Source organism: Diadema antillarum, unplaced genomic scaffold (assembly GCF_040938485.1).
Source record: "Diadema antillarum isolate AM-2024a unplaced genomic scaffold, OU_Dant_1.0 scf00000141, whole genome shotgun sequence".
Lineage (NCBI taxonomy): Eukaryota > Metazoa > Echinodermata > Echinoidea > Diadematoida > Diadematidae > Diadema > Diadema antillarum.
The window spans coordinates 758,625-830,713 of record NW_027271030.1 but is presented as its reverse complement, the minus strand read 5'-3'; the positions used below and the strand labels follow the sequence as shown (position 1 = coordinate 830,713).

Below are 72,089 nucleotides of genomic sequence, written 5' to 3'. Positions count from 1 at the left end.
AAGAAAGCAGTATCCCACCAAGTTTTAGTGCTCAAACATCATGGGTATTGCAATAGGGTGTAGTTTAGACTGGAGAATTTATTGCCAATGTCATATAAATGTGATGTCCATGTGACGGAGGTTAATTTGCGGTGCGGCAAATCCATAAAAGATTGTTGTCGTTTTTTACATTTAAGCATGCATCACTATAGCAGGGGGGCAAAGTGCATATTGACACAGTAAAATTTAGCCATGTATGACCCTGCACCACAAAACAAACAAAAAGTCGCCAGATATGAATTTTTAGTTAAGACCACCTTCTGAAAGAGCAGACTTTAAGCTTTAAAATGATATATAACTCAGATCAAATGGACTCTCTTAACCTATTTAAATGTTGGAAAGAAATCACAAAGTCAGGGAAAGTGTGAACAGAGAAAAGAGGCTCTGAAGTACAGTGTCTATTCAAGTGCTTAATCTTAACCAAGCTGTGCTGGCTGTGCGATGAATGGGACAAAAAAAAAAAAACAGGAAGTAAACCACCAGAGTAAGAACAATGAATGGATTATTAGATTAAAGTGAAATTGAGCATGCCTCATTAACACATTCTGTCAATAATGAATGCCAACTGTCAAAGCAGTTAGCATTATCCTTTCAAAAGTTATTAGAGTTGAAATTGAAGAGTGTGTACAAGGTTTTTCAATTTAAAAGAGGATTCTAAAGAGACACCTAGTCGCACTATTTAACCAAAAATGTCGGAGATAAACTGCTAGAAAAACACACTTTCCTGCCGGTTTCATGATCCCAAATTTTAGTATAATGTAAAAGAAGACTTGGTCTTTCAGAAAAAATGAAAAAGTCAAGATTGGCTAGGTTGACCCATTTCACCTATTTTCAGTCCTCATGCAAAATCAGTGTGTGCGACTGTTTGTTCGTTTTGTGATGCACTGTCACATATTTAAAATGATCTTCATTGTGAAATGAAAACATTGATACCTCTGTTACATGACATCATGCAAGTTGTTGATCCAACCTGTTGGACTGACCCAGCTCTGAAAGGCAGTATGATCAATTTCCAGCATGTTGTACAGTATAAAGCAACCTCACAGTGTAAGTTCAGTGTAGATGGAGACTTGACTGCAAGTAAATGTTGCAGGATGCACACTGATTGGATACACAGTGACATGCTTCTGTCATATTTTAGTGATTTTAATAGATATTGATTATCATTAGCTGTGCCTTTAGAAAACTATCCATGCTATGTAGAACCAATTATTCGCTCTTACATTTCAAGATGTGCACGCCACTCCAGAAGTTAATCATTAGTCAAATCTGCACACTCCCCACATCAAATGTACATGTAGTTTGGAACATCAAACTTATATGACTCTGTGGACTCTTAATAACCTTTGAAGGCATTCCTAGCTTTATTTCCTCTGCCATTGCCATGAACTTTGTATTGGTATTGATGTGTAACAAACATGAAGCCATGAAAACCTCACTTCCCACAGTTATGTCAATGTTTGCTTTGTAAACTTCCATCTGAAAAAATTAATGGTTTGTCCCTCTGCACCACAGATACTTTGTAATCTGAAGATAGTCTCCACTGCCGTCCTGTACAGGATCTTCCTGAAGAACAGGCTTTCTTTCAAACAGTGGCTGGCGATTGGCTTGCTGCTGGCTGGCAGTGTGAGCAATGGGTAAGAAATCAATGCCAATGTTGATTGCCACAAAATCATGTAATTGATGATGCTCCCAAGATAATCTCAAATCTGTGCCATGACTAATATCATTGTAAAGCAAGCTTTGAAATTTAGGGTGTGTTTTTATGTAGTTTCTTTTTTGTTATACGACTTTTATGTTCACATGCAGTTGTCTCCATTTACAATCTCATTCAATTTCTATGAAATTTCCATTCAAGTTGGTGGCTTTAATGAGCAAAGTGTGGGTTCATTTTTCCCTCAGTCATTTAAGCTGGAATTGAAAGTAGTCTGTTGATTCAAGTATCTCACAAAATAAAATATGAATATAATCCACATGATAGAATGCTTCTCTGGTAACGTGAAAGTGATATTTAATGATAATGTTGATCATGAGAGTTGGCAGTGTTATCTCCAATCAGCTTTGCGATTTGTTTGTGCTCGTTATTTGGAGAAATCTTCATGAATCTTATTCATCCCTGAAATGCGATGTGCTGCAATGCCTGTTATATACAATTTCACCTGCAAGTAAAGGTCTTATTACATCGACTGAAGTTAAAGTGGGTATCTCTTTGGCTTGGAGACTTGGTGGCGATACGAGTCTCCCTGGTCACTGAGATGTCTGTGCAATATCTTCACGACGTCTCCAGGGATTCATGCGAGAATCTTTTCCGAGATTTTTACCAGTCTCCAGCTGGCCTCAGAGATGTCTTCACGATGTCTCCTTAGTCGCAGCCAAGTCGCAAAGACTGATTTTGTCCACTAGGGCTCAGAGACGTCTCCACGACCTTGCAAAGATCTACTGGCAACCTGCCAGAAATGTCCCTGTGACTGAAAAAAAGATGTCTCAGAGACGTTACGGTGATGTCCCCATGACTTCCAGGCAAATAAGTTGTCACCTTGTTTGGAGATGTTTCAGACATCATCCTGAAGTTGCCTTCTTGGTGAGAGCTCAAGCCATTTTATGGTCTGTTTAGTCGCACAAGTCATGGCAATTGCCGTGAAGTCTTCTCTAGTAAGGTTCAAAGTCGGGAGATGTAAGGGAAGCTGCTGGCAGACTGAATGTGTTGTCATCTGGCCAGATAGAATGTATTCAGAGTAGTATGAGTAGGATCCATGGAGTACCTCCTCAAAATTTTCCCATGGTTATGTTTATCTCTTCTCTTCTTTTCTCTTTTAGTCTTGCAGGCATCACATCTAGTGGTAGGTCCAGATCCCTGAGTGAAATTTATGTAACGATACCCGGCTTACTCCTCATCCTCATCTACTGTTCCATCTCTGGTATGTCTGGAATCTACACAGAATACATCTTGAAGAAATACAAGCAGGTAGGCCGCTATACTTGCGCGTGTTTTAAATGTTTTCTGTTGGTGGTGAAATGAAGGCCGAAGACAAGCATATTTATATACTTTATGTAACACTTTCTATAACTGAATGGGCAGTCTGTATCGGAAATGAATGTTTTGAAACACCACAGCTTGAGTTCCTTTAGTTGAATTGGTTTAACTGCATCAATATCCTTCTGTATGCATCTTTCAGTCTTTCAGATTTCTGTAGTTTATCCAACTATCGCAGTTGTAGCAAGTGAAAGAATTGATTTCAAACCAATGACTCATCTTTTTCTCATACAGACTTGCTTAAAGTTTCATATACAGCTTTCTGTATTTCTTCTCCCCTTCACTTCTTCCTAATCTAATGTCATAATTCTCTCTGTCCCCCCCCCCCTTTCTCTTGGCTGTTCACACTTTTCTGCTCTTCTTATTTTGGCCAAAATTACCCTTAATTCTTTATAACTCCCATCCTACCTTCCTGTTTGTTGATTTATATCTACATTAATTTTTTTATCCATCTATTCATCTATCTATTGTCTTCCTTTTTTATTCTCTGTCTTTTTTCGTAAGTATTTTTCTATCCAGCTATATGCTGCTGCACTCTTTCACATTATATATCCAAACTCACTCTAACTCTATCCCCATTCCCTCCCCATGAACACAAACACTTGCACTTTCCTACAAGAAACCCTGCCATCACTGATGGTCCTCTTTCTTTGTGCTGCTTTGAATATGATTAAACTTTTGATACTCATCCACTATTGAATGTGGTTTGTGATATTCCAGGTATCATTACACCAGCAGAATGTGTTCCTCTACCTCTTTGGCCTTGTCTTTAACTCCATGGGTTACATCATGACATCACCAGGGAGCTCTGATGGTTCCGTGGGAGGTTTCTTCACAGGCTTCAGTACTTGGACTGTAGTCGTCATTCTCACACAGGTGGGTGGCTGGTATTAACTCTTTGGCCTGAATTCACGAATGTGGTACAAATGAAACCATGGTTTAAACCATGGACAAAAACCATGGAGCGCCAAGTGTCGCACGGAATATTTCGTTACGACATTGGTCATTTCGTCGACAAATGACCGTTTCGTTAATAAAATTATCATTTCGTGGACGAAATGTTCTTACTTACTTACTTACTGCCCATTATGCCTCTATTGGCATGTAGGGCAGCAACGAACATCCTCCACTTCTGACGGTCCTGGGCGAGTTTCTGGATAGATCCCCATGTATGTTTTAGGGCCTTTAATTCTCCTTCCACTGTTCTTCTCCAGGTGGTCTTGGGACGTCCCCGCTTTCTCTTCCCTTCGGGTGTCCAGTGAAGTGCCACACGAGTGATATTTTGAGCATCCATCCTGAGTACATGCCCAATCCATTTCCATCGTCGTCTCAGAACAATAGTACTCATGTCTTCTTGGTTGCATTTGGAGAGCAGTTCTTCATTAGATATCTTGTTGGGCCAGAAAATTTGAAGGATTCTTCTGAGGCTTCGTGTATGGAAGACTGACAGTTTTCTGACGTCTCTTTCTGTCATTCTCCAGCACTCTGATCCATACAACAAAGTGGAGAGGACACAGCTTTGGTATAGCCTCAGCTTTGTTCTTGTGCTATACTGTTTTGACCTCCATACGTTGTTCAACATTCTGAAGGCCGTGCTGGCTCTATTGAGGCGTTGTTTGATGTCATTTCCTGCACCTCCGTCGCATCTCACAATGCTTCCAAGATATCTAAATTCTTCTGCAGTTGGGACATTTTTTTTATTCACTTGTATCGGTAATGGATCTGAGTTATTCAATATCATCACTTCTGTTTTACTTTCGTTTATCTTTAGACCGATTTGCTGTGCAAACTCACTCAGGCGTGTTGTTTTCGTTTGCATATGCTGGTGTGTATGAGAAAGTAATGCAAGATCGTCAGCAAAATCAAGGTCTTCTAAAGTTGAGAAAATGGACCATCTGATACCTCTTGATTTGTCTTCAGTTGTTCGTTTCATTACCCAGTCAATGGCAGTTATGAAGAGAAGTGCGGACATGACACAACCCTGTCTTACTCCAGACTTCACTTCAAACTTTATACCACTGCTTCCAACACTGCATGAAAAATGTGAGTAAAAGCTCTTTATGACAAGAACTATATCGCGTGGTATTCCATACATACGCAGAATTTGCCACAAGCTCTCTCTGTGGATACTATCAAATGCCTTCTCAAAATCAACGAAATTTATGTAGATCTGTCTTTGCCATTCTGTGCATTGTTCGATGATATTACGCAGTACAAATATTTGGTCAATGCACCCCCTTCCTCTGCGGAATCCTGCCTGTTCTTCTCTAAGCTCTTGGTCGACTGCATCCGTCAGACGTTTTACAATGATCTTTGAAAAAATCTTGCTTGGTATCGATAAAAGGGTAATTCCACGCCAGTTATTACAGTTCCTCAGGTTTCCTTTCTTTGGAATTCTAATAATCACACCTTCGGACCAGTCTCCTGGAATTTGCTTTCTTTCCCACACAGCTCTGAAGAGTGGTTCAAGATATCCAGCTGCAATCTCTGGTTCTACTTTAAACAATTCTGCATTGAGGTTGTCCTGTCCAGGAGATTTGCCATTTCTTAAGGACTTAATGGCAAAGATAATTTCATCTTTGGATGGAGGGTCAGTGTTTATGTCAAGGTCTTCTTCTGCTTCTTGAATGTCTGCCTCTACAGATGGTGGTGGTCTGTTCAGCACTTCACTGAAATGTTCTGCCCATCGAGCTTCTTTTTCCGTTTCTGTGGTAAGTGTCTAGCCCTGTTTATCAAAAACTGGTGCATCTGTCTTTCCTCTGCACTTTCCACTAATTATCTTGGTAAGTTTGTAAACTTTACCTTGCTCCCCTTTCTTCGCGGCATCTTCTGCTTGAGATGCTAGACCATCTAAGTAGCTCCTTTTATCTGCTCTTGCCTTTCTCTTGACTGTCCTATTCATTTCCTGATACTTGCAAGTATACTTTTTCTTTAACCGTTCTGACTTTGCATTAATTACAAGCTTCTTTACCTCTTTCCGTTTCTTTATGGTGTCCCATGTGTCTGCTGAAATCCATTCTTTCTTTTCCTTTCCTTTGTAGCCTATGCACTCTTCGCTTGTCTGAACAAATGTCGTCTTAGTTTTCTCCCACATTTCATCAATTTCCCTATCAGTGTCGTCAAGATCTGCTAAAGCTTGAAATCTGTTCTTCAGCTGAAGAATGAAAGAAGATCTGGTCTTGGGATCGTTGAGCTTTTGAACATCAAACTGTCTCCTTCCTGTTTTCTTGGTGCCTGCTCTCTTAAGTTTTACTCTTAATGATGCCACTACAAGATAATGGTCGCTGCTAACATCTGCTCCTCTCCTCACTTTGACATCAAGGAGCGAGTGTCTCCATGTACCATTTATTATGAGGTGGTAGATCTGGTTCCTGTCTCTGCCATTTGGTGAGATCCAAGTCAGCTTATGGATGTTCTTGTGTGGGAAAAGTGTCCCTCCTATGACCAAATCATTTGTTGCACAGAAATCGAGCAACCTTTCACCGTTGTCATTCATGTTTCCACAGCCATGTCTGCCCATAACTCTTTCAAAGCTGGTGTTGTCATTACCTACTTTTGCATTCAAATCCCCCATTACAATTTTCATGTCGTGTCTAGGAATTCTGTCCAATTCAGCTTGTAGTTGCTCATAAAAATCATCTCTAACAGATTCATCACTATCGTTGGTTGGAGCATAACATTGAAGAATTGAGACATTGATATGCTTTCCCTTCAGTCTAACTTCGATCAGCCTACTGCTCACAGGTTTCCATTCCAAAATGCAGTTTTCAACTCCTTTCTTCAATATAACTGCAACTCCTTCACGATGTTGGCCGTCATCTCTCCCAGAGTACAGGACAGTCTCTCCACTGTTGGTGGTAATCTTACCAGATCCTGTCCATCTGCATTCACTGATGCCAAGAATATCTATCTGATAGCTTCTCATTTCTGCTGTCACTTGTGCCAGCTTTCCTGTTTCATACAGTGTCCTCACATTCCAGTAACCTATCTTAGTACTACGTTTGGCATTTAGAACTTCCGTTTTCCTGCCAGTGGCTTCCTTGCGGCTTTCACCACTGCCATTCATAAATACATCTGTTGATGAAGTTGGAAGCCCATCACGCCTGAAGTTCTTGGTTTTGTTCGTTGCTGTTTCCGTAACAAGTTGTTTTTTACAGGACAGGGTTGTTAGCCCTGTGCCCAACCCCCAACCTGGAGGACCAGTGAATTGCTTTTCGTCTCGTCTCTACCCTTCGACCTGTCCAGCCTGGGTGGCCCTACCAGGAGATAAATCTCCAGCTGGCATAGCTCTAGGGGTCACTGAGACACGCAAGCTCTCCGACCACGACAAGGTTGCAATCCAGTCCGGAGAGACGAAATGTTCATTTAGTTACAAAATGTTGTCATTTCGTTACAAAATAATCATTTCATCGACGAAATGACTGATTTCGTAAGGAAATATTCTTTGCGACACTTGGCGCTCCATGGTTTTTGTCCATGGTTTAAACCATGGTTTCATTTGTACCACCTTCATGAATTCGGGCCTTTATGTGCCAATGAGTCAAATGTGTATAAATTTCACACACGTACCTATGGACAGGAAATTAACTACTAATGTGGCACACAGAGGGTTGATAGGCTTTATTGAGCAATTTAAAAATTGTAGCCAATGGTCATTGTCTATTTAGGTCACATGACCCAGCATGACTATCATGCAACATGCACCCTGATCCCCCTGCCATGCAGCTCACTGAACTACGTGGCTATACATGACTAGATCATAAATGGTCGTGGGTTCATGCAAGAAAGTGTTGAAGTGGCAATGAATCTAGAGAACAAATACGGCAGGTGAGGCAGAATCATCTGATGATATCTCTACAGAATGGAAATTCTTTTTATAGCTATTGCAAGCCTCATCATTATAGCGGTGGCCTGTTGGCCTGGGGCCATTAAAAATTGATGTCGGGCCACTAAATTTCCAAACAGGCTATATTTTGGTGGCCTGATGGGGCACCTTAGACACAAAATGGATTTTTGTGTTTTTGTTAACTTCAGATTCAAAGATTTAGTTTCCTGACTGGGCCACCGCAGGAAAAAGTAAGTGTTGAGCTCTGGCTATTGTATAGCTGTGATGATTTGGGAAATGGGAGAGGGGACGGGAGGGGAATTTCCTGATTGTCATTACAGTCATTCTTTGAATGAAATCTGACTCGATGCAGGGGTAGATCCAGGAATTCTGTAAAAGGGGGGGGGGGGTGCAAAGAAATATTTCTGGTGCCACTTCCCGGTTTCCCCTTCATTTTTGTTTTAATTTCTTTTGTTTGAACAAAGAATAAAGGGGGGGGGGCGCCCGGTGCACCCCCCTCTGGATCTGCTACTGTAATGTTTTGATTTTAACTCTCAATGCTTTGTCACCACCAGTCTCTGAATGGCATGATTATGGGATTCCTCTTCAAACACGGTAACAACATCATGAGACTCTTCACCATCTCGGCCTCCATGTTGGTTACCACGGTATTCTCTGTCATCATCTTCTCACTCCAGCTCAACGTCTTCTTCTACATGGCATTATTGTCTGTCTTGTTTGCCCTCTGGCTCTATTACAAGAAGTGAGACAAGCAGTGAAGTGAATAATACCACACATGCCAAACCTAACTCAAAATTCAGCGCCAGAGTACTGCTGGGAGTTCAAAGTCATGATATCATTTTCATGCTTTTATTTGCAACCCTGACCCCACAGAACTCAGTCACTCCAATGGAAACTGATTTACAATGATGTTGGTTTGCCAGGACTCAATCAAACAACCAACTAATTTTCTGGCCATATTGTCATTTTACAGGCCCAAATGTCTGTTGCCATCACTTGTATCATCCTATGCAGTCTGCCGTGTCTTTTTTTCTGACATCAGAAACAAAGAAGCCAATTTCTTGTTTGAGAAAAAGAAATCTAAATCCTATCCACTCTTGCCTAATCCCTATTTTGAATAACTTTGTGTGGAGTTGCAAATGCAAGCTAATCAGGAAGTATTATGTAAAGGTGTAAAGTGCAATTTGTAATTTTGAGCAAATACACTCGGCTGATTTTAGATTTTATCATCTTCCACCGCACTTGGGTAATTTGGGCTATACATTATAAAAGTGATATTTGCCGTATGTAAAATTAATGTGACATACATGTATCCAAACAATTCACTCGTGGTACAGATTTGAATTCTTTAAAGCCATTGAATGTTCACTCATGTATCCTTGTAACTAATTCTTCATCAAAATCACGATTTAAATACACATTTTGTTTTGTCTCAAGTATCCAAAGAATGGTATAGTCATATAATACTGTAGTAATTTAATTTGTACTTACGATGGATTTGTTCATGTGAGGATGTTAGCAAAAAGTGTCAAATGTGTGAAAGAACAAGGAGTTTTTCATCTATTCTTCTTTTTTTGCACACACACACAAAAGAAAACAGTTGATCACACCTACTTGATATTTTCTAACTTGCACAAATTGCTCAATTGCTACACCACTCAAAAACTGAAATACTTGTACTATTTGTATGTTAGATAGCTTCTTTTTATTGTTATATTTCAGGGAAAAGCTCATAACAGAAGTGAGAAAAGAGAAAAATTATATACCAAAGAATGCATGACGCATGCATGTTTTAAAGAGGCATTTGATTTTAGGAGTGTCTTTCTGTGTTTGTGCTTATATAAGGTCTGCCAGTTGTGTCTTTTTGCTGCATTTTTGGAAAATTTTTATCCTAACACATTATGAAGTACCAGTTAACTCATGGGAACAATGGTGTGGTTTAGTGCAATCTTTGGAAGTCACTATTATGTATATAAAATGTATTCTGCAGTATGATTGTCTTGCCCTTGTTTTCAAGGGAGCAGTACTATTTACTAAGAATGTGATTCATACATTCTCAGAAGGTCTTTGGATCTATTGCAACTGATTGACAAATTGCCCTCCATCGACGTTAATAAGCACTGAATTGATCGGTGTTTTAGTAGTAGCCATGATAAAAAAATCATGGGCATATGTACGATCTGTTGATCTAGTTCCATTGGTTTCATAACGCCATTAGATTCCTAGGATGAGTTTGGTCCTGAAACGGACCTCTTCATGATGAAGATTAGGGTTCAATTTCATAAAAGATGTTAGGATAGCAACCCTTGCTGGAATGGAAACTTTCCATAGCAACAGCCAATCAGGAAGCTTGATTCTCGTCGTTACCATGACAATTTCCATTCTAGCAAGAGTTGGCAATCTTATCAACTTTTTATGACATGGGGCCCAAAATACATCCTGATGGAATCGTAAAGTGAGTAGATCGTCTTCAGGACCACATTTGTCCAAGAATAAAATCTAAGGTGTGGACCATAGACCAACAGAGCTGTATGAATCTTTGATATCAAAGTCCTATCAGTGGGCTTTGTTATCCCTGTACTTCAGTGCACACACACATGCACGACGCACATGCACCACACACACACACACACACACACACACATCATATTAACATAAAAACCAATTTTCATCAAATAAACATTTGAATCCCTCTTGGAATTACATGCTCTTTCATATCTCACAAGAGGTTTCTCATCTTACAAAAAAATTTAGAAACCTGAAGTTAGGTCTCAATCAAAACTATGTGATCCCTTTAAAGCTAGTAAGATTAATACATTCTTGATGAGTGTGCTGTTGTTGACAGGAAATTTTCATGTCAGAGATGTTGTGCTGGGGGATATCCATTAATTCGTCCGTCCATCCTTCAGTCTGTCTGTTTGTCAGTCCATCCTGCCCAAATGCTACAGATCTTTTTGATATTACAGGAATGATCTATGATGAATTGTCATGGGTGTCACGGGTAAAGGTGTCTAATTAGATTTTTTGCAAAATCCACTCAGATTTAAAAATGTCTCTGAACTTTTGATGAAATTATTCCTTTTTAAGCATAAATTTTGTTTTCAATGTCAATTGGTGCTGTGTTTTGGTAAAAAGAATAAAAGTAAATGAACAACTATCAGGTAAAATCAAAGATCTGGATCTAAGTTCTCTGTTCTTTGCCTGAAAGTGTTACTGTTTGGACAAAATGAGGAATTTGTGGTCGTTTGTTGGCTAGAACAAAAATTAATGAATATTTGATGAAAGCTCAAAGGTTCAACATGAAATTGTAAGGTGAAAAAATGTAAGTTTTCAGCTGTAACATTAGCTAGTAACATGTGATGGTAATATGATGTACTTTGTAGAAGGGAGGACAAAAATATATACATTGTACACAGTTGTTGAGGTAAAATGAAAGGCCGCAGTCAAAGGTCACTAATACTAGGCCAAGAATATAACTTCCAGCCAAAGCTTTTGTTGAAATGAAAAAGTGAATTAGGACTCTTTCCATTATGCATTATGAGTAAATATGTCAATCCTCAAGATCTTCTCCAAGTGTTCATGTGAGAAAGCAGCCATCCCAGTGGACTTTATGTTGCAGTGGGATTGCTATCTTGTCTGTCATTTTAATGAGGAATGTCATTTTATGCAAGTTCTTTACTTGGGAAATTATGAATTGCTTGTATCATTCTATAACTTTTTCTACATAATTGTGTATTATACATGTAGTCATGTGTTGCATGACAAATGAGCCTGAATATTAAATATCTCAGCCATTGAAAAAATGAAATATGTGTCATTCAGTTGTTGCTCTTTTTGTCTGCCAGTAGTCTCAGATGGCGTAGTGTAAATGATTTTTTTTTTTTCACTAGTGAATCCTTTTTAAGACCGACAATCAGCCTGTGTGTCTGGCCTCTTTGAGCCAAGGGTTGTCTGTTCAGTAAAGATTAGTGCCTGAACAGTCGTCTCAAATCATTCACTCCAGGAGGATCGGCCAATTCTATCTGAATTGGCTTCACAGTGTTCATTATGTGTCTGTGTGTGTGTGTGTGTGTGTGTGTGTGTGTGTGTCTCTCTGTGTGTGTGTCTGTTTGTCTGTTCGTATATTTTTACATGTGAGTAAGCCACTCAGGAAACACATGAGGTTGTAAAATTACGTGTTATAGATTTTGTACCATAAGAGAATCAATATTACAATTCATTTTCAAATCACCCTTTTCAAATGTCAAGGAATATGAATTGAATGAAATGACAATGAAAGTTGCAAGCATGTACATGTACATTTATACACAACATACTCCTAGAAATAAAGGTGTGTAACAGTGTATTAGTCTCGATTTTGTAAACACTCGAAATTTTCACAAAATTTCTAGACCATCCTACATTTTGCTTTATTGAATACAAATTAAGAAAATGGCCAGTCTGAGGGCATTGATAACAGGGAGAGAGAGAGAGAGAGAGGTAGCTATCAAGAAGTAGAGCCGATTGAGAAGGCTGCAGATTTTTGTGCCACATCATGATCGCCTTCGTATGGATGAGGCACATAGATTGATAGATTGATAAATAGATAAATGTATATGTATAATTTATGTATGTATGTATATATATATATATATATATATATATATATATATATATATATATATATATATACTGGCATCAAAAGACTTAACCACAACATGGCGGGCGGTGCAAGAACAGTAAATCTATTGACATCAAATCTTGCACATTAATAGACGTGGCTGGTGTTGGGTAGCACCCCTTTAATCATCGAGCTTTCGGGCGAAAAGCCCTATAGATCCTGAAGAAGGGCTTTTCGCCCGAAAGCTCGATGATTAAAGGGGTGCTACCCAACACCAGCCACGTCTATTAATGTGCAAGATTTGATGTCAATATATATATATATATATATATATATATATATATATATATATAGAGAGAGAGAGAGAGAGAGAGAGAGAGAGAGAGATGCTATTTTTGCCGGAACTAAGACTCTGCACAAGCATGCAATATTTCGACTGAAAACGCCATTATCAATACTATTCCATATACCAACAACACATTTGTATGTTTAGCTCAATAACATGATAAGACTGAGAATTAATCATCTACCGTTTATATAAGATCTTTACGTTCTCCTGGTAACACGTAAACACACACACACATGCACACACTATAAATATGTATCTAATATATTTATGTATGTGTATATCAGATTATATATATATATATATATATATATATATATATATACATATACATATGTATATTGTATATATATACATATACATATATATTTACATATACATACATACATACATGTATATATATATATATGTGTGTGTGTGTGTGTGTTTGTGTGTGAATGTGTATGTGTATTTAGATCAACTTTCTCCAATAAGCAAACTACGTTGTGTTACCAAATTTCTGATACTGTACATCATTGCTTAGGCCATCAGTTGTTTTACATCTACATGAGACAGCCATACACTGTACCAGAAATGGTATAGGTCTTTGGTATATTCAATTATTTAAAGTTCCATGGCATAGGTAGACTTGAAGGCTAGATACCATGTGTTATGCTTTTCAGTCATGATCAGTGGCCGCGGGGTGGGGCTGGGTACTGCGCCCCCCCCCCCCCACGTTATTTTTTAATGGGGGGGGGGGGGGTGGGGTGGCTTGTCAAAAAGAAAAGGAAATAAAAACATCTGAAAAATTCAAAACACTCACGAATTTCCAAAGGTTCCGTCCTCATATTCTTCTTGAGTAAACACGACAAAAAAAAAAAAAAAAAAAAAAGGGGGGGGGAGGGGGCGGGGGAGTACCAGGTCCGACAGCGGACCCCCTCCCCCTCCTGAAAAATATTCCGCGGCCTCTGATGCTTTTTGCCATGAGGAAGTGACATGAAAAATGTCCTGATAGCACAAAGTTGAGGTAAGAAGGAAGTGTGAATGCATAATGCCGTCACTTTCATGCAAAATCGACAATGTATTTTCAGAGCAACGATCAAACCATGAATCATGATTGTCGGCTCAACAGAATTAAAGATCTATAGGATGCCATTATGGCTGCCCCAAAAGGTCAGTATAATTCTGTATGTTTTGAATGTTTTCTCCCAGGAAGCGTTGGAGGCTAGTTTGTTTTGCTCGGCCACCTAGCTTGGTTCTCTCTTATCAACAAGGTTATTAAAGATCCTATATGAAGGGAATAAATGTTCGTAAAATTCGTTTGTAGATGAAATATATGTTGGTAATTGACCAATTATGCAAAAAGTTTGGCTCAAATCCCCGCAAGCATCTAGATATCCGCTATTTGCAAGTCCCAAACATCCCCCTCCCTCCCCCTCGAAAACCAGCCACAGTACGGGACTCCAAAAGTTGTGACGTCACGCCAGGGTAGTTAGAGCCACGGGCCCCGGATGCTCTGTAGAAAAGCATTTGGCATCGGGAAAGAATTTCTGTCAATTTTTTTTCAAAGTCTGAAATCTCTGCTATTTATACTTTTGACACCAACTCTTTACTGTTTGTCTACACTTAATAGTATTATCATGAACTGCTTCTTCTCAAACAATTATTTTGTATTACTATGATCTGCAACAAGCCCAAATTTCACACAATTATCACAATTTTCTCCTCATAGTTTTGGTGCGAAAGTAGATCCGGTCGGCCGTCGGTCGGTATGACGTATCACCTCGCAGCTCGTATCGTATGCATTGTACGTACGTACGTGCGGTTCACATTTGTATCATCGTAACTTTTTCATAGCGGTTCGTTTCGAAATTTCGCGTCGATCAATTTTGAGCTTTCACTCCTTCCGAAAATGGCCGAGAACAGTGAGTTATCAGAGTGATCTTTTTATGGACTTTGAGGAGTACGTTAGTGAAGAGGAATGAAGCGACAAAAGCAGAGAAGGGGACGAGAATATAGACGAGGACGATGGAAGTTGGGAAGATGTAAGCTGGGGAGAGGACGATGGAGAAGTGGGAGAGCAAGGTGCTGTCGACGTCAATCCAGCCGGGGAAGCAGCGGCAGGGCCACGGGTGCCGCAACCCTATGAGCCGCTGCCTTTCGATGGAGATGGAATGGCAAACGACGGGGATGCTCCTCGTCTCGATTTTAGACATATTCATTAAGACATATTTCAAATTTCATGGCGAAATGATGTTTCTATCTTGAGAAATTTAACTTTGAAATCACAGCAATATCACCCCATTTTTTTACGAGCACGCATGAAAATGTGACCCAAATCATGTTTGCAAACAACGCCGAAAAGCTGCATTCGCGTGTGGATCTCCAGCGATCAGATAATGAGCGTACAGCGGTTAGAAAATACGCGTAACAAGCGCAGAAGCCACTCCCCCTATGTGTTGTCATACCCTGTGTGCGCTGCGTGCGTACGTACGTGCTCGGTATTCAGTTTACATTCGATTCACATGTACCGTATTGAGCGCCCTACAACACGTACGAACCCCGCGTATGTATGCAGGCGCAGCTAGCTAGCAGCAGCTAGGCAGCCCCGCCGGTAAAATTCGGGGAGCCGAGCGGACGAGAGAGCATCGCGATTGCAAGCCAGGGCAGCCGGCATGGCGAGCATGGTTACGTTCGCACTTTGGCTAAGCGGACATGATTGTATTCACAACCGACTTCTCGGCTTTATAGTGCCAGTGACTAGAGCATCGCGAGTGCACTTTCGAAATATAAATGCCATATAAATGAACAACGATAAGATCATAACCAATCCACAAGTAAACTAATAATAGTAGACAGAAATTTAGTCTGGTTGTTTTGCAAGACGTACGTGATTTGTGAGCGTGACTGTATCCGATATGTACAGTACAGGGTGCGTGCTATGCTGTGATGCGTGTTGTAGGCCTATAGGAGCTATCGCAAGCGACACCAGCCCTGGTTTCCTGCCTCGATATGCACATCATACACAACACATACACACACACACGTAGTGACACACACACACAGAGGTAGCTCTTTGCTGGCAGCATCTGGCGTCCGCACCGTACCGCGCGCTGGCACGTACAGAGTCGCATCACTCGCGGATTAATCTTTTACGCGGGACGTTATTTTTCCAACCAAAATAAAACTAAAAAAGTCCTCTCAAAATTCTAAATTTTCTGAATATTATGTGATGTATCAAAAAATCGTTCACTAGAACATTTTTTTCTAATAATTCTTAAACAAATTAGAACATAAAATCCATCATAAGAGAGCGATATGACGCAATTTTAAAGCTTTGACAGCACTGCATTTGCGTGGACATAAGAGGGAATACCCTTACGTGACATCATAATCTAGGGGTCTTGACTCAACGGGGAATAAGGCTTCGATATTTTGACGAAATTTGAACGCATATTCCTCAAAAACCAACCTTTTTAGGGGTTTGAAAGATGTGAGATAGGAAAGTATGGTTAATAAGCCTTTCAAAAACACAAACAGTCCAGTTTTTGGCGATCGGCTTCTTATGTGAACTTTAATGTTTGTATGCTGTCAATGAAGGACTCATTAGGTATGGACATCCATGTGCACACGCATCCCCAAAATGTCGGTTACCAAGACGACCACGTGACGTGCTTACTGCTCTCCCCCCCTTTCTCTTTCCTTCTCTCACAAACTCTGCATCTCTCATCCTTTTTCTCGCATCCACTGCCGCTCTCCATGGTCTTTCGACAAATAAAAGGTTAGCCCACCTACCGTTTACTCCACTTCGCTCTATGTGCGTCATTCAGCACAGCGCGCGCATCTTCTCCGTAAGGCAAAGCTGCAGCAAACTGTGCATACACACAACACACACACAGCGAGTGTAATTATCCGTGCATGTACGCACGAACTACCTGCACAGCGGGCATTGTCAAATTGGATGCTGATAACACATTACTTTAGGGAGAAAGCTAAAATCGCATCACCCATCTCTAAATATGGCGGCGCATCAGCATATTTTACTTCTTCTAGCCCTTTTCTTGGTCTGCATGGGCCAGGTTTTGGCCAACGACAGGAGAGAAGAATGGATCGCAGCGTTGTCGAAATTACCCGGGCTGGAAAACAGATTCGATCTCGGCGACGATGTGGTAGAAGAGGATGATGACGGAGGAGATGTGATGGGGGAAGTGCCGTCGGAGTTCTTTAGCTATGGATCGTCATATAACCTGCAGGAGCCTTACTCTGTTTATGGACAGTCTGTGGAGGGGGAGGCAGCAGCGGTCCATCCCGACAATGGAACAGCCGAATTAAGGATGCCAAATGTGCATCCAACGAAGGTGTGTATTGCACTTGTTAATACTCTCCTCTTTAAAGTTCGAATAAGATGGTGATTTACAAGATGACGTTTTCATTGAGATTCCTCACCTCTAGCGGATTTCTGATGGGTATGGTCATGCTATTGTATTGGTGGTTGTAGAACAAACCTGTTCAGCGTGTCCAGATCATGATTTTAATTAGAGTGAAAGAAGAACATCGCGGGGCGAGTGGAGGAACATTAATCGTGTCACTAGTGTAACAAGGCCAGTAGCCAATCCTGCTATGTTACTATAAGTGTGTGAGATTTGTTGACCGGCCACCCCCCCCCCCCCCCCTTATAGGTAGGGCAGTATAATATCATGTACAGTAAGTTAACTCACTACATTATACAAGACGTATTTAACACACATGCCAGAGTACGCATATGCATGTCTCCGAGGAACCTGCGTGACTATTATTTTTTTTAGACATCAAGAGAGTAATAATTTATGAATAACTTTAATTTATGTTTGAAGACATTTGAAAAGATTTAGTGTGGGTTGTTTCAAGGGGCAAATCATTCTACTGTTCGCAGTCTTGTAAAAATAATTGTATTTTTAGCGAAAACTGTTCGAGTACGTGGAAGGTGATACTCGTAATATAAATCACTCTGCCGAGTAAGATATATGAGCCAAATGGATTCTTTTGAGCATGTATTGTGTTGATAAGTTTCTGGTAATTCATTCGCATGCAAAACCGCTGCAAAAGGTGTACATGAAATTCGAACATTAAAAGCATCGTAATGAGAAATACGTGCATAAACAGCATGCGCGAATATATGTTTCCTGCTAAATGTATATGTTAGAGTGGTAAAGAAAAGAAAAGCCTCGCTTCATGAAACATGTTTAGAGTGACAATGGGGAGGGAAGATTCCGCTCTATACAACAATGGATGTCTGAAGGTGGAGGTGGGCTGGGGTGTATTGTAGAGCACCAACCGTAAGTGCTGATTGGCATGCTGTCTTTTGAAGAGAAACAATGTTTTGTTTGACGCAAAAATGACAGCAGAATGATAACTAATTATCAACCGCTCATGTGGAATCAAGCAGAAGCTTTTCGAAATATTTTAAGAGGTATCTTGTTGGGTTACGAACCGTTGAATACTGTCAATCCAATGTAAAAAAAAAAAATGAAGGTCAGCTAGAATACAGCCTCACATTTTCCGACATCACACCAACTGTGATCAACACATTCCGTATTTACTTGTGGTATATGAGAGGGGAAAATAGGAAACAACATTGCATGAGTGATACATTTCTATACTAAGACAACAGACGTGAACTGATTCTATGTATACATAAACATGTATTCCGATTTTTTCCATTTTCCTATATCATTACACACAATGCAGTTTTATGCAGTGCAAATGTGGGAAATGATAAAAAAAAAACAACTGCCGTAAACTGTCAATCTTTTACAGTATATTGTGGTTGAAGAAGGTTCGGAAATTAACTGGATTTAAAAAAAAAAACAGTTTCGTTGGATTTACCTGCTTTCTAGTTTGCCACGGCTTTGATTTGCAATAGACTAATTTCATTACTTTCAAATATCTAAATTATTGGTTACAAGAGACTACTGTATATCTATATCTATTTACATTTTATTGTACACTAATACACAGTCGCAAGAGTACATCCCACAGGATTGGCTTCTTAGTACACTCATATAAAAGACATGAAAAAACACAAGCCAGACGCTATCTCTAAAATCAAAAGAAATAGGAAACGGGAAAGTTGGTCTTAGTGAATTGTATTTCCCAATAGGAATGGTGAAATCATAAAGGAATCTGAAGTGTTATCGCAGAATTCCTATTTTGGTCTGCTTTGTAACTGCCAGAACTTGCCCATCTTTTGCTCTATGGATCATAATGTTTTCATCGCTTCATTAGTTTGTTCAGATATCAGGCTTATCATAGCGAACTTTTTTTCTTGCCCTGTGATCTTGTGTGAAAATACAGGAAGATTCAGAATATTGTATCAAGTTCTGAACAACTTGCCCCTTCGACCCTCTTTGTTAATAAATAATTCACATTTTGAAGTATAACAGTCAGTCCCAGTGATACTGGTACACTTTCCCTTACAAAACTTGTAAAGAAGGAGCTGGATCAGGTTCGTTGAGCTTTATTTCAAAGCTTTATATATACTTCATCGTTATTTTTCGATCGCTACATCTTAAACATCCGTGATGACTGATACTTGTATCCTAGAAGTACGCCCCCGCTCGGCGAGGTCTATAAGTATACGATTCTCATTAAGGGTAACATCTCGGCTTCATTACAGTTATCCATCTTCTCTCACAAAACGGGTCTCTCCAACACTAAAGCCACGAACTTCATAATTGTTATCGTGAGGAGCTGACAGCAATTAACACGACATCTATAGCTTGCCTCCCTTCCTAAAACACTTCGCGCCTGATCGACGGTGTTTGCCAATATGAATAGCATTATTATGACCGGATCCATCCGCAGTCTCTTTTCCCTCCTATGTATATATTCTCATTTGTTATACGGGTTGATGTGCAAAGCTATTAATGCTTGGCATTGTTTACACAGCTGAGAATTTTTTTTTTTTGTTATCTGGTATCAATTTATTTTACGAATGTGCATAAATTATGGTGAATAACTGCCAAAACGGGCCTAACGTAAACAAAAAGGTCAGATGAGAAGTCTGAGAGATAAAATCTATATAAGATGGATTGATAGGTAAAACTGATAAAAACATATGCAAAAACGGGATAAATTGGTAGAAACGTGTAGATATAGATAGACATGTGGATAGCTAGAGATAGATGGATATATATAGATAGATATATGAATAGATTGATAGATAAATAGATAGATACTAGTAGATAGATAGATAGATAGATAGATAGATACATGAAAGAATAGACAGAAGGGTGAGTGGATAATTATGAATGCGTATATAGCTGATAAATAGAGACTGAAGAGTCAATATAACCAATGATAACTATGATTGATTCTTATTCTTACTAAGTATACACTAGATTGTGAAATTGTGAAATTTTTCATTATATTATGAAGATTGCCTGCATTTGTGTTTGACTCATGCAAAATGTTCTTTGCTCAGGCACCATGAATTTTATCACTTCAAAATATAACGTCAATACAATAGAGAGAGCAACGAGATATCCATCTATTTATCCATCTAATCACTTATCTTTCTATCTTTATCTATACTGAGTATCTAATATATCATCTATCTTCCATCTCTCTCTCTCTGTCTATATATCCCTACATCTATTTTGTTGCAACTGATTGACAAATTGCCCTACATCAACGTAAATAAGCACTGAATTGATTAGTGTTTAATAGTAGTAGCCATGATTACAAAAAAAAAAAAAAAAATCATGGGCGTACATACTCGAGCAGGATTCGAACCTACGACATCCTAATCACCGGACAGGCGTCATCTCCACTATAGACCACCGAGCTTTCGCCCGTACATACTAGAGTATGTACGCCCATGATTTTTTTATCATGGCTACTACTAAAACACTAATCAAGTCTGTGCTTATTTACGTCGATGTATATAGGGCAATTTGTCAATCAGTTGCAATGAAAACATCTCGACGGAAGAATTTCATGAATTTGAATCTATTTTGTTTTTCTCCCTGTATTATGAATAAACTGAGGAGAGAGAAAGAAATATCATGAAAATGACAAAAGAAATGGATATCAATTTGTTTATGTGGAGATACATCAAAACAATTTCTGAATTGATATAAAATCCGGGAGTCTAAGTAAGCAGCGTTCGACTGGTATTCTTTAATTACATGACTTGGCATCTTTGGTGTAGAGATACATCATAGTCCTGCAGTAGTAGATATAAGAGATCTGCAGCTGTCACGCCCGTCTTGACTTAAAAAACCCCAAAACAAAACAAAGTCCGATTTCTTGGAATTAATGCGAATTATATAGAAACGGAAAATGGGCATGAAAAGGGAATTTTTGTTTAAAGAAATATGAGAGTTTTGCTCTCTAGATTAAAATGTGGTGAAGTGGTGCATATGGACGTCAAATTTCATCTGACTTCAGTCCGACCATGCGTACGGCGGGGAATCTTATATCGGCAGGTGACCGGAATTAATCGAAAAAAAAACCAACAACAACAAACGCCCGTTTATGTAGACACATCGCTGGACTTATGTAGTTACTCCTTGCTGTACTTTGCAATGTAAATGTTTGAAGACACGGGATATTCAATTTAATAATTAACTTCAACATTTTGCTGGTCCCAAAAGATAATTATCTGTTAAAATAATCATACAACCATGATAACAGTCCTGAACATTTCAAATGCCTTGAGAGTAATTACGTAGAGTACTCGAGTATTATGAGAAATCGTAGTATCTTAATTCAATTTTTTTCCTCCGGGATCAGGAGCTTGCGCTACAGAAACCAAATATTCACTGTTTGTTGAGCTCCCATGACCATTGTATTGGATAATGTCTCTAAAGTTAAATGTAACATAATCCTTGCAAGAAGTCATTACAAATATATTGTATGAGTTTCTCCTTTTCTGTATATACAAAGAGTCGTAGGTGTTAAGATCTCACTTTGATGATGATGATAGGTAATACCAACAATCGTGTGATCTTTGTAACGATACAATTATTGAAACAAAATATCAATAAAAACACAAAGGTGATAAATGGTTGCATAAAATGCTTTGGTTTCTTCCGCAATGGAGAAACATATCAAAGCGGTATAGAATGAAGACCAACGGATATAGTGAAAAATAAATGCCACTAATGTAAAGAAAATGCAAAGATGTGAATAAGTATTAAAGCTTTACATTACATGGGGGGGGGGGGGAGTGTGTAAGGTCATGATGCAGGCAACAGTCAGGGAGAGCTTAGAGAATGTGGGGGAATTATCGGCAATGGATGTTACAATATTAGATGATTGTTGTTGGATAATACATGTACATCAATAAGGTGTAGTTCCACCAATACACTTAAAATCGTGTGAAACGTCTGTTGATCAGCTTCAAATCAATAAATCCATTACACAGAAACATGATGAGATATTCCTACAACGTCTTAATATAATGACCTGGGCCCCGTTGCATAAAACTCCAACCTAATAGAGGCCGAGTTGTGCCATTAATAGACTATGATCGGGTAATACAGTCAGTGTGCCTAGTGGTATCGACGGATCATCAAAATCAATTATTCAAAGAGAGGGAAGGTAGTCTGCGTGAGATGGGGGCTTTGAATCCATTACTAATACTCATCAGATATTAACAACACATTGATGGGGGTAATAAACTTTTCATTAATGCCCGCATCCATTTCGCCAATCAAAGCTGCTGCTAAACCTATACATCAAAGACTGGTGTTACTGAAATGCAACTAAGAGTATTCCATTCTTACTGCGCAGATGCCTGTAAAATTGCAGCACTAGCACTAAATAGCTTCATTCAAAACACACAGTATTATCAAATGATTGCTTTTTTGCAGATTGATAAAAAATTTGTATTTTGTTGATTAGTCGTATGGTGATCATTGCATCATAAAGGACTACTGTACATCATTAGAAAATCGTATTCAATTTCTAATGGATATTATAAATAGGAGCAAGCGGTAAAGAAATGCTTTGAAGAATACAATACGCAATGACTATAGATAATGACACGTTATGATTGAAATGTGCGGTGTATAGACTATCATAGTGAAAAAGAGGACTTTGTTAATGTGAAAAGGAGTGTCAAAATATCATTTGTGGCATGTACCTCAGTCCGGTAAAAACCTCAGGATCATTATTCTAAAATCATAAAGTTTATAATGTAGCAAGGTTAAGGAGGTAATAACATTAGCAATAAGGTATACTCGGAATGAATCATTGTGATTTGCTAATTATAATCTGAATAACGACCTCCATGTATGCTTTTTCTGCTAATCTAATCGTGGTAAAAAGTAATTTGTATGCATGTTTTTGATGAATATTCAAATTTATTAATGATCTAACAATACATGTTGATAGGTGGCTACACGTGGTGACGACGGTCATCAAAACTGTGGAAGTGCAAATATATTGATATGAGTACGTAACAAGCAAATGGATATACTGGACCTGTTAATCTTGAATGTATTAAATGTAAGTTCAACCGAGTGATTATACTTATGTGTCTATATAATTATGTTACATTTTCTTTCTTTCTCAGCCAAATGAATACTTCTGTCATTCAGAACGTATGCCTGCTGATCAGGGTGTTTATATCGGTAAGTTTTTGATTAAATTAACATCATTATATCACTATTCGTAACAAGGAACATAATAATCTTCCCGAGAAACATGTCAACGCACTTTATCATCATCTTTTAAAAAAAAAATCCTTAAAAATTGCGCATGATATTATACATCAATCCAATTGGAATGTTTGTCGACTAGTGACCAAGGGTATAATGAAATTAGGTTGCCTTCGAAAGGATAGCCTGTAGCACATTTTGACTTATCCGAGCATACTTATTTCATTTGTGTGATTGATCAAGCACAGCCTTCAGCAAACTAGTTTTTTTCGTCTCTTCTTCTTACTCCTCCTCCTTTTACCTCATTCTCAATCCTCCTTCTTGCTTTCTTTTATGTTCTTTCATCTTTCGTATTTTTCTGTCATTTTCATTTCGTAGCTTGTTGTTACAGCCCCCTATCCCGATATTGTCAACCAGTTGGTTTTTCACCCGTCACTACGGAGGGTACAGCTCATCACATACTAATCTATGGATGCAAGGCGCCTGGCAGCTATGCTGAAAAGTCATGGTGAGTGTCAAAAAGGACATCATATATATGTATATATATATATATATATATATATATATATATATATATTACATACATATACATACATAGGCGTACATACAAACAAACATACACGCACTCTCAGACCTATACATGCCTACGCAAATATTACACAGGCATATACTCATACAGTATACAACATAACGAAAATATCGATTCGTGGTGGACTGAAAAGTGTGCTCTCATCTCTATTATGTTTTCATTAACATGCTGGTTGAAGGTCACATCTCTTACGATGAGATTGGTTAGATGAAGTTCATTTTACTGCCACTGTGAACTGGATGAAGCTCTTTATGCAGATTTCTTTTGTCATAAATCATTAAGCTCATTAATGATTGGCAAATTCCGTATTATCTGTATGCCTTGTGTATACCAATACTGTTGTAAACAGATTTTATGACATAGGCGTACTATCGTAACTACAATTATTGAACAACAATACGTTCATTAATGCCAGCACAAGCATGCTTTATTTGTTGTTGTGGTGGACTGTTTTATTTTAAGTATAATAAGTTAATTTGTAATCCATCAGATTGACTAACAGTGCGATGACGAAAAATTGCCCAGTTATGTCATTTCTAATGAGCCTTTGATTGATTCTCAGAATGCCTCATCCCAGAGCACGATTGCGCGTTAGAAGGTCAAAGGTGACGTTTCAATATACCTTCCTTTTCCCGCCTTGTTGTCCCTCATCAGGAACTGTGGCGAAATGGACATGGCAGAGGATGAGTTACAAGAAGACACAGCTCCTCCATGTGAGACTGAGTCAAAGATTCTCTATGCCTGGGCCATGGATGCACCTCCTCTTCAACTTCCCAAAGGTGTGTTTTATAACAGTAATTATGATGTAGTCGGTTTTTTTTTCTATTTCTTCTCTAAATTTGCATGAAGTCTTCTCATTCATATTATCATTATTTTTTGGTCAGCTAGTACTATCTGAAAAGTGATAGCTGCAGTCACCAAGCATAGTCCTGTAGCTCATGGCATTGATATCGATAGATTGATTATAGTTTATTTTGCTTTCATTACGAAACTATACGTTCGTAAATTTGGGCCTTAAGTCAGAAACATGTTGTATGGCGTAATTTGCGCAGATGAACAATTATCTTCAACTCTACCATTATATTAACTGGAACAAATAACAGTTTCTACAACAATATTGTAAATCTCTTGGAAAAGTTGAAGGTAATACTATTTTCTTTAAAGATAGTAATCATCTGAAATAATTTCCATAGACTTAATAGCAATAGAAATAGACGACGATGTTTATCATTTCTCTGATGATGGTCATCATTGATCTTAACATTCTGATTTAATCTGCTTATTCCTAGGTGATGGAAAACCTGAATAGGTCTGTTTTATTTTGTGAGACAGAGTTTATACCCCTTAATGCCTGTGTATCAATCAAACTTATCTTTATTAGCCGTGGGCTTTGAAGTTGGAGCAGACACTGGCATTAATTACCTGGTACTGCAGGTTCACTACGCAAAGGTCGACAAGTTTAAAGGTAAAATATACATTTTATAACTTCTTAATTCAGACTGTCCTACAGTTCGCTTCTTGTATAATCTGTGGAAAAGAATGGATCATTACCTAAAAGGAATGAGAAAAAAAAAAGGAGCATGACTGAATGATGAAATGAACCGCACGATGAAGCAGTAATAAGATGCAAGAAGTTTGCGATATTCAATATTGTAATGGTTGTTCGTGGGTGGTTCATTCCATTCAAGCGCAAGAATACTGTATACAATTCATGTAATAACTTGCGTAATGTTGGGCGACACACTGACAAGGAAAAACACTGTTTATGAAACTAGATCATCTGGCCTCAGGATGGATTCATTACATTTTTCTGATCACTTTCAGAGGAAGATACAACGGACGCTTTTGGGCATCTAAGCAATTTCGACGCAAAGTTTGCGATCTACTCTCGTTAAGAATATGTATCATTAATGTCATAAACATAATCAGCCTGAGAAACAATAGTTCGAAAAGACTGTTTGCCCTCATATTCATTCTTTGTGGAGAGTAAGTTTGACCGACAATGCAGGTAGTGGTTTACATCTCCGTTGTTATACATGCATTTTGATAAAAACTTTTGAGTTATAAGTGTGACACGCACTTTCATAATGTCGAATAGCCGGGAGTATAAATGGGGAAAATTAAATTAATTCTCCCTCGAGATTGTTATTAACGTGTCCTCCACTATATCATGTTAGCCTTCATCAAGACTAATATAAGTTTCGTTCTGTTACAGTGTTTATACTCGTAATCCCCCTGTACTCATCAATTCGCGTAACTCTCCCCTGTCTCTTGCACCTTAATATTCTATATGCCCTTAATTTCTCTCTCATTTTCAAGGAGTCGGTCAATTTCACTCACGCTATATAGCTTTTTACATTGTTGTCCCCGCCGAACGAGTTCGAGCAGGGGACTATGAAACGGGCTCCGTACGTGTGTGTGTCCGTGTGTCCGTGTGTCCGTGTGTCCGTCTGTCCGTCCGTGCGTCCGTGTGTGATCAAAATGTTCAAAATGCTACTCCTTCGCCATTTCTGACCCGATTTTGATTCTGTTTGCTTGATATGATAGCACTACATGGGAGCTTTGAAACTGCTATACAGAATTTTAGTTGTGACCTTTGACCTTGACCTTTGACCTATATTGTACATTTTGCTTCAAAATGCTACTCCTTCGCCATTTCTAACCCGATTTTGATTCCGTTTGCTTTATATGATGGCACTAGGTGAGGGCTTCAAAACTTCTACACAGAATTTTGACCTTTGACTTCTTTGACCTTTGACCTTGATTTTTGACCTATATTGTACATTGCCTACAAAATGCTACTCCTTCGCCATTTCTAACCCGATTTCGATTCCGTTTGCTTTATGTGATGGCACTAGGTGAGGGCTTCAAAACTTCTACACAGAATTTTGACCTTTGACTTCTTTGACCTTTGACCTTGATTTTTTACCTATATTGCACATTTTGCTGCAAAATGCTACTCCTTCGCCATTTGTAACCCGATTTCAATTCCGTTTGCTTTAAGTGATGGCACTAGGTGAGGGCTTCAAAACTACTACACAGAATTTTGACCTTTGACTTCTTTGACCTCTGACCTCGATTTTTACCTGTATTGTACATTTTGCTACCAAATGCTACTCCTTCGCCATTTCTAACCCGATTTCGATTCAGTTTGCTTTATGTGATGGCACTAGGTGAGGGCTTCAAAACTTCTACATAGAATTTTGACCTTTGACTTCTTTGACCTTTGACCTTGATTTTTGACCTATATTGTACATTGGCTACAAAATGCTACTCCTTCGCCATTTCTAACCCGATTTCGATTCCGTTTGCTTTATGTGATGGCACTAGGTGAGGGCTTCAAAACTTCTACACAGAATTTTGACCTTTGACTTCTTTGACCTTTGACCTTGATTTTTGACCTATATTGTACATTGGCTACAAAATGCTACTCCTTCGCCATTTCTGACCCGATTTCGATTCCGTTTGCTTTATGTGATGGCACTAGGTGAGGGCTTCAAAACTTCTACACAGAATTTTGACCTTTGACTTCTTTGACCTTTGACCTTGATTTTTTACCTATATTGTACATTGGCTACAAAATGCTACTCCTTCGCCATTTCTAACCCGATTTCGATTCCGTTTGCTTTATGTGATGGCACTAGGTGAGGGCTTCAAAACTTCTACATAGAATTTTGACCTTTGACTTCTTTGACCTTTGACCTTGATCTTTTTACCTATATTGTACATTTTGCTACTAAATGCTACTTCCGGCGGGGACATTACGCACCGCGTAATTTCTACTTTTCCTTGTTTGGTGTTGTTTCTTGCATGTTGTTTTCTCCTTTTCACTTTTTGTTTTCCTCCGTAGGAAAATATTTCTTTTATATGTCTCACGTACTCATCATTAACACAATAGTTATCATGATTGTATTTATCATAATCATCGTTACTTCTAATTACTATTGTCATTATTATCAGCAGTAACAGATTGTCAAGTTATCATCATCAGCCAAAGTATAGGGAGTGTTAAGTTATGGCCTAATACCAGGATTTTTTTTTTAAATGTTTAGTATAAATGCTGTTGTTTTGCTTCATGATATAAGTGTCGTTTTCCTTGTTTTTTTTTTTTATTTAATGAAATGTCTACCAGAGCTCGCAAAAAAAGTCCTCTGTGTATAATTGTAATATTCACTGCGCTAATCTAAGATGTAGCGCAAGAAATTACCAATGCGGGGAAAAAGGTCGTAAATTTTGTACGTAGATTCCATTCTCTTTCCTAGGCACGTACTTTTACCCAGCAGGGTGTATTCATTAGAACAACATCGTGTAATAAAACTAGCAGCATTACAATGATGCAACCATAACACCGTACACAAAACTAAAAGTTTATCAAAGTAGCCATCATTATTCATCGAACATTCATCAAACATCACTTTTTCAGTCGCGCGAGAATGTAGTGAAAAATAGTCGAGTTATGCAGCGCATAATCAGGCTGTACTTTGACTAATGATTGTGACTATCTCGGTTGCAGACGGGTCTACAGACAATTCTGGCGTTGCCCTAACCTGGACCACAGAACCGTGAGTACTTGACAGAAAATCTATGATGGATGCATTTACCAAGAGTAGTGGATACCTTTTTAACAGTTCCTCTACCACATGTCCCAATCATCATCATTTAACCAGCATTGCTCAATATACAAATAGGTAGTCGTTGGTATATAAATGATGCTCAGATGTTAATTGTTTTAACTGATAGATTATTCGGGGTGGGGAGGGAGGGGACGTTAAGTTTGATTTAAAGTCAATACATTGGTGATACACGTATTGTATTTTCTTCTTGTGCTGATTTCAAAGATACTTATATCCTGGGCTCACTATAATCATCTCATTCTACGTTGATTCGCAGTTGTTTAACACCCGACTAAGGAAATAGAAAAATCAACGGTGTCATTATTTTCTTTTCACTGCAGGCAGCCGCTGAGGGCAGGTGTCTATTTCATGGGATCCGACGGTGAGATTCCTGGCAAATCCAAAGGTAAGTCGACTCTTGTGTCACGTTGTTACTTTATAGAGAAACCCAGTTGATCAAGTAAGGCTTATGAAGATTCATTTGTATATACAGAATTGCTATCAAATCTTCAACATGTATATTTCTCATTACTCCAACGCAAAATAGACGCTGCCGCAGGTTGAAGACCGCCCGGTATAGGGCCTACAGTGTGTCAGAACATAATTTCGTTTGTTCGTTTGTTTGAGTGTTTTCTCTATTGATTTCGATGTTGTTGTTTTTTTTATCAAAGCAATAATGCGGGAAATTGGCAAATTCATGACAAAAATGTATGGTAAGAATGAAATGACAAGATAGAAGTGAAATGCTTATCACCTGCAGTGGGTGTATCTATGTCTTCCACACTTGCGACTGTACTGCAGCTCACGAGGCGTGATTATGCTTCGTCTGTTGTGTCGTCTAAAACTAGTTTAATTTTGATCATAAATGACAACAGCTTTTTTTCCATAGCTGATGTAAAGTTATATATTTTTTTTTCTCCAGATATTCATCTAGAAGCAGCATGTACATACGAAGGACCCCAGGTGATGCATCCATTCGCCTACAGAGTTCACACACACAAATTGGGTAAGAAATCGACATTTATCCATTAAATTCATTTAACAGATTCAAAACCGTTGTTTCACATCGACAAGCAAAGAACACTCACACACACACACACACCCACACACACACACACACACACACACACAAAGGGGCAAATAACAAATCAGTATCATCAAAATCATGGCAAATTAATCTCTTAGAAAGAACAAAACGTATCTATATATTCAGTCAGATATAAAAGATAGAATAGCTAAGGCATCATTTTTGGCGCATTTACTTGCTGAGAATTCCCATTTATGGAGTTCACTGAAACCATGAAAATGCTCAAACACTAAAAACAGAACCCTAATTTTATTTAAGTTAATTTACCCATTAAAGTTTTTATAAAATATGAGTGAGATACCAACAATCATGAATAAATCAATCATGAAAGGAAATTACGTTCATTAAGTAAATCAAATCCATAGGTCTGGGAACATACATTTTTCATTCCTCTTTCCATTTATATTAAACTAATAACCCTCATATTTTTTCAATTATAAATGACATATTACGGTGACATCTCTGCGTAAATTTCATTAAAAAGAAACAATATAAGGATATAATAAACTACAGTATTTTCAATAAGATTTTTACATGTTTAGTTTCATTGTCCGAAGTAGCTGCAGAAATGTTCTGTCTCATTTTCAAACTTATACGTTAATGGTATGTAAAAGTAAATTGTGTTATGAAAATATTGCTATCAAATACATTACTATTGTTATCTTGACTGCAATTGTATATGACAGTGCATGATGCGATTATGAACTATGCATGAACGGGATACAATTTGGCGTCCATCCATGCTAAAATGGTGTTTCGTTGTGATAAAGACTCTTCCAAAAATCTGATAAATACGTTGAAAACAAGCGAGAAATAACAGCCCTGAAGACTCCCACTCGATACAAGTACATACGTATAAACACACCTTCTCAAACCTACCATAATAAGAAATCGGGACATTATTCGTCAGAGGAAAGTCCTTGAAATTTGATCGTTTATAATATATTATGGACTCTCATATAGGTCAGACAAGAAGCAATTATACGCTTCACTTATATATATTTAGCTACATCATTGAGCTGCAGAGAAGAGATTAAGGGCACGCAGCTATTAAAAACAGATCAAATTGATCCATTTCCATTTCACATTAAAAAAGAGTCATCCACTATTATAGAATATGTTTGACTACAACTCCATGACTGTGTCGTGAAAATCCGACACATAAACAGTCAAATTTATGTTTAAATGTAAACTTAGATATAATGTCACTTCGTTTCCTTTTCTGCTTCCTATACCGGTACCTTTAGGTGAGGTTGTGTCCGGCTATCGAGTCCGCGATGGAACGTGGACGGAGATCGGAAAGAGGAGTCCCCAACTGCCGCAGGTTGGTTGACCGATTTATTGTAATGTAAAAAAGGAAGTAAGTCATCCTTAAAGATCTCCCCTCCCGGTCACTGTCATGGGGAAAAAAAGCTTCAAAGGCGATTGTCATGCTCCGATCACCATGGCATCATACAATCGGTGATCGCGGAAGTTTCTGAAAGCACTGATTTGCGGAATAGAAAAGCTCAAACAGATGAATAGAAAGTTTTTTTTTCTTCTTCTTCTACTTCTTGCCTCATGTCAAATTTGGAATAGTTAATAGCTAATGAATCGACATGAAATCTGTTTCCTTACAAATTCCACAGATGGAGCCCATTATAGTCCAGTCAAATCTATACAAAATGCATCTTAAATATTCCCTATCTTCATAGTTATTATATGATATATACTTTAAAATTTTCTCACCTTCATTGTCATTTTATATCACTGCTTACAATCATGCCGCTGGCATATCTGGCATACCTTTCTTTAATGCTTTTCTTGAATATATTTTGATCAAAAGCAAGAAATTAAACAGTGGGATGAAGATTATGGGGCATGATCAGCAGTTGTGATCTTTCAAATTTCATTTGTACAGAGGGAGACAAATTGAAGAAAACTCATATCCCATTAATTTTGATTATTTGTAATTTTTGCAGATGTTTACCCCGATCGACAAGGATATCTCAATTTTGCCTGGAGACGACTTGGTGAGTTTAACAGAGTAATGTATTTTAGAGTAAATATCAGACTTGATTAACATCCAGTCTTAGGGGACTGGATAGGCCACTAGGCCCTTCTGCACTTACCTTCATAGTTTTTACCCTGGAGTTTTGACTGTTGAGTGATATTATGTTATTTGCGATGGAATTGTCATTAGTCCGAAAATCTTCTGTGATTCCAGTTGATTAAAAAATCAACTTCATTCCTGGTTCATCATTTATGTTGTAAATTTCATGCCCAAAGTACTTTGTATCCAGACCAAAAAAAAAAAAAAAAATTCACTATATGTATATATATATATATATATTTATATATATATATATATATATATATATATATATATATATATACATATATATAAACTATGATTATTATGATGGTGATTATACTATTATCATTAATATATGCTTGATAATTTGTTTCTATTGTATCATTTTTTCCTATTCAAATAACTGAAGTTTGCATTTATTTACGACGATGAACTCAATAAAATCATGCATACATAAGTAAGCTGCTACAATATCTAATGACTTCAGTTTGTCTTGAATTCAGTGCAACCTCTAATATGTATGTAAATATGTTTGTATGTACAGTCTTTGTATGTATATACACATTCATATTTACATAATATGATAGCAAACGTAATGACACAGTATAGAAAAGCAGGTTTAGTCACAAGAGTGAGGGAAACACAAATATATTTTCAGAAAAACACATACAATGCAGCTCAGTTTACAATTCATTGAAGAGTTACAAAACACTATCATTGTAAATTTCACTCAAATGAAATTTTATTCATGAAGACTTTGACACATATTCTCATGGCAAGGAAGAAAAGAAATTTGGAAGTATGCCATAATAACCCTTTTCCAACTGTGTACATAGCCAGATATATCACGATAAGAAGCTGACTGTTAATGTAATACTAAGTGAAAAAATACACATCGTCCTCTATTCTCAAACAGTTGCGTTCTTGTCATTATCATACATACTAGTTTATACGGATTTAGTGTATATACACTGTATACACACGTTTGCATAGCAAACCACATTGAGCCTGATATCCTAATAATCCTAACATCATTGTCTCAACAATTTGTCCTCTCTTTCAGGCCATGCGGTGTACGTATGCTAGTGACCGAGAAGAAACTACCTTCATCGGGTAAGAACTCCTTTAAATGGATCAACACATGTACTACTTCATAATCCAACTTTGCTACATGACAGTATTTCATACCTCGAATTTGTCTACGACACAAATTCTTAATAATCTATCTAATTTGGGTTTTCCATATATGGAGGGGAAAAAAATTAACAGCTGCTGTAGCATGGGTGGAATACTATACATAGTATTCTATCCATGCTACACATGTGTAACACTTGATAAGTATAAGGTAGTGACTTGCAACACAGTGTCTGTAGATCTCCTTATTCTTTCCATGTGAACTGACCTCCAAGCTATCCCAAACATGGTCTGAGATTTCTCTGAAGCATGAAGGGAGCCTGCTATGGTCCCATAATTATTTTAATGCAAACTGCCGATATAGCATTGTTTAATTTGGGTACTGTTTTTCATCTTATTATCTACTTCAGCCATAACTGGGGGTTTCAGTATATTTAACCAATAGCTAAATCATGCACGGACATAGCAGTGCACCTAACTTATTGCATAACCCATTGAATAATCTTCTCTTCTTACTTTGGAAGCGCTCAGTTACAGTCAACATAATGTTATAGGGTTTTAAGACCAGATTATATAAGGGTTTTAAGACCAGATTATATAGGTCTATACATAAAGTTTGCAAGATTTCACTGAGATAAACTCCTGTTGAAACAAGAGCTGGGAATGGCCAAAATTCAGATTCTTTCTCCAAATTCAGTATGGTTGGGAGGTCTGTAAATAACATATAGTTGCATCAAAATAAAAACATGGCTCTCAGTAACTTTTGACACGAGTGGTGTACCTTTATAAAATTCAGCGACATCAATGCAAGGAAAAAAAAAGTTACCATCATGTAAATCATCCTGAGAAATATCAACCAAGAAAGGAATGATGCAAACCTGAAACAAACTTGGCTTGATGACCTCCTCTTCTCAAACTACACTTCTGCTTTCTAGTCTGTCTCAAAATCCTGCATAGTATTGTCAGATTTATCTGCAACAATATCGTCATACATACAACATCACATTACAAAACCATTGTGACCCAGATGGCTGTACACATATACCTTCTCCACTAGATAGGGGCTGACACAAAATCTAAAATACTTGTTTAGTTACAAGAAGACTAAATTGGCTGACTCAACTTAAATTGCCAATAAAGCTTACATATCATAGAGTACAAACTTTGCATGAAACATGCATGCATATAAGCGCTTAAATACATTATTGGCATCTCAGATAGTAATCAATAAATCCATTGCTTAATATGACATCTTTAATTTTCAACAATTACTAATTCAAAGAACTTAAAAAGTTGTTCAGTAAATTTGTGATCGCAATGTGCTGTCAGGTTTGAAAATGAAGAGGAGACTAAGCCTTACTGGAAGACAATGCAATAGGCAATGACAGAAATATATACTGCAAACAAAGCTCTGATTTCATACTTGAAAACTAGCTAGAATTTGATGGAAATCATGAGAGCTTTAAAGGAACAGTGAGCATCTTAAAAGGCTGGTGAAATGGACTGTTTATGAAATATGGAATGGATATCACTCTGGTTAAAAGCAACTTGAACTTTGCCTATAACATTCACTGAAGTGGAAATGAATACATACAACAACCATCAGTACTTGATTTCAAATTCTGTCCCATGCAAATATATTTTCATGTTTGAGTGTCTTCCTTGACGTCGGTGTAAAGTAGGGTATCTGGGAATGCTTGGTAAAGATAACACCAAGGCCCTCTTTGGAAGAGCACTGATGATGCTACCCTTTGTTTAAAAAAAAAAAAGATAAATCAAAAAATTCGAAAAGAATACAATCATTGTTATCTATTCAATTCTTCATAATCATTACTATTATCATTATTACAGATGGTGATTGTGATTCATACAATTATCATCACTATGATAAATGTAATTGTTATCATTTTTACCATCACTGTCTTCATTGCTATTGTTGCTGGAATTATTGTTATTGTTGTTACGATTATTTTCTCACCAGGATGACAGGTGATGATGAGATGTGTAATTTCTACATCATGTACTACACCACCGAGGACTCCCTACCAGATGATGATGTTTGCTATGGTAACGGGAAATACAAGTGGTCTCTGAGCTTCTCCAAGACACCGGACAAGGAAGCCAGCAGCCTGGTCAGTGATGCCCAGGCCAATAGCATGTAGGGAGGTCAAGCAACTTCAACCATTCCATTCACTTTGCATCATCTTTTTTGAATCATTATTTGCAAGAAGGAAACTCTTTACATCTTTAGAGATATTGTTTTTGAATTTTTCCGATCAGTTACCTGGAATGTTCTCATTTTTATTTGGGGTAAAATGCACTTAAAATATCAATTTAAAAAATAATATCAACTACCTGGTATGTGTGGCTTTCCTCATATCCAGCTGAATAAGAAACAGCTATCGGTTGATTGCCTTGTTGGATTGGATAAGAAAAGTGAAAATCTCTACAACATCATCCAAGAGAAAAATGTTTTGTTACGGTGCATACCTTTGCCATGGATATGAAACAATATAAATTACTAATGCTATCAATTTAATCTTGATAAAGATAAAGGGTATTACTACAAAAGATATAATTACAATATTGTATGTCTGAGTTCCTGCACATTGTGCACCTGAAACATGAGTTTATGTCAACCCTGCACCGTGCCCACAGTAAAATGTGTATAAACACTTTTTGAAGTACATAGATGTGAAACTTACGAATAAGACTGCTTCATTGTAGCACCCACTCAAGGTGTGCACTTAGGAGGTTGTCAGAAACTGTGCAATAACCTTTTTTTTTTTTTTTTTTTAAATAACCTGCAGTGCTAGAACAAATCCTGAGAGTGAGAGCAGCCATGACACATCTCTACACAGGCTTTGAGATTTTTCTAGCAATACGGGTCATTTAATTCATTTCTGGTGATGTGCATCTACTACAGATGAAAAGACATGATGCCCTTTTCTCCTGATATTTGCTGCTAGTGGCAAAAACTCTTGAGCAAACAACATAACAGTTTAAAAAATATTCATTTTTTTTTTGTTGCCTCTCAAAAACCAATGCAATAAATGAGAGAAGGTGATGGAAGATACTTGTTTGGTTTGTTTTTGGAACTATAACACAAATTATCAGTACTTTTGAAGAGAAAAATAGAAGGAAAGACCAATTGTCCATTATCGAATCAAATTAAATAATCACACTGGAGGTAGGTTTTGGTGAATCACTGGTGTACATTATACCTGCTCATCTTTCCTCTAGCAATGAAAATGTAAATACATATATCTGATTTGTGATGTCAATCTAGTTGCTCTAATAGAATGTCATGTACTGCATAGAACAAAAAGCTTCACCATACTGTACAGCAACCTCATCTGGCTACAAGCATGCATGTGTTACTTTGAGCTCAATTTCTCCTTACTCGCTTGACCAGTAATTTCCATTGCTTCACAATATATTTCTCACGACCACCTGAAACTTATCACAATGCTTGAATAAGCCTTTAAATGGCTCCAGTCTACATGTAAATCATGTCTACTGAGGTTGGCCCCATTAGTTATAAGTGTTTCCTATGTTCTTCACATTCCCATCCCATCCCCTTCCCAACATACACCTGTATGCTGAGCCATAGGCTATGCATAATTTCACACTCTATGATGACACGTGCACGTAAGTCACACTTTATGTCCAAGGGCGTCCAGGCAAGGTAAAACATCAGCACTAGAGTAACACCCTTCTTGAACAGCTTAAACAGAAGCTTTGCACATTTGAATATGGACCACTGCTTGCATTTGTCAAATACAGGAGCCTGATAAAATGTGGTAGCTTCTGTATATTGCTAAGAGTTTTATCATAAACCAGACATCATTGCTAGATTGTATTGACCATAAAAGAACACTGATGGTTCAGATGTAATAAAAAACAAAAATCATTTTTGTTTCTTTTCCTTCATTTTTGTTAGTATGTGATGCACGGTTTAAATGTCACGCCAGAAATTTCAGCTATCTGCATACTCCAAATTCAGCATTCCTCAAGTACCATAAAGAAGGTAATGTAACTGTGGACAAATGAGTACCTGGTAATCATGTAATTCATGATATTTGTCAAGCTGGATAAGGGCTGAAAATACCTGGTTAGAATGAGTATATTGTCATAGCTATTTACTAAAAGAATTCTAAGGACAAAGTATGATTCATTTTCATGCAATATAAGGGATGTACATAGTAGAGTACTTATGTATCAATATTAATAACAGAGTCTTAATTTTCACTGTGAGCAAGTGAAATAACATTGAGGGGAATATCTTCAAAATGTGTTGTTGTCACTTTAACTCATTATCTTGCTAAGTACTTTAGAGTCATATCTCAAATCTGTAGTGCATCATCTGCCTTTAACATGTTTATTATGTTTGCTTCTTGGACATGCCATGTTTGCAATCTGTATATGCTAGCAAGACTCATGTGACGCTTAATGTGTATGTATTTGCTAGGAGTCGATGATGTATAAATATCATGCTATCAAGAGATAGAAATTATGTCAAATAAAGTATATTTAGTTCATTAAATCCTTCATGTGGCTTGTATTTGAATCATTTGACAGGTACACGCGTACATGTATTCCTCTGAAAATTATCCCGACTGTAATCTCCATCCCTTTCAACACTAGTCCAGATGCTGGACTGCTTTATCATATTTATAAGTTTGCAGCTATTGTGTCTGTGACTGGAATGAGCTGTCTATGTACAAGTCTCCTGCCATGCACACAGAACAAGAAATACTCTAAAACCACTTCACATCATGTCATGCCCTTTGCTACTATGTAGTTCTTCCATTTCTGAAGAGTACTTTCTACCCTGTCACCATTAAACTGTTTCATAAATCAAATCACTACAATGATTCTGCATACATCTCCTCAACAAAATAATCTTACAGGTTGTGCCTAGACCTTTGACATGTAGCATCACATGAATAACGGAGTTTCAATTGAATCTGAATTTTACTGATTTCATTAAAATACTGTTTCAATTACTGGAAAATTGCATAATTTGGCACTGACTCTGAATAGGTCTTCAGCAGATTTGCCACAAGTCACAGGAAATTGTTCCCTAAGTTTTTGAGTTTGACTAAATTTCATCAAATATCATCAACATCATAGAAATCATTTTGAAAAATCACAGAAATTAAGTGAGGAATGGCTTCTCTTGGTCACTGCCTTATACATCCCACAGCACTGGCTTGTTCAAACTGAGGAATTACCACTTAAAATCATCATCTGTATCTCAATATTTGCAATGTTATGAAATGGAATGATTAAAAAATGACATGTTACGATATTCATGCACAACTCTAACCCACCCTCCCCCCCCCCCAAAAAAAGAGAAAAATGATAGAACACACACACACACACACACACACATACTAAAAATAAATAAACTAACATACACTGTATTTTTATTAAATCTGAGCTTATATACATAAAACCTATTGATGCTGATACACGTAAAATAAATATAAGAAAATTCATATACACAGTAATATGTGCAAAGCCTAAAAAATGTGTACAATAAAACCTTTGAATACTCAGATCGGAGTTTCACAGCACACTGCATGAAATGCCTTGAACATGTAAACTGATCTGACACTTATCAGAGTGCATCATGTTCCATGGATACATACTATTTGAAGACATATATGCTTTCTTCACCTATGTTTCTACTTCTAGAGACATTCAGTCACTCCAAACAAAATTCAGCTGACACTTATAAACTAACTCTGCACTTTTCACGACAGGAGGGTCAAGACAAAATCAAATATAAAGATTAAAAAAGCACACACACACACACACACAAACACATACTAAAAAGCAAATTTGCATGAAGATAAATAAAAGAGAAGATACTGCCCGCAGTAGACTTCAGAGTAGAGGTGTTGGAGGTCAGAGGTCAAATGTCATGTCATGAGGTGCCTTGGATGACCTTACGAATCCTCTCAGAGTCCTGCCTTATCTGCTCATTTTTTGGGTCAATCTTCAGTGCTGCCTCATAGTCTTGAAGACCTGGGTACAATGCCAAATAATGAAATATGAACTGACAAGACAATTCTACTTTCAGCGCAGCATTATCAGGGTCTAGGGCAATTACCCCGGAACCTTCCCCTGGCCCTAATCCTAATCCTGTACCTAATCCTGTACCTAATCCTAACCCTAACCCAAACTCCTAACCCTAAACCTAACCCTAACCCTAATCTTTACTCTAACCTTACCACTAACCAGTATTTAGCCGGGAGGTAATTGCCCTCTCGGGGTAATTGCCCGGATACGCATTATCGATATGTAGCACACACTGTAAATGAATTCCTAAAGGAATTATGACAGCAAGAATACCAAGCTGTGTGCGACAAATACAATGTGAACACATTCCTTACTTTTAGATCTAGTTTGCCACTTGACAAATCTAAAAATCTTATTATATGTGCCTGAAGTAAGAACAAAAAAATTAGATAAATTTTCAACAGAATGTGATGGGCTATTATGCATTTGATCATGTAAGATTACCGTCAAAATGAATAGAAATCTCTCACAAGGTTTGCTCAGTCAATAAAAAAAAACAAGATTCAAACATAGTTTGATTTCAAACGAATTATGTGCAATTTGAACATTCCACTGGATATTCTCAGAGAAAAAGAACACATCTTCTACTGAGCAATCAAACATGCAACATGTTTGTTTATGTCAACAGCTAACCCACATACTAATATAACAGATGCCTCCATGGTTTAGATCACACCTGACATCATTTCATTTTTATACAGCATGCAATTGCAAGAGACAGCAAGGTTATAACACACAAGCACACAGAGACAAGCTGGTGTGATGTACCTTCTGCATACAGCTCCAGTTCACAGAATGCTGTTCCCCTCCTTGTGTGAGCCTTGAGACGAGATGAAGCGTTGGCTTGGACAGGTGGAGTCAGGAGCTCAATGGCCTGAAAAAGGGTGCATGAATATGGCTTCAGTTTGTTTGTTGGTCTGTTTTATTTCAATGTGGTTAAAGACCTAATAAAATGATTTAGGCATTTTTTTCTCAATGATGTAATAATATTAAATGTTAAATTCTAAGTAATTCTATGGTTGTGCGGGTTTTTTTACTGTTCTGAATTTTGTTCTATATTTGTTAACATAATGGATGCAATTTCCTCGGTTTTGGAAAACTTGCTATACTTTCACCGCATGCGGCGCACTATCACTTCTAAATTGTGATGACGTCTAAGAACGGAGTCGTTCACGACCAGTCTAGCCGTAGCCAGCGAGCTGGCAAGGCTATGCTAGCGCAGCGCAGCGACAGCCGGCCGGCGACTGCACTGGCTAGCGCTGGCGGGGGAGCGAGCTAGCGAGCGCATAGCAGGTGCTGCGCTGCACTATTGTCATTGGCTAAGCCTTTAGACAAAAGAATATTTAATGAACTGTATCGGATTTGATACTGCCAGTAATACAGATTACAACTGTGGTACGCTTGGATATCCATTATTTTCGGCAAACTCGTGAAATAGGCCCCACCACTGCGTGTCTATACTAATAGTAATACTACGGCGACTCGCCTGTTTCAGCCCCACCGTGTGGCGTTCATCTCGGTAGGTAAGCACGGCGGTGGGGCTGCCTTCCACAGTGAATACTCGTGAATGCGGCGAAAATGACTTCATAATATGGCCCTCGACTAATTTAACGGCCAATTCAACCATAAATACAACCCTACCTAACCCTAAACCCAAGGAGGACCTACCCTTGCTTGCTATAAACGCACGGGTACGGTGCACGCGCACTTCGGTGGGGCCTATTTCACGATAGCCCCACCACCACTGCGTGTCTGTACTATACTACGGCGACTCGCCTGCTTATAGGCCTAGACCTACTCGTGAATCCAGCCCCACCGTGGCATTCATCGGTAGATAAGCACGGCGTTTGGGCTTCCTTCCACAGTATGATTTTTAGCATAAAACAAAAACTACTCGACCAAAATTGACGATAATTCTTGGTATCGTTTTTCTTAGAAAATGGCGCATCTAAATTACTGATAACAAATATTGCAGAAACTGACTAGACCTATGGGAAACTGGTTAGGCCTTTTCTTTTTTTTTTGAGCCACGACCCACCCTGTAACAACATATCCCCCTAACCGTTAGACGTTAGAGTGTAGCCTCTGTACTACTACCAAAGATTCTGCTATTACTACTTACTAGTCTACTAGACCTAGTGCCGTAGTGGTAATAGTACTAGTAGACTACTACTACTAGTAGACTACTATAACTACTAGTAGACTGCTACTAGATCTACTACTAGGGCGCGTTCGAGCGCTCTCCTAAAGTGAACTGTACCGTACCGTACCGCGCTAGAGGAGCGTTCGAACGCTCCTAAAGTGTACCGTACCGTACTGTACCGAGCCAAAAGTGGATCACTTCCCGATGTGCTCCAAAAGCGTACCAAAGCGTACCATAAGTTCTTTGTAAAGCATGCGCGTATCGTGTGCATACGTCACAATGCAAAAACATCATTCTCTTTGTTCGGGGCAGCTGTAAGTAGGTCAAGCGCAAGGTGAATGACCTTCTCGCTACAAACAAGCGTGACCTTTTCTAAAAATAACTCGAGAGGTACGCTTTCTCCACAGAGCTTTCGAACGCTCCCAAACTGGCACAGTACGGTACGGTACGCTTTAGTTCAGTTCGCTTTGGTTCGCTTTAGAGCGCTCGAACGCACCCCTAGACTACTACTGGTAATTTAACTTGTAAGCGCCGGCCGACGGGCCAGGCCACGGCCGGGACGCTCCCGCTTGCTTGCTGCGGCCGAAGTAGCCGCTCACTTTGTGAGCGAGCTGGGCCTGTTCTTCTAATCTACTTACTAGACAAACAGTAACAACTTACAATGTCAATCATGTAGAATACAGTTTATCCTTTCTAAGGTTAAACTATATGGGGGCATACCAGACATACCACTCTGTATTTCCCAGGCGATCGTTTCAATGAGGTCTATTCTCGGGCTTGGTGCCATGTTCATACGCCCTTGCACTGGCAGCAGGGGAGATGCAGCTGGTTCATATCGGTAAGGTGCAGCCCCACGATAACGTTCTGGTTCATCGGCTGCCTCTCCCTCCCCATCTTCCCCTTCAACTTCATGTGCCTCCTCTTCTTCTCCGCTATCGTCAGAGCTGCAGTCTTCATCATCATCATCAATGTCGAAGTTTACCCATATAGGGGAAGACATTATGCTCGAGGTGCCAGGTATCTGTGCAAGCTAACTTAGTGATAATGTACGTGGTAATGCGTACATGTCGACAGTCAGTGGGTCGACCGGGAGCGCACATCCCGCGGGGCCCGGGCCTGGCCGGGCTAGCTATCGTGTACGCGCGTGTACCAAGCTAGTAATCTGAGTGCTTGTGCTGAGCGGCGTCTGCTAACTGAGCACAACTCCGTGCTTATACGTCATCAATCGGTTCAGGGGTGTTGGTCACGTGACTATCTTTTTCGCAAAAGCTGCAACGGGGTCCTCCAAAAATGTGTTATTTGGGGGAGTTTCTAGAAGCGATAAAAACCGGAACGACACTGACAACATATTTACATTGATAATCATGACATATATTTTACATTTCTTTTGCATACTAAAACATTTTGCCAGCATTTTATTAGGTCTTTAAACAAAAACCAAACAAACAAACAAACGAACAAACACTATCAGCCTCAGGGCTGTTTTTCATTGAGTCAGTATATGAGTTTACAGCATAAATAATAACAGCACAATATGATACAAAAGATAACATTCACAACACAAGAAACAGCATATGGGCAAAAAAAAAAACAACAAACAACTACAGCAGAGACTGATCAAGGGAGATTTAAAAAAACAAACAAAAAGCAAACAAACAAACAAACAATCATTTGCAATATCATAGTCTTTCTCTGCCAGGAAATTTGGACAGTATGTACAATGCAATGGGGTTTTCTGTGCCAATTGTCACACACAGCACACAAGGGCTGAGCACAGGTCTCAAGGTCTGATCTTAACTTTGAAAACTCCCAAGTACTGTATACGCCATATATTTAGCAAGTCAAAATTTTTGCGAATCAGGACTTCCCAACAATTTCGCGAGTGGTTAAATTCGTGATCACGGAGTACTGTACTGAATGGAGAAATGTATACGTGTACGTCACATTCATATTGGGATAAGAATCAATATTTTCGCATGTCTTTAATTTCGCGATTAGCATCCGACTCACAAAATTCGCGAAAATAAAAACCTTGCGAAATATTCGATGTATACAGTATGTTGTGCTCAATGCCCTGTCCCACATGTATCTCCCCAGCCACTGGAATCAACCCAAATCTCGGAGTGTATTCACTCCACCCCCCTGGGGACTACTCTGACCAGGCTGAAACTTAATGGTGCACACATTCTACATCAAACCAAATCAGTTTCAACTCAATACCAGGCTCTAAATTATATACTTGTCTTACTGTTTGGATGTATTTTCTCTTTCAAACAATGCACAAAGTACAGTATATGAAAAACTATAATATGAATATACAAATGTAATGGACATTGGTAATGAAGATTTATGTGTATGCGGATAAAGTGCCTTGCTCAGGGCTGTAAGTGCTGTGGCAGGTTTTGAACCTTTAACCTTATCCTTAAATGCATAGAATACGATTGTCTTAATCATGTCACCTCCATGTTTGATGCCATGGCATTTCTTTGGTACGACACAGCTTTGTAATATGTGTGTAACCTTGCAATACATTCACAATGTAAATACACATTTGTTCATTCCAGTGGCAATGACGGAAAGGCTTAGATTCAGTACTTGAATGATCACATCAGCAAAGAGTGTCATTTGACTTTTATGAATTTTGGTTTGGACAAGAATGAAATCTCACGAGCTTGATATAATTGAAACATGGTCAAGGATCTGTTGTACCTAACTTTAAATAGATAGAAAGTTTCCAAAATTGAATATCAACTTTGTATTCACAATTCCACTGTTGCTGCTTGATCAAACCATATAATGTGCATTGCATGAAATGCCCAGGATTTGCCCTACCTTGGAGCAGTCTTCGACACACTTGATAAAGTTGCGTAGTTTCAGATGGCAAGCAGCTCGGTTTGAGTAGAAACTGATATAGAAGCATGTTAAGGGTCAACATATACACTGCACTTTTGGTGTCCCTGTGAAGTGCTGCACTGGCTACATAATAACACATTCATATAAAAAATAACAAAAGAAACCTATAAAATGATAGATATATTGTGAGAACAGTGGTGATTTCAAAACCTAGATTTCAATGAAATTGAAGTTGGAAGAAAGCAATTACACTGAGCAATAAGTTTGCTGTCTGTGGAATTACAAAGCATGATTATCAAGATCGTACATACTGAAAGAATGTGGGGCTGAAGTCCCACTTTTGTTAAGCTAATAAAAGTGTGTCTTGAGAACAGCTAGCTATTTTATTCAAGGGTCATCACACAAATATTTATCATCATTGCAAAGAAAGGATACGCTGGCACTTTTCCATTTAGTCTGATGGCTGTGTTGTAGGCATTGACCGCAGCAAGAAAATTCCCTCCTTTGAAGAAAGAACTAAATGATGACAAAACAGGAAATACAAATTTATGATATCAGATTAGCTCCTGATGCATAAAAGCAAATTGCTGTGAAGTTATCATGTACCTAATGTCATGGGTTACACTTTGCCTGTAGCTACTGTGAGTGGCTACAGAACTATTACCAGTGTATAACAATGAACTATTACAGATCAGAATGGTCACACATCGTGAGAGTGTTTGTGGTAGAGCAAGTTGTGTTTGTGGTTGCGGAGGAGGTAGTTGAAGCCACAGTTGTGATAGTGGAGGTTGTGTTTGTGGTATTGGTGGTAGGGGGACTGATGGGCGGTAGGAAAGTAAAAAGAGTGTTAGCTGTGGTAGTTATGGTTGCAGCAGTGTGGGTGAAAGTGATGGTGCAGGCTTTTGTTGTGGTATAGTGGTCTCTATAGGTAAGTACTGACAATAGTATCTCTAATGGTTGTAATAAGGATGTGGTTGAAAAGGAGAATATAATAAGCAAAAAAGGGTAGCAATAATAGTTGTATTTCTTTCTCACTGTACTTTTCTTCAGTTCATGTATTACCTGGTATTCAATGAAAGCAAATAACACCAAGATTTGATAACAGATACCATGTAATGGATTGCCAAAATAAAAATAAACACAACAATATAGACACACACGCACATCGAACGTATGGTATATGCATGTATCTCTTCATATATAACTATTGCATGCTGTCTGTGTTACAATGTATGTCTGTCTGATAGTATACTCACTCTCCCTTGTCTTTCAGCCAGAATGGATTCTTCTCTTCAGCAGTCAGATCATCGTCATCAATCTCTGGGATTTTCCTTGCTTCTGCCTGCTTCTTGAGCCACTGCAAGGTAGAGCAAGGAACCACGATGACAAAAATCTTACTACAGTGCACTCCCGTTACAACGAACACGGTTATAACGAAATTTTGTTATAACGAAGTACATGTTCTGGTCCCAAAATTATCACCATTAAAGTCTATGGAACAAAATTCGCTTATAACAAACACGGTTATAGCGAAATTTCCGTTATAACGAAGTCTTTTCCGAGCGCCACAGACAAAGAAAAACAAAAGAAATGTGCTCCGTTATAACGAAATGCGAATTGCTTTCGAAAATACGTAGCGGAACAAGCATTTATAGCGTCTCTGCATAGGTGAATGCTTCACACCACCGTGTGTTCGCTCCTTGTGTCACGCACAGTTTCTGAGGGCAACTTGCGTTTATTATTGTAATACATTTATCCCATCACATTTCACATAGCTTTCCAGTGTATGATGAGTATTCAGCAAACATAATATGATATATTACATGGTTCCTTGTTTTCGTTATATATTGTATTTGTTCGGTTATAACGAAATTTCGTTATAACGAAAGAAAACTGCCGGTCCCGATCATTTCGTTATAACGGGAGTGCACTGTATCCTCTTTTGGGTTCAGTGTTTTTGTGCCATACAGACACATACTTTTTCACATATACCGTACACCCACACTGGCACACACAACCTTTTACAGGAGACCTCCGCATGATTTTCAGACTTTTATATTTGAACTGTAAGTTGATTGTACTGAATACAGAGTTTCCAAATTTATAGTGATTGGAATGAGGAATAAAAGAATGTTTTCAAAATGTATAACAAATTGCAATGAACAAGGATGATGACAGAGCAGCTTCACCATAGGATTGCATGAATGGGGGCTCCCGGAAGCAGAACAAGAGAAGAAGGCATGCATGGATTCTACACAGGTGTTGTAATGGAATTAAACAGCTGCATTTCTGAAATACGTGAGCCTTCTATGTCATCAACATTTGTTTAAGGTTTTTTCACAGAGTATTGGTTTCTCTGCTGAGGACCACAATAAATCCACAAATCTATACATGTGGCTGTTGATTTATGTACTACATGATGTGAAAATATGAAAATTGTCTGGAATGCTCCTTTAACTCCATAAATAAAAAGATCTGTACAGATTTTCTCACACAATCCCATCTCCTTCTCATCATGTGAAATGACATAAAAAATATAACAGCAAATCATTCATATCAGGATGTTTATCTAATAACAACTTAGTTCTCAAGTCATCAAAGCTGATGGACTTGTGCTGCTACACCATAGAGGGCAGCACACAGATATCACATGGAATATGGACTGACATACAGTGCATTGCAGTTCTATTTTATCAGAGAAATGAGTATTTTGTGTACCAACCTCCTCTTCCTCTTGCACCCTTGACTCCCGAAGAGGGGTTGGAAAGACCCTGGGAGTGAAGGTAACTGAGATGTTCTGTCTGGACCGTGGTGGTGGAAGCTTGTCAATGAGAGATTTCTCGTCCCGAACCTCCTCCTCATCATCATCATCATCCTCTCCTTCATCATCACCATCATCATGTCCTATTATGACCAGGATAACGGAGTAAGCAAAGAAACAAAGATGATAGATAGAGAAAAGTATAACACACAGAATTGCAAATTAATACTTCATAACCATGAAAAGCACTTGTCTTGACATGATAAACTGCAAAAATAAAAAATTAAAAAAAACATAAAGATGCACTAAAGTTAACCTGTTCTTCCCGTAATTCTCTGAGAACCTTCGATGTCAACAAATGAAATTCTTTTGGCTGGTCGACAAAGAATAAATAGGTTGGTAATCCACCTGCGTGAAAGCAGTCAAGTGGTACATGCAGCCTCTTTCCAAGGTCAACTGCATGTGCCATAGAACAATGCAAATTATCAATAGGACATAGTAGAGTGTGCGCTGGGCTCTTTTGTTACATACTATATAAGGGCACAAAAATGTTGTTCGTGAAAGTCAAAATCTAGTGAGCTCAGCCTTGATGGCTACATACAATTTTGCATCTTCATACAAGTTTTTTGGGAAAACAAGTGCACTAACACATTGGAAAAGGTAATTTAGACAAAAACATACACAGTTTTGATACAGACAAAGAATACATGTCAATAGAAGAGACTTATCTTTGATCAACGTAATGATGTATTTTTGGTCATCCTAACACAGGTGAACACAAATTTAGGCCACAAATGTAGACACTCTTGTTTACCTTTTGGGAACGTGGTATACCAGATTTTCATAAGGAATGGGTTAATATGAGTGACTCAAGCAGTCACACTATATCTGTCCTAACCTAAATGTAAAACTTACGGAATGCTGGATTCGGGTCATCTCCAGGAGGCTCCTCCTGAGTCTGTTTCTTCCATTCTTCCAGCTCCATGGTAACACGTTGGATCTCTGCCTCCTTGATCTCCCGGATCTTCTCTTTCTCCTCATTCTCCAGCTACGTGTACATAACAGAGAAGAAATTAAAAGCAATAGCAGTGTTTTGAATGCTATACACACATCAAGCACAAGAAAATGGCAGGATTACTAATGGTGCACTTTTCTTGACACCTATAGCAGCTACCTGCCTATAGCTGCCATTTCCCTCTATGGCCACTCCAAATTACCCTGGAGAAAAACTGCACTGAAGGCACTGTTCATAGTGGCAATTAACCCCCCCCCCTCGACGTTTCGCGCTATAATTCTGTAATGCGAGAAGGCCTCGTCGCGAGGCTTCATGACTTTGTTTGTTCAAGTCTCACGCAACTTTTGAGACCAAATTTGCGACGTCCGCGCATACTTTTGCGAAGCCACGCCCATTTTTGTAACGGAATGTCGCCCCAAAACGGGCACAATTTTGTGATTTCGTGTACATTTCCTATGGAAAACAGTGCTCTGTCATGAAAGTCATAAAAACCTGATTATTCTTACAATTAATCACTTTCATTGATTAGTTTTGTGCTAATTATGGTAGAAAAGTGGTCAGTGACAATTTCCAATGAAAAAAAAAGAAAAAACAAAAGTTGAAAAACAAAGAAATACGTAAGAAATTCTGAAAACAATAAAATACATAAGAATTGAAATGAATTTTGGAAGTTTTTGTGATGTACAATTGTTGAATATGCTAAAACAGATTTACAGATCAAAAATTAAGACTCTCAATGCTTTTAATTAGGCTAGAATATGATCGTGAGCTTAATTTGCATAATTAATTAATTAAAATTAGAAATTGATTGTTTCAAAAAATCTTATGACACAATCTTGTAGATTATGACGCTGGTCCCACGCATGCAAAATTTCATCGCGATCGCACCACCGATGGCAGAGATCTCGGGGGGGGGGGGGGGGGGGGGGGGGGGCGGAATCCATCCCCCCCTGGTCTGAGCATAGCCAAAAAAGCCCGGCCCCTTTAGGGTTTAATGAACATGAGACATACATGTGATGTTTTATGACAGATATGTGTTGGTGATGAATCCAAATAAGATATCAACCTACATGTATCTACATTGGCCACCTACTTTGCTTCACCTTAGTGGTCACTGCACACAGGTTTGGTTGTAGTAGGACAATCATGATTTACAAATACTGGTACACCTCTTACCCTTATCTGCTCATTCAGAGCAAATTTCTCCTTCTCTCTCTTCTCTCTTTTCTTCTCCTCCCTTTGCTCTTCTGCTTTTTTGTGGGCAGCAGTAACAGCAACCTGTCTCTTCTCTTTCAACTTTTCTTTGTCACCTGGAAAAAAAAAGGACTAAGAATGTCCATATTTGAGATACATAAAGGAAATCCTATCATTCTATTCCAGTGAAACTTGACAACTTCCAGCTGGCAATGAGAACCTGTACAATGTCAAAGACACCAATGACAACATCTTGATTATATTATCTGACAAAGCTGGATCTCATTCTGATGGAAATTACATTAAACAACATTATCAAGAGGAGGGTTGTGATAACAGGGCTACCACTGCTGCAGTTATGGTGATGCTAGAAAATTTCTAACGTTGCTTTGAGAACTTTAGAAGGGCTTCAAAAAGTAGGCAAACATAACATGAGAATGGGCAGCTGGTTGATTTACTCAGCAAAGTTTTCCAGAAATTGTGAGGGTCTGCCTGGTGGTACTATTTCCAAATATCTGGAAATGCTAGAACATATTCTACAAACATTTACTGGCACATACATGTAGACAGATGATTTGGAAAAAATTTTATTTCTTATTTTAGTACTTTGCTTGCATGAAGTTGCAAGCATCTAGGCTGAAAACACCACGGAATTGCATGAGGGAATCCTATGACAGCATTAATACTTCATCAGCTTCACCTGTTGATGAAAGTTGCCCCCATGTCCCTGGCTCCTTCTTAGTTAGCTTAAAGGTGATGACACTGTCTCCAAGCTGAGCCACACTCCTCCCATCATCAACATCACCGAAGAGAAACACCTCAAAGATGTATGGAGGGCTGTTGACCTATAAATCAGTAAATTGAGTATAAGAAAGGTAACTATGCTGATGAGTTCTGTGTCTTCAATAGGTTTGGCCTGTTTATACAAACTAATAATGTCACAATGTGTACTGCAACAAATGGTATACATAGAATATGGCACTTGCAAAATAACTTTCAAATACATGTAATTCACTTTTTTCTAAATTTGAAAATATGCTGAAGTGACAGGATTACAATTGCTTTTGCAAATGTTATGTGAAATGCAAATTATGTATTTGTCTGTAATGTAGAATATGTAAAGATATTGTGGTTTATTAAAGATGAGCTTAATAGGCATTGATAACAATTCATTATGAATGTCCAAGGTAATAGTCCCCTTTAGTACAGATTACATGTAGAATCTAAGTCTTGATTTTTGCCACTGTCACACTGAGATGTTTAAAATTTGCAATTAGAAGATTTGATAATCTACATCTATTTGTTACCCCTTCAAAACACACAAACAAAAATACAAACACATGCATACGTGATACTCATGACATATGACCTTTGAACCAATATTTTTAGTCCAGAAGTATCCATTTGTTATCGCATTAAACAATAATAGAAATGCATGAACTGATGAAATGAATGATTGAATGGCCCTCTTGCTCTCACATGTGATGATGGTATAGTCAGGTATCCTATTACCGAACGGTATCCTATTAACCGAACGCGTACTTTGTCAATGGAGCGCGTACAACAACTCGAATACGCATTCATTGCACTACGCACTGTTATCTCACAGGGGAAGCCAGTGCCGAAAATTGCTAAACTGCAGCAAAAAAAAAACAAAACAAAACGTAATTTACCTCAAATTTACGTAATAATTGCTAAAATTTCGATGTTCGTTGTCCTGCGTTAATAAACATTGACCGAAAATACAATGTACAATTTTCCCCATACAGAGGGCGCACGTTCGGTAATACAATACGATTTGCATCGGTAAAAAGAGACAACTTTTGTGGAAGGGTCATTTGAAATACGGATTTTTTCTAGAAGTTGGCTTATTTTTCAAGTATTTTCGTTACAGCTACAAAGTCATCAGCATTTCAATTATTTATCAGGATATTTTTGGCTGAATTATTGCACAATGTTGCCCGTTTGGAGCATAAAAAAAAAATCGTTCGGTAATAGGATACACCTCCATACTGTCATACAAACTGTAAGATGAGCTGAGGAGGGTATAAAGGGCTCTTTGGGGGAAATTCACCTTGAAAGAGAGTGTCATGTCACCCACATATTTCAAGAATTTCTGCTGTTGCTATTACAATATAGCCTCTTCACTTCTAGTGATACCAGACAGTACTGAAGGAAGTCTTACAAAGGTTAGAACACTTTTGTGGATGAAAACAAATGTCTGTAGCTTGTAATTCACTAACGATATCAAGAGAGCCCAGAGTCTTGAGATCAGACAGTTCACAACTTTTTTCTTCTAATGTGAACTAAATTTACTAGTGTTACAAATGTTCTACACTTTGTAAAACTCCTACTAACTTTGTTACTGTACTAACCTAGATCTACATTAAATTCACATTATCATGAATAAACATTGCGAGCAGGTTTTCAAACAATAATCATGACAATAATTGTCATGATTATTGTTTGCAAACCTGCTCGCACCATGCACCAGTCTTAATAAATTTATATTTACTACAATTTCATTCTAAGAAAATAACTGTAAATATTTAGCATTTGGATCAAAAGTTAAGTAAAAGTTTACTTCATTCCTTATTCTATCTAGCTTTCAACGGCGTCACTGATTTACAGTAACACAGAGAACATACCGGTACATCAGCACATGGTAGACTATCGATGAGTCGAGTCAGCATCATTATGATAAATTACACGATACATGACACATGTACCACATAACACCAATGGCAACATATGGGACTGTACAAGAAAACTTAACTTGCCTTGATATAGTCATCGCTTGAAAATATATCTGCTTTCGAAGAACTGTTCCCTTTGATGGGGACAGTAATATGGACAGTTGTCTCTGTTTCTTCCCATGTATAGTCCTTGATTGCGATTGGCATTTTTAGCAAATTTACGTCCGACGTCCAGCTGTAGAAAGTGAAGTAGCGCGTTAGGACGTTTGACGTTTGCGTGGTAACCGTATGATGATGCTCCGGCCGCCGACGCGTCGACCGTCGACCGTCCCTAGGCCCTACTATACGTGCTGGAGGGTCGACCGCGTGTATACTACACAAACTATATGGATGTGCAATGTGATATCCAGCCCATCCAGCTCTTTTTGACGCAATCGTCCGGGCCGCGCCGGCGGGCCGATCATCGCCACGCCGGTCAGCAGGGCAGCGGGAGCGCAGCTGACGACATGACAGAATCCGTGCTAACAGTGCAATCAAAGATCGTTGGTGCAATCAATGCACGACGAGGTGCATGGTGGTGCCCAGATAGCAAGAGCTGTTTTAATGTTTGGTAGGTGGTATTCATCCATACTTTTTTAATACTTGGGTGTAGAGACTGGAAGCAAAGCTTTTTGTCCCTCGTTACTGTTCTGTCCCGTCCGGTTCTCCATCTCCATGTCCAGTGTCCTTTCATCCAGGGAAGACTAGTGCGTTGAATTAGTTTATGCCCGGTGTGGTGGCGGTGGTTCGTAGGGTAGCATCAAAATTCATGACTTCCTTTAGGTACAAGACATATACACTTCATATTGAGAAAGCAGACTGCCTCGGATTAGAATGAACATGTTGTTTGAGAAGTTTGAGATCATGCCCGTTGTGTCTTGTTGGTGAACTACTGGCCTGCACTGGCCAACTGGGAGAATTTTGAAGGAATTGCTCTGCTCTGTCAAAGCCTATTCAGGATTTTGAACATCTGTATCAGCAATGGACAACAAGTCAGCCCTCTGGCTCTGCTGCCTTCTGACTGTACCGGTACCTATCCATAAGCCAAAGTGGATACAGTGCACTCCCGTTACAACGAACACGGTTATAACGAAGTAAAACTTCTGGTCCCAAAATTATCGCCATTAAAGTCTATGGTACAAAATTTGCTTATAACGAACACGGTTATAGCGGAATTTTCGTTATAACGAAGTCTTTTCCGAGCACCACTGACAGAGAGAGAAAAAAAAAATGTGCTCCGTTATAACGAAATGCAGATCGCTTTCGAAACTACGTAGCGGAACAAGGCATTTCGATTTACACTCGACAGCGTCTCTGCATGGGCGAACGCGTCACATCACTGTGTGTTCGCTTGGTGTGTCGCGCACAGTTTCCAAGGGGAACTTGCGTTATAACTATTTGTTTTATTGTTCACATAGCTTTCCAGTGTTGACGAATAATCAACAAACAGAATATCATATATGCGTGGCTTCCTTGTTTTCGTTATGTATTGTATTTGTTCGATTATAATGAAATTTCATTATAACGAAAGAAAACTGCCGGTCCAGAGCATTTCGTTATAACAGGAGTGCACTGTACCAGAGACTCCAACTCTCCCGCTTTCGACGGGAGATCTCCCGCCGAAAACCCATTTTTACAAAATCTCCTGTTCTCCCGCTTCAGATTTAATTTCTCCCGCTTGAAATGATTTCTTACTTTGTGTCATCGTATGTTGAAAATAAGCCTTAGATAGCATGAAATAATGTCTAGAACCCTAGAGCTGGACCCCGGCAACAAGGAACTTGGCGCTTTGAGCACATCAAGTTGGAGTCTCCCGTTTTCTAGGGGTTTCAGTTCAGGCGGGAGAATCTCCAGATCATCAGGTGCTTGGGGTTGGGAGTCTCTGGGATAATTAATGCTGCTCTCTACCTAAGTTTTTCTGGGTACATTGTATGTCCTCTGTTTCAAGTTCAGGAAAAAGTCTTCTTGCCCTTTCTGGACTTTTCTCTAGCGTGTCTTCATTCCTCTTCAGTGTTGGGCACCATACCGAGTAATGTTACTATTGTTAGCAGTACCGGTATTCTAAAAAATCTAATGTTCTTACAAATACAATTGTTTTGTAGCAGTAACGTTTATGTTAGTCGTACAATTCATTGTTTTGTAGAGAGAGAGAAAACCCATTTTCTGCAAAGTTAAAAGAGATCTTTTTATCATTCCTACTTTGATGTTGGCTCTCTTACTTAGCAGCATCTGCTGCATGTTTGCTGAAAGGCAAATCCAATATTGGGTCTTATTCCTCCTCATCATCAGGCAGCCATTCTTCCAAGGTTGAATGATTTTCATAAACTGGCTCCCTAAAACATCAGTATAGTGGATTTGATTTTTCTATTGCTCCTCACACTGACACTCAAGACAGTTGTAACGTTAGACCTAAATTTACTTCACAAGCCAAATTCAACTTCTACTAGTTATTTAATAGTACTGCCATAGTGACTAGTAAGTGGTATAAGTGGTCTAAATTTACTGCATGAGGACCCTTCGTATATTGCCTCTCTCCTGTGCCTTGATGGAAAGATCGGTCTGTATCTTGTCGTCAGGGATATGTTCCGCGGAGACTAGTCTATGTCGATCTTTGTCTGGCTTCACAGAATCCCCTCCTTATACAGAGGAGAGCTGTAGGCGTAAGCATAATAAAATTATAAAAACCTCCTCTTGACAGACAGATTTTTCTCTCTGTCCTGTGCCCTACCACATATATCATAACTCAGTTCTTGCTTTTTAGAGATTTCTAGCTTCCCTTGACCTTGACACCTCCCCCTCCCTGGTCCTGCAGTGCAGCCCCCCCCCCCCCCCCCCCCCCCCCCCACTGAAAAAAAAAAACGTTCTGTGGCCCCTGAAGTATGTCATGTAGAATTAAAGTGTATTTAATGAAATATTGATATTGTTTAAAGGCTTGTTTTGTTTCATATGACAGGTGTGCTAGTGGATCCAGCTTTCAAGCGGAGAAAAAAGACTAACAATGCAGATTTCAAGATGTCAGCCATGCTGCCGTGTCCTGCTGCTGTCCGTGAAGCAGAGCTGTCTAGAGAAATATACAGCAGTCAGCTGTCTCTCATTGCCATTTGAGGCTAATTTGAGCACATTAATGAGACAACCTTTACCGTTCTACAACAGTAGAAATTCTTTCTACTCAGGGGTATCCTGTGCTAGTGACTTTTCATCTCGCTCAGGAAATAGAATGGTGCGTGAAAAAACAAAAACTCTGAGATTTAGTGCTCTGGAAGTCATCTATGGAGGAAAGGACAAAATACCAGATGAAATTGAGTGGGATAGGTCAGAGCGGCAGAGGGATACACTGCGTGAAGATTTGAGTGAAATGGAGGATGACTTCGAAAACAGTGAAGATGGAACAACAGTCTCAAATTCTGTAAGAGCATCGAAGGTGAAGCAGAGGGCTTTCTTGAAAGAGTCTGAAGATTATCAAAGAGGATCAGTGGCATGCATTAGTATTGATCAGGAGCAGTATACATTGGCTGATGATAGACATTTAGATCACTTTCTTGAAAAACTTGAAAGCAGTGAGGAAAGACAGGAACTTTGTCATGAGGAGATCATGAATGGTCTGCATCGCCTGCTACGACTACCAGCAGAGAAAAGGCAAGAAAGAGTTCAACTTGCTGCTGTTAATAATCTTGCTGATGTCCTTTGTATCTCTATGGCTGCCATGACAACCAAGGAGTTTGTAACATCTTTGCTTGTATTCCACTGGTATGACATACCTCTTACCCCTCATCAAAACACCATCGTTGAAAAGGAGTGTCTGCGTCGGATGCCATCATGGGACATCAACACCTTGTTTGTGGTGACAGACTGGTGGATCTGTAAGAGTGGAGTGACGTCGTGGGCTTTTCATGGTAAGATGATGGCAAGAGTACGGATATCTTGGACAAGACTTTCTCCTTGCCACACAGTCCAGGCATTCTACCTTTGTGGTCAGTTCAAAAGTCCAAACCAAGACGTAATGGAGAAACTTCTGCATCTTGCTGAACGCATTGTTGATAACCTGTCCCTAACTGAAGTTGCCACCATCTGTAATGGCATCATCAAGATGTCCGGTAGGCTGCCTCCAAGGAGCATCCTCCCTACTGCCATCGCATCATCTCTTTCCCTGAATCTTCAATTTGAAACAGACCTAGACCAGTACAATGTGGTAACAATCATGAGGTTTCTTGGCAGGTCCTATTACTTCGAGAAGAATCTCTACTACAAATTGGCCAGAAAGCTGGAACCTTGCATTGCAAATCTGGATCAGCTGGCACTTCCGCACATCGCTGCTGTGTTTGCCCGAGCACGACTCTTGCCAGAATCACTCTTTGCTGAAATCTTAAGGTGCTTCAACCACTCACGAGCAAGCCTGAAAGACTACTTCCTGACTATATGGGCGTTCTGCAGGCTGAATTTCCATTCCATGCAGTTTGAGAATTTCCTTGATGAAGCAATCACCAGGATTGAGAAGGAGGAGGCGTGGACGAGAGAAACAGCTTTCATGTTTGTGAAGACCCTTGTACCTCTCTCCTTCATTGGACGATATCCTCAAAAGCTGCTGGATCGTGCCTTCAGCCCTGCATACCTGCTCAACTATAAAGGTACAATTTAGCAACCTACATGTAATTATGCATATGTTCAAAAGGAAATGTCAGTCTAGTTCATTTGGGAGTATAGGGAGGTTGCATTGAGGTAAAGTAAAGGCATCATACAGTGTAGGAAAGGCAATTTGTTACATATATTGAGAATCTTCTTGTAAGGTGACCTCAAATAAAATAAGTGAAGAAGTGAGTGTCGTTTCCCCGACAAAAATTCACCAGTGGACGAGATGTTGAGGATTAGCTCACAATATTTATTCAAGTGGCCTTGCATTGTTGCATCTAGTCAGACCTAACCAGTCTGGCCTAATGGACAGACTTGAAATGATTAATGTTCAGCTTGTCATTGACTTTTGATTCGGTCTCTCAAAAATACCCTCTTGGGCACCTTCCTCTTGTTAACTAATAGCTAGCCCAATTTAGATTCGTCGTTACTTCAAGCTGTATTCTAACCATTAACGCTACACTTTTGAACAAACTCTGTGAAAAGAAAAATATATTCTTGTTGATTTGTCTGACAGGTCATGCTCCCTATGATGTTTATAAACATCTATCATGCCTAGATAGTTCTGTGTCATTGGAATGCCCAGAATACAGAGGCCATAGACTCCCAAAGGTAAGATTGTTCTGACTGGTATTTTGCACTGTACATTGAATGTGCTGCTGCAAACATTGCCACTAACTTTATTCATCTTTGCATAATGTATATTTGTCATAGAATTTAAACTGTATGCAAGGTGTTATTCGTTTTCAGGTCCTGAGTGATTTTTATGCCTCCGCCACGAAGTGGTGCCGGAGGCATTATGTTTTCGGGTTGTCCATCCGTCCGTCCTTCCGTCCGTCCGTAATGAATTTTGTGGACAAGGTAACTATCAAAACCTGTTGAGGTATCCTAATGAAACTTGGCATGTATGTGTATTAGGGGGTGAAGTTGTGCCTATCAACTCTTGGGTGCACATGCTCAAGGTCAAAGGTCAAAAGGTCAAGGTCAAATACATAAAATTTCACTATTTCCACCATATCTATTGAATGCCTGAAGATATTTTCTTGAAACTTAGTGTATACATGTATTATCCAATTGAGATTCTCTGGTGAAAGTTTGAGTCATGAGGTCAAAGGTCAAAGGTCAAAAGGTCAGGGTCAAATACATTAGATTTCACTATTTCCACCATATCTATTGAATGCCTGAAGATATTTTCTTGAAACTTAGTGTATACATGTATTACCCAATTAAGATTCTCTGGTGAAAGTTTGGGTCATGAGATCAAAGGTCAAAGGTCAAAAGGTCAAGTAAAAATATTAAAACTTCTTTTTTTCTCCATACCTTGGAAAATTGTTCAAGGTATCTTCATGGAACATAGTATATACATATACTGACTGGAAGTGATTACCAGTATCTAGAGAATGTAGGGTTCATGAGGTCAAAGGTCAGGGGTCAAAGGTCAAGTGCAACACTTCAAAATTTTACTATTTCCCTCATATTTATGCAATGCCAGCAGGGTTATTTTTTTTTACACTTGGTGTATGCATGTGTAACCTAATAGAAATTCTCTGGAAAGTTTTTTTTTTTCTTCTTTTTTCATCAAAGGTCAAAAGGTCAAAGATCAAGTGAAAGTGCTGAACTAACTTTTTCCTCCATATCTCGGAAGTGGCTCAAGTTATCTTGAAACTTCGTACATATTATGCATGTTCTACCTGAAAGTGATTATCTTATGAATTTTAGGGTAAAGGGCCAGATGAAAATGGTAACAATTTACTATTCAATTCAGAAATTGCACTTTTTCTCCACACCTGTACCTTGAAAATTACTCAATGCCTAAATGTATGAATGGGTCAAAGTCAAGTTAAAGTCCTTAAATCCCTAGATACATGCTCTCCTATTCATCCAATTAAACCTAGGTCAAGGAAGGTGAACATTCAACACATTTGTGACAAACTTGTCATTTCAATATTTTGCCAATTTTGTGAAAATGTAATCACACATTTCCACATGCACTATCTAGACCTATTGGGAAGATCATGCATTATGGCGGAGGCATACCAGTCGCCAAAGCGACATTTCTAGTTCTTGATTGGATTGGACAATTTTCATGTCTGAAAAGTGAAAGTCACTACATGTTTTATACGTTGTATTAAAGGTTTAAAGATTACTGCAAAATTTTTAGCAATTCCAGCATGATGCTGTCAAAAGACTGTGAAAAATATTTTCTCCATTTATCAGTTCATTTGAATGCAGTTCTGTGCAAAATGTGGCATACATAACTTCTTGGTCTAATATTTGGCAATAGTCATGAGATATTAGTTGAATAATACATTCTTTGACTGTAGTGTTAGATGTAGCATTACTAATTGTTTTGTTTTTCCATTTGTTTGCAGTCTTCTTGCTGTTACTAGGTACTGTATACGCTGTTATTTTCGCGTACAGATATTTTCGCGAATGAGGAGGTCACGCGCATTTTCGTGAGATGTTGTTTTTGCGAATTGACACAGAGGCCTACATATGCGCACTACTACCTCAGCGTATGGTGACATTTTTGTGTGTTGTTAAATTCGCGGTCCAACTGAGATTAGCGAAATTCACGAAAATTAAACCCTCACGAAAATAACAGCTTATACAGTAGTCATTTGTGCATGTGCCATACTTGTCATCTTGTCTTCATGTGCTTTAATTTTCTGACAGAGCTTGCCATATTTTCCTGGCTTTGTACATTTATGGAATTATTCATTTTATTGAATGGGTCATCCTGTTTTGATACTATTGAAATCAAAAAGAATGGATAAAACCAACTGCTTGGTAATTCATTTCAAAGAAAAGTTTGGTACATGTATTTGGCAGTGTCATGGTAATACATGTTTTGTGTAGACTGAACTGTACAAAGGTGAAATATGTTCACTCTCAGTGACTGTATTAATGAGATGTGAGACATTGTAACAATAATTAAAAAATGTACTGGTACATTTTTCTAGACTGATGCTGAGTATGCTAGTTTTGTACCACATGGATCTACCAAAGTCATCTCGAATCAGAACCAGGAGTACCGGGAGATCATCCAGCTACTGACTGAGTTATTAGGAGGGCATCAGTACCTACTGGTTCACCCTATCCTAGACCACATCAGGACACCTGTTGGTATGCATTAAACCCAACAAAACTGGACAGAGTGTCAGAATAATGTATTTTGTGTTAGAAGCAATGATTACTCTTATCAAAGATTGCTTGTCATTTGATTCATGCATATGAAATTTTCTTTCTTTCTTGAGTTTAATTTGCGAGTCTCACATTAAAAGAATTTAGAAGAAAATTGAAAAACAGAAAATTCATTAGACTGTAAATTGATAAAGGGGGGCATAAATATCTTTATGGACATTATGAACTTTGGGATTTCAGCTGATGATTATCCGAAGAGTAAGGAAATAGATGAGAAAAAATATTATACACACACCATTTGGGGTGAATCATTTCACTTAATTAGAAAAAGATAGTGAGTACAAGCCCAGGTCTAAGCCCCATAGTGATGCTGCTATTAAACTATGGGCAAAGGTAAAACAAGACAAAAGTTTGTCTTGGATAGGAAGCTTAAATACAGAAGGAATTAATGACACTTGGAAAATGTGTCAACAAAGTTCACATACAGTCTGACCTCTCCTATCTGGACATGTCGGGACTGGTGCTCATCCAGATAAGGGATTTGGCCAGGTATGGGAGACACAATATCTAATACACTCAGCTGCCTACCTAATGGTTTTTGTACGTGTACATGCATCATGTGAACATGTCACCTCCTCCTCAGCTGGTCTGTGTTCAGATTTCTCTGATAGTTTGCATTAACAATATCCTGTACTGTGCAATGATTTAATGAAAAGTTTTCTGCCCATGTTCTGGCGATGATTTGGGGGTGATGAATGTCTGAATGTAATTTAGATGAAATTTGATGTGAATGTATGTTGATTATGTTGGAAATAATATGTAATTCATGTGAGTTTGTGTAGGAATTTTGTTTGAGTTTGAAATCTCCCTGTTTCCCATAATTATTAGATTGAAGAAAAAAAAATCACGATGAGATCGCATCCGGATAATAGAGAGATCTGGATAAAGGGAGGCCAGATAGGAGAGATCAGACTGAACTAAGTAAATAGAATGGATATTTTCTTATTCGTTATGTTTGCGTATTCCAGAAATGTAATCACTTTCATTCTGATGTTTAGTTTTTCATTTTCCTTTCACTTGTCATAGCTTGCAGGGTTCTTCTGTTGAGGTTTACTTTGTGGTCGGGTATGTTTACATTTTCTCTTCATTTCAGACATTGAGATACGGCTTGACAGGGAAGGACAGCCAGTTGATATGCTAAGCAATGCTGCAACTGAGGAATCTGAGAGAAGATTGGCCGTGTTGGTAGGCAGGCCCACCCACTATAAGAGGGACACCAGGGAACTGTTTGGAGCTCATGTTATGAAGAGGAGGCAGCTGAAAATATCTGGCTATGAAATCATTGAGGTGAGGTGATAAATAGCCTTGCCTTTTCTTTCTTTTTTTTTGTATAGGCACATTTGTTGTTAGTTTTGCCAAGTTGCAGTCACACCAGCTCTTTGTCCATTAAAAGCCAATCACAGGGACACATTCTGTTGTGTAGGATACACCTTTGCCTTTATTAAAGTGTGGTTCTTAAGTTGAAATCACTGCTACATTCTGTAGTTGCATCAAATTTTGATATATACATTGATCTCTGTTTTTTGTGTTAGGGTGATGTACATTGTAGGCGGTGGGGTAGCTTTTGTTTCACAATGGAATACTGTGGTGTGATACCTTAATGATACCTTGAGCTTCGATAAGGCAAGAATATGTTTCTTATAGATATCCCCCATATTTGTGTATTTTGCACCTATGTACAATTACACTATACATGTAATATTATAATATTTGGCATACCCAAGGAGATACTACTGTCTGTGTAGTAGCTCCTTGGCATACCTACTGTCCCTTGTAGTGATTTAAATGGATGTAACAATTTTGCTGTAGTAATACAGTGCTCTCCCATCATATTGAACAGTTATAACGAAATTCCGGCCACAACGGAATAAAAATTCAGGTCGCAACATTATCCTCTCTGTTTTGTTATTGTTTAGTTATTCTGTTAAAGCGAAATACCGATATAACGAACGAAAACTGTTGGTCCTTAGAACTTTGTTATAATGGGAGTGCACTGTAACTGATACTTTTGAAGAGAAAATCAAGAAGACTGGTGATCTTTCTATGTAACAAATTTCCCACAGTGATTATGATGTGTGTTATGTATACATGTGATAATTGTGAAAAGGATATGTCTATAATTATGTAGAATACTAATTCCATAGTTACCTTTTTCTGCTTGTGTGACAGCTCCCTTTCTACGAGTGGTATCCCATGAGGAAAAAAAGCAGAGCAGACAGGATCAGCTACCTCACCAGCAAAATCTTTAACAGGTAGCACTGCACACTGGATTCCTTGGAAGGATGGTTTTCATATCAGTGGAACTTTGCAGCAACTCAACTACTGCTGTCAAATGGCAGGAAGAGACTAATTTGTGTTTATTTTATGTTGGAAGTCTGAGATCTTGGTGTGCCTTCATGCTACTTCGTGCCAATGTAATTGTTATCTAGAAAGCAAGGCAGTACTCTTCAACACACTTTCTCTGGTCTTGATGGGGAAAAAAAATTGTGCTTTCCCACAAGCAAGCTTCACAAGCATTTAAAAAAAAAAAATCTCGTGTAAACTATGATCACTTGAGTTTATACTGGATCAAGATTACTGATCAGAACATGTTAAAATGATACTCGGCAGAGTCTCCCTGTTCTATGTGCCCTGGATCAGATTACACACACCTCTGTCACCTTTTGCACATGATCATTTTCACCAGCCAAAATCTATTTCAGGGATATGACAAGGGATCAGTAGTATAATAAAAAAAAAAAAGTTAATCTTATTTGGTACAAATAAGATTGGGTTAGAGGTCAAGCTCACATGAATTATTACCAAGAATATCTGATGGTGTCTTGGTAAAATTCGATGGATGTCTGTATCTCCAAAAAGAGAGAAAACTGTTGGTCTTTTGGGGATAGAAAGTCATAGGCCAAGCTTTCGGGGATCAATTTATGCCAGCCTAAATCTACCATCACTGGCAATGATTTGTGAAATGTGATGAAATGTATGAAATTCAAACTTGGTACAAAGGTAGGACACAATTTTATCCTCTGTCTGCTTTGATGTTGACTCAGTGAAAGTCGGTGGTCAAAGTTGCACAGTTTACCATCATTTTTAAAATATGTGGTACATTTGTATTGAATGTAGTCAGAATTGGCATTATTATATGGGCCCACATCATGTAGAAGGGAGGAATAGATCTGTTTTAGGGTTTACTTTGGGATGTCATGGGGTGGTTTTGCAACAACTTGTCTCTACCTAGCCAGTATTACTAAAAGTCACATGATGGATTGTGTTTGTGAATAAAGTATTCATCACTTGCAAAAGCTTTTTTTCTCTGATCACTGAATGACAAATCCATTTGTTGAATGTACTGGGCTGGAATCTTTACATGTATGCATAATTTGCCTTAGTGAGGATACAGATTGTGGTTAGGGTAAGACTTTGTTAGATGTATGTAAAGAAATTTGATATCTAGATTTTTTTAAATTGAAAGTTCACTTTATATTAATCAGAACACATAAAAATTGTCTCTTTTTCATCGACAATGTATACTTTATTGGTAAATAACATTGTACTTTACACAAATGTTCAGTACTGCTATTTCAGCAGCATCTTTCTATTTACATCATATACATGTATACAAGAAGGAAAGTGTGACACAGAGAAGTGTGTTTTTGCCGGAGAAATGAAATTCTTGCACCTACACAATTACAATTTTTTTTCAATAGATGTCTCTATATGAATATTGTAAAACAACAAAACACAATCAAATATGTATGAATCAGTCTCACTATGTTGTACAATGTATAAATTAATCTTTGAACAATGCCTTGTAAACCCATTCTTTTCGGGAGGATTTCAATTTTTGTGCCAGGCAACAAAGGAAGGTAATTCAGTTGATGGTTAGTTTATGGAACAGAAAACTAGATTTCACATGTCAACCGAGTAGAGGGGAGTACTGTTAAAGCTGTTATTTTCATGTACAGCCATTTTCGCCAGTGAGGAAGTCATAGACATTTTCGTGAGATGTTCTTTTTGTGAATTGACACCGAGGCTACTGTAAATGCACTCTTGCCCTAGCGCATGGTGACATTTTCGCCTGTTAAATTCATGGTCCAACTGTGATAAGCAAAATTCACGAAAATTAAACCCTCACTAAAATAACAGCTTTTACAGTATTTCCCCTGCTGTTGTGAGCTAAGATTGAAAGCACTTCTACCTTTTATCATGGAATAAAGCATTATGTGCAAATGCTCAGCACATGGTTTCCTGAAGAAGTAACACTACCTTGCAGCTTAGACCATAAATCTTCATACAGAATCTTACCATGTAACCTTAATCATGTAGCTCCTGTTACGCAAGAACTCTGGACACAAAAATCGTGACAATGTATAAATGCCACAACAGGAGCAAATAACTATGTACTGTATAAGTGGATATTTTCGTGTGAGCAATTGTTTGCACTCTTCCGAGTTAAGATGACTTTCACATGTTTTAAATTTCACGGAATATAGACATTATATGGTGGTACATGTAACAAGCAAAAATATTTACACGTACATGCTTTTATTCCCTTGCTAGTTTTTGGTCATGTGAAATGGGTGAAAAATTCCACACCACAAAAATGTCCACTTTTACAGTACTCTTACATTTCTCAACTGGTGTATAGGGAAGAGCATGAGATCATGCAAAACAGATACTAGTGTGCAATTGAGTCATTGCATGGTAATCTGAATATGAATACAATGTATTCAACATTCATGGGTGTAGTGCCGTGTGGAACATTTTTTCTCCTGCAAAGATTGTTTCAGAATGTAGATTTACATTTAGTGCATACAACACAGAAATACTGTATGCTTCATCACATATCTCACAAGACATAGCTCAAAAGAATGGCTATCAACATGAAGAGGAAGCAACCCACCAGTACACTGTACAGTATTATAGAAAAATATGAATAATGTACTCCCCACATACTTCTAAATTTCTTGTACGCTGTGATTTTCCATCTTCCTGCAACTTAAATGAAAAAATTATAAGATATCATGTCATGTAACTTCACAAGGGCTAAGTCAGTCAAAATTGAAGAAAAAAAAAATAAGAGAAATGAGCACTGAAACAGGGATTGTGACTCTAATTTGCATTTTATATCTTGGTTTTACATGTGAGAAATGTGCAATACAAAGGACTGCAAGACACGAATCAATAAAGTTGGATGAAAATGTTTAATTTTTGCTTCACGTCTAGCCCCTTCCTTTCACTCCTTACTACACTTGCATGTGGAACATGTTCAAGTACTGAGTGATAAGCCAGCAATTTTTTTTTTTCTCTCTCTCTGAATAGAATGTTTGTGCAAGTTATAGAAGATTGAATCAATTGTGAATATTACCCTGACTCGGCCCTACGAACGTCTCCAGAACATAACAGGCATGGAATTGTCATTTCAAATTCTACTGCTGGTAAATTCTGTTTTCAACAGTTGGAATACACGAGACTGGTGTGATACACAGTAAGTAACATCTCACTGCTGGCCACCCACAGGTAATGTCTGAGCCAGTTGTGTAGCTCGGGCGGGTTCACCAGTCTTGATCAGCCAGTGGTTAACATCCTTCTCTGCTCGATGGGAATCCAAATCAGTGCAGGCCACCACTTCATATTCCCTGCCAAATGGTGTCCTGTGTATGGGTGAATTTATGGTGTGTGAGAGAGGCAATCAGATTGAAGCTAGGACAATACACCTATTGACCTATGAACAAGATCATGGTTATTCCTTAACTGCAGCCAACCATATTTGGGTTGAATCCCATGAATCCCATGGGATTCAGATCTGGTTTCAACAAGCAAAAATCAAGATATTATTCCAACAATGCTGTCATGATTTCTATGCAGCTTTGGACAGGCCATTTATTTTGCTAATGAAAATTACACTGTACGACATTTGTTGTCAAACCCACTTTCATAATGCCAATGCAGTCTATCATACACAAAGTGCTCTTCTGCCTAGACTTCAACAAGCTGTACAATTCTTTGTCTTTCAGAGTGAGAGTCCAAGATTTGGGAGAAGTGGTCTCGTGTCTTCCTCAGTTTTATTGGATTGGAGGGAAGAAGTCTTTTCATTGCTCATCCCCTTAAGTACACATTTTATTCATTGGGATGCACACTAATGAGGTGTTGTGAGGAATGTAATCCATTGTGTACAATCGCCAGATACTACGGACAGAAATCCTTATTTTCACACACTGGAGGATGTACCACATTTGACTGCCTCAAGCACAGAGACATCTTAACATTGACCTTTCATGCTACAGTACATGCCAGCAGCAGATTATTTGTTTGTTTGTTTTCAGTGAGATGTACAGCTTATTTCAAATTGACAAGGAAATCCACAACTTTTCACATCTCTGGGGAGTGAGGTATGTGTGCATCTAAATCAAACCTTGAAAAAATTCCAGTGAAGTAACAGACATGAATGCTTAATATTATCTCAGTCTCTTTGTAAATGACTAAACAGGAACATATGGAAATGGAGAAGAATAGCAAAGCTGCTCTGACGTAATATCTCTAGAGTTTTGGTCATGTTATAGCTTGGACCTACGATAACTTCTTGGTTTATATTTCTGAAGATATTAGGCAGAAAAATTGTGAGTCCTCACCCTCCGTAAGTAGAAATATGATACGGAAAACACAGGTTTTAGCATAAACAAACACTTCTGGACTTTCTTGTTCATACAGCTGTGATTTAGGCCCTACTGATTTAATTTGTAGTACAACAGTGTACAATGTACTTGATAAAAAAGGTAGAAAATTGGTAGAACCTGGTAGACTGGCTCTAATATACATGTATAGATTAGGAGATGTTATAAAGTACATAAGTAACATCACTGACTTACCTGACAGTCATATTGCTGAGTACACAAAGATCTTCATTTGTCTTGCAGTGGTTGAATACAATCCTCTGATTTGCCTATTGATGCAGAAAAACAAATATCATAAATAGATATGTGGGAATGTTTGTGTTTTTGATATCATCTTCTTGAATTAAGTCTAGGATGTCAAAAAATAATGGATAATTACATGTACCAGTGTTGTTGAAACTTTATGGTTTCATGACCAGACAGCTTAATTAAGTGCCCAGAAAGTACCATGTTAGGCATTTAACAAACAGTATTAGCAATCTAAGTAGAAATCATTGTTTATCATCATTCATCTAAGTCTGCTAACAGTCAGTGGGTGTTCTTCTTCCCACCCCCTACCCCCCCCCCCCCCAAAAAAAAAAAAATCTTTTTCGAGTTCTAAACTTACTGGAACAGGTAGCCCCTCTGATTCCATTCTGAGCTGAGGATTGAAGCAAAGGATGCGCCACTCTGTCAGGTACGGTGACTGGACCTCATCCACAAAGGAGAGGAGCTGCTTGCGAGATTTCTCAGCCGATGAGTGGAAGGACACTCGATCAGACTGCATGACAAGCTGTTGACAAATTTCAGCATTGATGAAAAAATGGAAAATGTGCAATGTACGAGTCACCAGCAAATTATTGTAGCATACAGTTGCATCTACCATGAACTTATCTTATTTCTTTTTTCTGTACACTATATATGTCTGAGAGAAAAAAAAATATACAGGGCAAAATTAACTTTGGAGATGGCACACAAATTCAAAAAAGCTCCAGTGTATATCTGGGTAAGCAATCAGAAGAGTTACTGCAAAGTTTTATATGTCTTCTCTATGAAATATCTGATACAATATATATCACAAAAAACTCACTTGGGCCTTTGGCTTGGATGAGCGAAAAGAAATATATATGATACAGATTAACAGTTCTATCAGAAGATAAATTTACTAAAAGTTAAGGGCAGGAGAAGAAACTTTTGTATAAGATTGTTTCATGCATATCATGATCAACTACTCTTTTACAATCCATGTTTTAAGATAGGAAATCATTGTTCATTTTTCTCTTGATATTCATGCTCAAGGTATTATGGCCTGAATAGTAAGATTTGATTTGTACATAATGAATAATTCAGAATCCTATATACAGTTTCTCCTCATGTTTATCATTAACACTCGTCCATGTGTTGTGATACTGAACTGATTTCTTAACCAACTACCTGTTCTGCCATAAGAAGGAATACAAACAAGCTGTGAAAAACTGTTAACTCTGAAATCATGACCAGGGATACTACTTTTTTGACAAAATACACTGATACTTACATTTCCTCCCACACCTGGCAGCGTGCAAAGTCTGAAGTGTTGACCGTATGTCAGTGGTGTTCCAGGTGTGATGCCCTCTTTTGCTCTGGTGAAGTAAGTCAGATCAAATGCACATAATGCTTTTCCAATTCATGCACTGTAATCGTGCTGCAAGAAAGTTTATTGTATTGCTTCTCTAAACCTCATTAATCCAGCACACGAACCAACAGAAAAAGTATTATTTACATGTTCTGGAGATGAATGTACAAACTCAGACTTTCTTATGGGTACCACCAGGCAGTGACTATGTTTTTATACAGATACACCACTAATTAACATGTTAAGGCATTTTTCATCACAAAAATTCCTAGTGATTTCCCAAAAGGATAACATTTGTGTAAACATTTTGCCGAGCCGACTGTATCTGTTCATTCTGTGCTGCTTGAGATTTCCTGTGTCGCTGAAAGTATGTGACTCATTAATAAATCTAGGAGTACTGATTTTACATTACTAATATGTGTATCTGGAAACAAAATAATGAGGTGTGCAATTATCAGTTAAAAGATATGGAAATTCATATATGTTTCAAAGCTCATTTAGGAATTCTGACTTTGAACTTCGTTCATCACTGTGTCACATCTTAAGGTTGCATACTGGTAGTAGTGCAAGATATTATATTAGATGTCTTTTTGTCAGAACTGCCATAATTGTTCAGTCATCATCAAAACCAACCATTTACATGGTTTGTCAAAATGACCGACTGTCTTAAACAAGGAGATCAGGCCTAAACACCTTTTTTTTTTTTCTTTTTTGAACATGGTTTGCCTCTCTTTTTGGTCCAAAAGTACTAAGAGATGACACAGTACGTAGTACCAGCATGGCAGCTTCAACTCTGTCTTGCAGCGCTTCTACACGTACTCTGAAGCGAAAGCTCCTTCTGCAGTATCAGTTCAGTGGACCCAATAATGTAGAAGCAGTATGCATTGGATGTACGCATATCATGGAAACGCACAGATGAAAGTCACACAGGAAATTTATGATACTGGATAAATTCTGTAACAGCAGTCAATCATGCATTGGTTTTCTCTTTACAAATCGTGGTTTTCTCTTTACAAAATCATGGTTTTGCTATCAGTTCACTGGCTTGGGAATTTAAAGCAAGAATACTGTAGAAAAGCAAAGTCTTCTTAGTCTGGAGGTCCTGTTTAAATTACCACAATTCATATATGTACTGTAGAGGTATTACTATGCATCCATCTGACTAGTCCTGACATTATTTTCCATCATTACATTTTTGCAAACATAAATGAGTCCTGTCATACTCCTTTACTGACACTTTTCCAATGAAAGAGAAATGAACACTCTCTACCCATTATAACCATGCAATTTTGTGAAATTGAGGATAGTCAGCAAGTGTGCTTGTTGGAAAATAGGCACAGGTAACCTAAATATGTACCCCTACCACACAGAGCTGCTGAACTAATAGTATACTCACGGCATAATGACAAATGTGTTCCTGACACATGGGGCAGTGCTCTTGCTGGATGAAGCTGTGCACGTTCCTTCAAATTTCATGGCCTCGTGCATTTTGGATTCAGACATGTTGACAGAGAGAGCATTGGTCTGGCGTGGTTCCACACCAGGCTGAGTGCGAACCTGGTCTGCAGCGGCCTCATTCATGATCACAACTTGGTCACCAAAGTGAACGAAGCCATCAACAGTCACGGACAACTCGGTCTGGAGAGGGACAAAAAAAAGACACAACCACAATAGAATTGCCCTTCGTTATAAGGGGGAAAAAGGTCAATAGATAAAGAGAATATTCAATTGCTCATTGACTGCTACATGAGACTGTCAGTGATGTACTAAGCTAGTGACTATGAGTTAACACCTTATCTCAGGACAAGTTACATTACACCAGCATTTTTAAGTGCAAAATAAAAACAAACTTTTCTTACCACTGATACAAAAGAAAATAATCTTTTAGACAATTTCATGTAGATATCCTCACAAGCCAAAACTAAATAGATTTGTTTTCACTGGTTACTAGGTTTCTGCACATACTCATCCACTAAAACTTTGTTTTTCTTACAGTAGATCTATAGGATGCCGTGTTAGAATATTCTCATGTTGTTTTCTTTTGCTATGATTAATAATCACTGGAATGCTAACCACATTCTGTTGTGTTTTCTAAACAGAAAATTTTTTTTTTCTTCCTACAACACTGAAAAATTTCCATAAGCATTAACATTCATTTTCATCTTTTACTTTGAACAAAACAAAAAACAAGATGTGTGGATGATAATGGAGGATCTAGCCTTCTCAAAAATGAATTATGTTAGCAACTAGACACTACATTACCACTTGCACTTGGTACAGAGGTACATTTCTTTTTGTCATATACTAAAAAAATCTCAATTTCATGCAATTAAAAAGTAAATGGTTTCAAGCATCCAGACAACTGAGTTAACATACAGAACAAAATTCCTAATCTTGAGTCATCTAGTCTTTTTTTTGGAAAAAATGATGAAATTATTATGAGCATGGTGGCAGACCTTACCTGTTTCAAGATGGTACTTCTAAGACGAGAGGCCTTCTGAATCAGTAACTCGCCCTTCTCCTGTCGGTCAATGAAGTCTTTTACCATGTCCTGAAGAAATGAGAAGTCAGCAGCATGTCAAGTTCACTGAATATAACTTACAACTATAATACAAGTGAAGTACAACTGTGTATAAATTGTTAGAAACCTAATAGTATGATACAGCCCAATGATGATGATGATCATCATCGAGACTTGTCACTACTCGTACTAGAACTTCAAGAGGAATCGAGTCTGTTAGCTTATTGACCGAAAGATCATCTGTATCTGGTCGTCGGGGATATGTTCCGCTGAGACTGCATCTGGCTTCTCGGATCCCCTCTACGGAGGAGAGTGATAACATCAATGAAAATAAGACTCCTCCGGACAGACAGATCTTTCTGTCTACTTAGCCTACAGCCAACAGGGTAGACTATATTTAAATGTAATTGTCACAAAGTCGTCTTCTGCTAGCCTTTTAAACGTGTTAGATGTCTAACGTTGAATTAACTTCGAAACACAGCCCGAACGCGAACCAGTATAAACTGTGTACAAGGTCAAGGAGCGCCCCGAGGCCGAGGTTAACGTTGAGACTAGTTAGTCTCTCTCATAGTAGTTATTATGAGAGAGACTCTTGTAATAGGTTAAGACTTAAAGCACTCATTCTACCTTTAAAAATGTGGCTACAGCAAGAAGTAGAAACTGCAGTAGTCACGGCCCGCTGAGACACTCGCTTTCATTGACAAACTTACATTTATTACATGAAGCTATAGAACCCTAGATCTAGACTCTAGTTCGTCACGTAGATAAATAGTTCGCTGCTGCACCAGTGTGATTGTGTCGGTACATGAGCTCGCCGTTGTGCCGTCTCCACCGGGGTGCAGGTTAGCAGAGACCCGATGAAATTTACGCTGAACCATTCACATATTTGATTTATAAAAACACCCTAGTTTCTTACCTCTTCGAGACACGTTTCTTCATTCCAGTTTCCCACGCGAACTGATGGATTGTATGATCGTACTCCACTCATGATGTTTGGATATTTTTACTTTCTTTACTAAATATTGTACAATTATTTTCCGCAGTGTCGACGGGTCTATCTCTCTCCGCCTTGCCTTGCCTGTAAACTATTTCCCCTAGCAACAACCTGCTGTGTGTGTCAACGAGTGCGTGCATGATATCCATGAGCATGATTATGTGTGTGTGTGTGTGTACGTGTGTGTGTATGCTGTGCATGTGTGTGAAGGTTAAAGCGACGACGCGCATGCGCAGACTAATCGAGAGCTTTCGCCATGAGTTTGATCGGCCACATGCATCCGTCGTCAGAATTAGAGCTGCATTTTATATATTAGTAGTACTGAAGCTTCTGTACTACAAGTAAACTCCTTGGATAGATTTACGGCATTCACCTACAAGCATTAAAAATGCGAGTCGATATATTAACGTTTAGAGAGTAAGACAAATTACTGGCAATTCAGTGTGTGTAGGTGTTGACCAGCTTTCCATTCATCTAAATTGAAAAAAAAAAAAAAATAATAGCCAATCGTCTCCCCCTATACCCTCCCCCCCCCAAAAAAAAAAAAATAATAATAAAAATCTTCAGACCTGTTCTCGGTATATTTTTGCATGTCCTCCTCAGCGGATAAGTTCTGTCCGTTCCAAAATATTAGAGAAATTAATCTTTTAATTCTATTTCATGTAATTTGTTTATTTCCATATTATAAAATCAATGAAATTGTA

At 38.3% G+C, this 72,089-nt stretch overlaps 5 protein-coding genes and 1 long non-coding RNA gene across 6 annotated transcripts; 4 read left to right on the top strand and 2 right to left on the bottom strand.

Annotated features, from left to right (window-relative positions):
* Positions 1-1,056: 1,056 nt before the first annotated feature.
* LOC139721255 (probable UDP-sugar transporter protein SLC35A4) lies at positions 1,057-8,751 on the top strand. Its single transcript, XM_071632577.1, has 5 exons — positions 1,057-1,086; positions 1,555-1,676; positions 2,857-3,004; positions 3,794-3,949; positions 8,474-8,751. The coding sequence occupies exons 1-5, from the start codon at positions 1,057-1,059 to the stop codon at positions 8,663-8,665; spliced, it is 648 nt and encodes a 215-aa protein (XP_071488678.1). The 3' UTR covers positions 8,666-8,751.
* An 8,163-nt stretch (positions 8,752-16,914) lies between these two features.
* Positions 16,915-31,809, top strand: LOC139721254 (peptidylglycine alpha-hydroxylating monooxygenase-like). Its single transcript, XM_071632576.1, has 10 exons — positions 16,915-17,202; positions 23,406-23,463; positions 23,908-23,998; positions 24,734-24,858; positions 25,461-25,544; positions 28,593-28,641; positions 29,034-29,098; positions 29,615-29,698; positions 31,027-31,103; positions 31,741-31,809. Exons 1-10 carry the CDS (start codon positions 16,915-16,917, stop codon positions 31,807-31,809), a joined length of 990 nt encoding a protein of 329 aa, XP_071488677.1.
* Positions 31,810-38,922: 7,113 nt separating this feature from the next.
* LOC139721320 (dynein axonemal assembly factor 4-like) lies at positions 38,923-51,983 on the bottom strand. The gene is made up of 10 exons (XM_071632640.1): positions 51,824-51,983; positions 49,744-49,888; positions 49,026-49,159; positions 47,750-47,882; positions 46,796-46,977; positions 45,330-45,430; positions 44,509-44,589; positions 44,053-44,125; positions 39,846-39,951; positions 38,923-39,023 (listed from the first exon to the last, which is right to left on the bottom strand). Exons 1-10 carry the CDS (start codon positions 51,944-51,946, stop codon positions 38,923-38,925), a joined length of 1,179 nt encoding a protein of 392 aa, XP_071488741.1. The 5' UTR covers positions 51,947-51,983.
* Positions 51,984-54,995: 3,012 nt separating this feature from the next.
* LOC139721253 (FAST kinase domain-containing protein 5, mitochondrial-like) lies at positions 54,996-56,414 on the top strand. The gene has a single exon (XM_071632575.1). It carries the CDS (start codon positions 54,996-54,998, stop codon positions 56,412-56,414), a length of 1,419 nt encoding a protein of 472 aa, XP_071488676.1.
* Positions 56,415-56,941: 527 nt separating this feature from the next.
* LOC139721319 (uncharacterized) lies at positions 56,942-60,823 on the top strand. Its single transcript, XR_011710225.1, has 3 exons — positions 56,942-57,016; positions 59,368-59,530; positions 60,702-60,823. It is a non-coding gene; the product is annotated as an uncharacterized lncRNA (long non-coding RNA).
* A 3,997-nt stretch (positions 60,824-64,820) lies between these two features.
* On the bottom strand, positions 64,821-71,416 carry LOC139721318 (cilia- and flagella-associated protein 161-like). Its single transcript, XM_071632639.1, has 7 exons — positions 71,308-71,416; positions 70,332-70,421; positions 69,267-69,508; positions 67,793-67,877; positions 66,884-67,048; positions 66,472-66,545; positions 64,821-65,256 (listed from the first exon to the last, which is right to left on the bottom strand). The coding sequence occupies exons 1-7, from the start codon at positions 71,377-71,379 to the stop codon at positions 65,103-65,105; spliced, it is 882 nt and encodes a 293-aa protein (XP_071488740.1). The 5' UTR covers positions 71,380-71,416; the 3' UTR covers positions 64,821-65,102.
* Between the last annotated feature and the right edge of the window lie 673 nt (positions 71,417-72,089).

Coding starts and splice junctions, on each gene's coding strand:
- LOC139721254 (XM_071632576.1), top strand. CDS start 16,915: ATGGGCCAGGTTTTGGCCAACGACAGGAGAGAAGAATGGATCGCAGCG. Junction 17,203..23,405: donor CAAATGTGCATCCAACGAAG/GTGTGTATTGCA, acceptor TTTCTTTCTCAG/CCAAATGAATACTTCTGTCA. Junction 24,859..25,460: donor TCCTCTTCAACTTCCCAAAG/GTGTGTTTTATA, acceptor TATCTTTATTAG/CCGTGGGCTTTGAAGTTGGA.
- LOC139721318 (XM_071632639.1), bottom strand. CDS start 71,379: ATGAGTGGAGTACGATCATACAATCCATCAGTTCGCGTGGGAAACTGG. Junction 67,878..69,266: donor AACACATTTGTCATTATGCC/GTGAGTATACTA, acceptor TTACTTCACCAG/AGCAAAAGAGGGCATCACAC. Junction 66,546..66,883: donor CAGAGGGGCTACCTGTTCCA/GTAAGTTTAGAA, acceptor CTGCATCAATAG/GCAAATCAGAGGATTGTATT.
- LOC139721320 (XM_071632640.1), bottom strand. CDS start 51,946: ATGCCAATCGCAATCAAGGACTATACATGGGAAGAAACAGAGACAACT. Junction 44,126..44,508: donor CTAAATGGAAAAGTGCCAGC/GTATCCTTTCTT, acceptor CTTCTATATCAG/TTTCTACTCAAACCGAGCTG. Junction 39,952..44,052: donor GTGTCGAAGACTGCTCCAAG/GTAGGGCAAATC, acceptor ACCCTTTTTCAG/GCCATTGAGCTCCTGACTCC.
- LOC139721255 (XM_071632577.1), top strand. CDS start 1,057: ATGTTGTACAGTATAAAGCAACCTCACAGT. Junction 1,677..2,856: donor GCTGGCAGTGTGAGCAATGG/GTAAGAAATCAA, acceptor TTTCTCTTTTAG/TCTTGCAGGCATCACATCTA. Junction 3,005..3,793: donor TCTTGAAGAAATACAAGCAG/GTAGGCCGCTAT, acceptor GTGATATTCCAG/GTATCATTACACCAGCAGAA.
- LOC139721253 (XM_071632575.1), top strand. CDS start 54,996: ATGGTGCGTGAAAAAACAAAAACTCTGAGATTTAGTGCTCTGGAAGTC.